The 70,461-nt window shown below is 37.1% G+C and overlaps 8 protein-coding genes and 1 pseudogene across 9 annotated transcripts; 5 read left to right on the top strand and 4 right to left on the bottom strand.

Annotated features, from left to right (window-relative positions):
* Positions 1-3,702: 3,702 nt before the first annotated feature.
* On the top strand, positions 3,703-4,391 carry LOC116127361 (pathogenesis-related protein PR-4-like). Its single transcript, XM_031413005.1, has 2 exons — positions 3,703-4,131; positions 4,209-4,391. The coding sequence occupies exons 1-2, from the start codon at positions 3,703-3,705 to the stop codon at positions 4,389-4,391; spliced, it is 612 nt and encodes a 203-aa protein (XP_031268865.1).
* A 61-nt stretch (positions 4,392-4,452) lies between these two features.
* Positions 4,453-5,179, bottom strand: LOC116127218 (photosystem II reaction center W protein, chloroplastic-like). Its single transcript, XM_031412872.1, has 2 exons — positions 5,016-5,179; positions 4,453-4,915 (listed from the first exon to the last, which is right to left on the bottom strand). The coding sequence occupies exons 1-2, from the start codon at positions 5,104-5,106 to the stop codon at positions 4,584-4,586; spliced, it is 423 nt and encodes a 140-aa protein (XP_031268732.1). The 5' UTR covers positions 5,107-5,179; the 3' UTR covers positions 4,453-4,583.
* Positions 5,180-14,897: 9,718 nt separating this feature from the next.
* LOC116127250 (E3 ubiquitin protein ligase DRIP2-like) lies at positions 14,898-26,896 on the top strand. The gene is made up of 8 exons (XM_031412891.1): positions 14,898-15,298; positions 15,711-15,810; positions 17,956-18,280; positions 18,377-18,882; positions 19,096-19,146; positions 19,774-19,846; positions 20,037-20,140; positions 26,680-26,896. Exons 1-8 carry the CDS (start codon positions 15,184-15,186, stop codon positions 26,744-26,746), a joined length of 1,341 nt encoding a protein of 446 aa, XP_031268751.1. The 5' UTR covers positions 14,898-15,183; the 3' UTR covers positions 26,747-26,896.
* Positions 22,723-25,169, top strand: LOC116127249 (probable prefoldin subunit 4). The gene is made up of 3 exons (XM_031412890.1): positions 22,723-22,839; positions 22,947-23,057; positions 24,777-25,169. The coding sequence occupies exons 1-3, from the start codon at positions 22,825-22,827 to the stop codon at positions 25,035-25,037; spliced, it is 387 nt and encodes a 128-aa protein (XP_031268750.1). The 5' UTR covers positions 22,723-22,824; the 3' UTR covers positions 25,038-25,169.
* Positions 26,897-30,644: 3,748 nt separating the features above from the next.
* On the top strand, positions 30,645-33,115 carry LOC116127248 (E3 ubiquitin protein ligase DRIP1-like). Its single transcript, XM_031412889.1, has 5 exons — positions 30,645-31,023; positions 31,120-31,625; positions 31,839-31,889; positions 32,516-32,588; positions 32,788-33,115. The coding sequence occupies exons 1-5, from the start codon at positions 30,685-30,687 to the stop codon at positions 32,959-32,961; spliced, it is 1,143 nt and encodes a 380-aa protein (XP_031268749.1). The 5' UTR covers positions 30,645-30,684; the 3' UTR covers positions 32,962-33,115.
* Positions 33,116-35,230: 2,115 nt separating this feature from the next.
* Positions 35,231-37,381, top strand: LOC116127360 (annotated as a pseudogene).
* A 1,199-nt stretch (positions 37,382-38,580) lies between these two features.
* LOC116127378 (PRA1 family protein E) lies at positions 38,581-40,124 on the bottom strand. The gene has a single exon (XM_031413025.1). The coding sequence runs from the start codon at positions 39,993-39,995 to the stop codon at positions 39,378-39,380; it is 618 nt and encodes a 205-aa protein (XP_031268885.1). The 5' UTR covers positions 39,996-40,124; the 3' UTR covers positions 38,581-39,377.
* Positions 40,125-41,218: 1,094 nt separating this feature from the next.
* LOC116127294 (serine/threonine-protein phosphatase 6 regulatory ankyrin repeat subunit C) lies at positions 41,219-50,767 on the bottom strand. 2 transcript variants are annotated; one of them, XM_031412955.1, is made up of 13 exons: positions 50,577-50,767; positions 50,230-50,292; positions 49,942-50,115; positions 49,590-49,721; positions 48,667-48,806; positions 47,722-47,808; positions 46,940-47,065; positions 45,287-45,436; positions 44,625-44,693; positions 44,001-44,102; positions 42,273-42,443; positions 42,103-42,182; positions 41,219-41,684 (listed from the first exon to the last, which is right to left on the bottom strand). In XM_031412955.1, exons 1-13 carry the CDS (start codon positions 50,605-50,607, stop codon positions 41,678-41,680), a joined length of 1,332 nt encoding a protein of 443 aa, XP_031268815.1. In that variant the 5' UTR covers positions 50,608-50,767; the 3' UTR covers positions 41,219-41,677. The 2 variants fall into 2 exon arrangements, with proteins under 2 accessions (XP_031268815.1, XP_031268814.1); XM_031412954.1 differs by having other exon boundaries at positions 41,219-41,689; positions 50,577-50,766.
* A 1,175-nt stretch (positions 50,768-51,942) lies between these two features.
* Positions 51,943-52,635, bottom strand: LOC116127359. Its single transcript, XM_031413004.1, has 2 exons — positions 52,224-52,635; positions 51,943-52,037 (listed from the first exon to the last, which is right to left on the bottom strand). Exons 1-2 carry the CDS (start codon positions 52,633-52,635, stop codon positions 51,943-51,945), a joined length of 507 nt encoding a protein of 168 aa, XP_031268864.1.
* Between the last annotated feature and the right edge of the window lie 17,826 nt (positions 52,636-70,461).

Raw genomic sequence — 70,461 nt, 5'->3', positions numbered from 1 at the left:
ATAAAGTACTTATAAGTGACGATAAGTAGTTAATGTGTTTAGTAAAATATGGCTTATAAGTACAGTTTATTAAAATGACTCAAAAGTGTACTACATTAAACAAATGATACTATGAAATTTTAAAATTAAATAAGGATAACGTAGTAAATATTTGCAAACAGTATAAGCAAAAAAAAAAAAAAAAAACATTTATAAACTCAAAAAAGCTATAAGCAAACAAGTCAGCTTAATTTTAGAGCTTATAAGCTAGTTTGACTAGTTTATAAGATTAGACAAATATCCCCTAAAAAGATTAATATAGTATGCCATTTGAAACTAACTGGATACAAGATTGAAATGATAACTATCACTAGGTGGTCGAGTAGCAACTAGAACTCTTGGATGTATTATTAAGAGGTCATGAGTTTAATTCATTTCGATTGTTAATTAATAGGGGTAGTCACTAGAACTTTTATCCAACCGGGAATTTTATGGTCTCAGGAGATTAGTTGAAGTGCATACAATCCAACCTGAACACCCCCGGTCATTAAAAAAAAAAAAAAGAAGAGAGAGATTGAAAGGTTTGCTTTCATTGGGTTTTATGTTCTGGGAATTATAGCTAGTATGCAAAACACTCAAAATAAATAGAAGAACAAATTGAGTGGCCATGTTATTTCAAATTTTATAGATTAACATTTTTTACGTTCGTTTGTTCTAATTTTTTGTTTATAATTGTGCCCAATTTTATTTGAAACTCCATAGATTTTATTCGAAGATTAATTGATTCATATTCCATAGATTTTATTTGAAGGTTAATTAATTCATATTGAGAGAAGAAGAAGATAAGGCTAGTTTTGTAATATGATTATAAGTATAATTTTAATTAATGTATTTTGTTTAACATGCGGCTTCCAAAGAATTTTAATGGGGTTTAAATAATATCTTCAGTTGAAGATATTACATATAGGTTCGGCCCAATGGCCTGCTATTACTAATTATGTTTTCCCACATAATTTGTAGTTACATGAGTCTATACATAAAAATTATCAACCAATTAATTAATTAGGCCCGAAATGCCACTAATGTCAACTTCAATTTGAAATTTAGGGTGTGTCTTGTACTTTTTTATGAAAAGATTATCGAAAGTTTCATTGGGTGCGTTTGGCTCCCTATTTCTACCTATATTTTTAATTCTATTCTCCAAATATTGTTTAGTACATTATTCCAGAAATATTACTATATTTTTTTAATTATTTTTAGTCCTCTTAAGTTTATTAATTTCATTAAATACCCCAGAAAAAAGTTTAAAAATTAACAAAAACACCCCCATCAACGCAGACTTGCCAGATTCTAGCAACCACCATCGGTGGTAGCCGGAATCTGTACGACGACCTACACCACAACCAGAACTGGCCGGTAGTTCACCGATCTGACCTTTTTCGGGTAGATCCACCATGGATTCGACCAGAAAAGGTCAGATCTGGCCGTCAGTTTGGCCATTGTTGACCGAAAACGACGGTCATATCTTTGGCCAAAGATAGACTTCTTTGGCATTTTTCGGCCATCGACAACCACATCTAGCCGTAAATCTGGCATTTTCTGACTAGATCCGTGGTGGATATGGCCGGAAAAAGCCATAGCGACACGTTACAACACAGATCCAACCAGTCTGTGTCGTAACGTAATTTTCTGGCCAGATTTCGACGGTGGTGGCCGAAATCTGGCACTGATGGTGGTGGGGGTGTTTTTGTCATTTTATATGTTAGGGTGTTTAATTAAATTAGCAAACCTAGGGGTTTTTTTTTTATAAAATTTTAAATTTTACCTCGTAATACTCCCTTATTCAACTACCAAATATTATTCCCAAAATCTTATCCAAAATAATAAACCAAACGCACCCATTAATGTTACTGTCTAATGCCCACATTAATATTTCTTTGTGGTTGGATGACAAACCCTTTAGACACTGGGGTCAGTTATACTCAAGAGATTTTGTGTTCAAGTCACATGAGAGGTACCTATCACATTTATGCAATTACCTTAGTCTATTGGGCTTGTAAGGTGTTTTAGAGCCTTGAGAATTAGACAGACTCTAATTTAGGTTTAAATATCTCAGATACCTTAAAAAAAAAAAAAAAAGTTTTGTTAATGTTGAGAAACAACTATTATAATCAGTCTCTTACCTTTGGCCTGAATATGAATTAGAACAAATCATTCAACTTCCAAATAGTTAGATATTGATGGCTCATGTATGAACTAATATTTGAAATTAATTCAACCCACCTTAATTATATAACCATATGCAATAAATGTTAATATATTTTTACAAAAATAAATATGTAATTCTAACCACTACTATGTGTCCTTTGAGAGAAAAAAAAAAAAAAAAAGGCTCATACAATATTAATTTTTGAGTAAATGACTGTTCCCACCCAAGGTTTAGCGAAATGGCAAGTTTACATCCTTGGTTTCAAAAATTCCAGATTCCCACCTTTAAATTAATAGAAAATCATTTAATATAATGGTTAAAGGGTAAAGTAATCATTTTCACTACATTAAGACTGGTAGGGGGCTGGCTGGGGCAATTTCACAAGTTTCTGGTGTGCACAGATGGGAAGGAAAATGGTGAGTCGTCGATGATAAGAAAATCAATGGACCAGAAAAGACACCCAAACATCACAAAAACACTCCTAAACAATCAATCACTCCAAAGAGACTACTAATTCACCCAATCAACTAAAAAAAAAAAAAGAACTCTAATTTCAACCCAAACTCACAAAATCGTGAAAGAAACCCCAAGAGAGGTTGGTGGTGATTAGAGAGCTAATTCGGTCAAGAATGTTGAGGCTTTTAAAGAGAAGAGGCCGATGAGTCTATGGGTGGTAAGAGATTGGATTTTGGTGATCGGGTTTAGTCAAAATGGAGTGATGGTTTCACGAGCCACAAATCGGCCGAAATCCGCCAATTGGCGTGGTAGACAAGGGTGGGACAAGAGAGGTTTTGGTGTGTGAGGCACGGGGAAGAGGATGGTGGTAGTGGGAAAAGCCATCGTCGCTGGAAAACAGTGGAAAAAACAGGTGGCAACATTTGCTAACATGCGCCATCTCTTGCTTAAGTGCACCCTCTATTAATATGGGGATTAAAAAAAGTAATTTACTAATTTGGGGGCTAAAAATCACTAACGGTATTGGTTTGAGGGTAAGAATCTAGAATTTAAGAAACCAATGGTAGAAACTTACAATTTCGTCAAACCTTGGGTGGGAACATGCCATTTACTCTTAATTTTTATGACCAGAAAATGCACATGCACATAACACATCATATTTTCCTCTGGGAAAAGTCTTCACTGCAATAATCACATTGACATATTGTATATATTTAGTTTTTTCTATCATATATATTAATTATAATGTGTTTAGTCTTTAGATACTTTATTATATTAAAATCTCTCAGCATACAACATGCACGCAAGACCTTTTTTCTCTAAACCCAAACCTCAACCTTTCTTCAGAATTGATTAATCCAAGAAATCTATAATGAAAAATTAGTCATGGCCGGCCAGAACTCTGAAGTCAAAATTAAGTGAAGAACATGTTAAGCCCTCTTCTCCATTTATGAAATTCGGTAACCCCAACTCGCTCCCTATAAATTCAAGCCCTTCATCAGCTTGATCAATCATCGCAAACCAAATTAAACATAAAATTACATACCCATATATAAAATATGAGCAAGTTCAGCTTCTGCATTGTGTTGTTTCTTTGTTTGCTGGCTAGTACTACAGCCGCTGTCTTTCAGCGTTGTGGCAGGCAAGCCGATGGCCGGACTTGTCCCCGCTCCCAATGCTGCAGCAGAAACGGGTTCTGTGGCATAACTCCTTTCGATTGTTCTCCTTTCAACAAGTGTCAAAGCAATTGTAGGAGCTACGTTGGACGCTTTTTGCCCATTCCTCGCAATGAAAGTGCCTCTAATGTTACAGCAACACTCCGCGCTTTCAATGCCGAGCAAAATGGATGGAACTTGACCGCTGCAAACGCTTATTGCTCACCATGGAACGGAAATAATAGTGTGGAATGGCGCCGCAAGTATGGCTGGGCGGCCTTCTGTGGACCTGTTGGACCTCGTGGACAGGCCGCTTGTGGCAAGTGCTTAAGGGTAAGATAAAAAATCATGTAAAAATAGAAGGGAATTAATATAGAAGGGAATTATTAAAGCTTCGTTAATATTTGCAGATTACGAGGACGGGGACAACTGGTGAGGCAACTGTGCGAATTGTTGATGAATGCAGCAACGGAGGCCTACAGTTGGACGATGCCGCATTCAAGCAGCTGGACACTGATGGAAATGGCCAAGGCAAAGGTCAACTTTCGGTCAACTACCAGTTTGTCAACTGTGAAGACCTTATTAACAGTTGAATAATCTCATATGAGGGATGAATTATGTATGAATAAAACCAACAGAAATGAAATAATAACAAGAATAATAATAAAAGTGATTTCTTGAATAACAAAAAGTGTTCATTGTTTACTGATATTAACATCCCAATGCTCATAACTTGCATTATGGAACAACTGATAAATAAATAAATAAGGGAATTTAGCATTATTTTAAAGGGACAATCCAGAATCCTCGTCCTCATCAAGGCCAGTGGTGTATAAAAAATAGAGAGACCAAATCAACCCTAAAACACCAAGAAGGATCCACCCTAGACTGTTGTTACTTAGTCCAAAAGGAAGGCCAGTTCCTTCGGTGCTCATTCTTTCATCCACCAACGCAATGGCTGGGCCTGTGACGGTGCTCACGGCTGCTGCCGCCGTTGCCATCAATGATGCAGCCATGCTTGTTTTTGAGCTCATGGCGGCATTGCAGGCAGCACTTGTCTTCTCCTCTAAAGCGCACCTCACACGTCCCTTTTTTGCCCTTGCTTGCAGTGGCAGCCCTGCAAACCAAATCACATTCATGCAAAAACAATGCACATGAAATAGATTAATTTGATATAAAATGATTCTGAAGAATTATATATAAAAGATCGATCTCACCATAGACGGATGATGAATGAACAGCCGTTTTTAAGGCCTTAGTTGCAGGAGGAAGCAATGCCGCCAAGTTTGTAGTTGTAATTGTGGCCATTTTTGTGAATGGATCAAAGAATATTTAAGCAGCAGAAATTAATCAAAATACAAGATTGTGAAGATTTGGAGAGTTAATGTAGACAATGGTATAAAATGCAACCACTGAAATTGGATGGACTTGATTATAGCCAAAGATTTCATATCCTTGATTGTGTCTATACAACCGCTCATTGCTTTCCACGTGTCTCTTCTGTCCAGATTGTGGAATGACATGTCACATATCATGAGTACTAAAATATATTGTGCTTACCTGATCTATAGTTGGATAAGATTTTGCATTTAGAAGTTTAATGTACTGTATAAAATTTCAAATATATTAATAGGAATTTATATTGGGTTTCCGAGGCTCATACATTAAAATCCAACTAGACCAAAGTCTGTATCCAAAATTTAACCCAACCCAGGACCATTTGCTCATTTCTTCAAATTGCAATTTTGACTCATCCTGTGGAGACTATATTCTACCCTTTGTCTAACCAATTCATTCATCTCACAACAATTTTGTCAATCCAATTATAATTACCATCATGTTATAATTTTGCTGGTGTAATTGCAAGAATATAAACTAAAAATGACTGAAAAAAAGTAGAGTAGAATAAAGAGGGCTGAAATGAGAGAGTTTTTATTAACTGTTTTCTTCTCAATTGTTGTTGTGTACATAGAATACAAGAAATGGGCTGAATTTATACACATTGCCAACCAACAAACCGCCCTCAAGAAATGGGCTAAATTTATAGCCATTGCTAGCCGACAAACTGGCCTCAAGAACTAATTACACATTAGCAAATCAATGTGTATGTGTCTTTAACAAGGTTCTCAAACCCGGTCAAGGGGCCGATTCACAGGTTAACCAGTTCAATTGGTCAGATTGGTGTTTATAGTAGTTTGAAATCTATCAAACACACCTCTGAAAAATACTTATCAATCTTGCAAGTTTGAAATCCAGCAAACACACTCTTTGTGATCTGGTCAAATGCAAATTGGCGGTTGATTGGTTGGCGATGGTGACACCAAATGCAATCCCACTCATCCTTTGAGCTATTCCCCAGAAAATCTCCTGAACATGTAGCCAAAATCGAACGATTTTCCCAAAGAACACCTCCATTGCGCGATTGTCGACCTCAGCCAAATAGGCCTGTTTTCGATGTCGACAACCACCCCTACCACCACCAAAACACTCCCCTTAACCTCCTGACCAAAACCCATCTCACCCCTTTCATAGTCGCTCTGTTAATCGTCGGTAACAGCCCAATGTTGTGGCCACGCAACTTTTGCATTTTTTGGTCATTTTACTCACCGAAAATCACCTTCGCCATCGTCTGCTCGTCCATCGTCATCCATCTAGGTTTGCTTGAACATGAGAAATTAGTCATTTGACCCGAACAAGGCTCCGACTCTCGGCTCGGCCAATTAAACCAACCGGGCTAGGCTAGTTTTTAGAACAGAGGTCTTTAAATGAGAGTGCATGAGTCATGTGCCATTTTGCTTGAAATGTGGCAAATTGATGAAAATCCACCACTTATAACACATCACGACTTTTCCAACTATATAATAATAATTTTTATATTTCTTTAATATACTATAAAATTATTATCTTTTTTTATGTGATAATTGTCTAAAGTTATTACAATTTACAAGGGTAAGACTAACCTTCCACCAAATCCTTTCATGCTAAATATATTTACAAAATTTGTAATTTATTGATATAGTAACTATTTTTTTATATACATATAACTTTAATGATTAGGGCACACGTTAATAATTCTAATCTTAAAAATCACTTAAAAATATTATACGCTTATATCATTTTCATTTCCATCTTGAAAATAAAGAAAAAAAAATCAAATCATTGTTTTCATTTTATAAATACACTTAAAAAATCTTATAAATAAAGACCAACCCATATATAGATGAGTGAGGGCTGATAACCATTGTTTTAAAAACCGGACCGGAGGGCAAACCGTTTTGATAGTTAGGTCACGGTTTAACCGGTCCAACTGGACTGGTTGAACCGCTGATTGGACCGGTGACGTCATCACACATCATGATGACGTCAACACATTTTAAAAAAAACAATTTTTTTTTTTTAGATTTCTATTTTTCAATAAGACAATAATAACTTAATTATCGTCCAACATGATTCAAAGTTCAAATTCAACAACAATCCTAACATAATTTAAGTATTTAATAACAATTCAAAGTCCAAATCCAAACATGATGTTGTATTTACATATCAAATGACAAAATACATACACTGTTTTAAAAACCGTACCGGACCGGGACTCGGGGCCTTCTCCGGGTCGGGTCATTCTTTTTAACTATTTGAAGTTTAAAATATAACAAACACACCCCTGATTATTACCATCAGTCCCTGAAGGTTTCAAATCTAGCAAACACACCCTCTGGCCAAATGCAAATCGGCAATGACCGCCCCTTTTCCAGCGACCTTCCACCTTCCCTTACTGTCGGAAACCACCTTCTGAGTTCTGACTTTCTCCAGCGTTGTCACGCTTCATCTCTAGCCGCCGCATGACGTTTCGTCGTCCACCTTCGCCGCGAGATTTTTCTTCCATTTCCCAGCGTCGATCGGCCTTCTTCGACATCGACAGGCTTCCTTAGCCACCAATCTTCCTTCTCCCAAGCTCCCTTGTCGTCGTTCACGAAGATCTAATCATCTCACCAAAAAAAGCAACCGCGACCAGTGACTTCCACCATCGATTTGCCATTTTCCGGCGATGCCTCTACTTGCTAGCTGCCGATTCGCCCTCTCGATCATCCGATCTACCCTCCCTGGTGTGTCGCTGCTGCTCTCCCAATCAATCGCCGATTTGCATTTAGCCAGGGTTGTGTTTGCTAGATTTCAAACTTATAGGGTCTGATGGTAATTATGAGGGGTGTTTTTGTTAGATTTTAAACCTGTCAAACCATTGGTTCAACCGACGGTCCAACCGGTTGGACTGATTGAATCGTGACCCGACCATCAGAGTGGTTTGCCCTCCGGTTCGGTTCTTAAAACAATGAATACATAATAATTAATAACAAAACATTTGATGCAAGTGTTTTTTCTTTGATCTGTCTCTATGTTGATTGAGCTTCACACACTAGCATCAAAATTCATCACCATCATCACCATCATCATCATCATAACCATCACCACCATCTACGCAAATTTCAGTAAAAAATAGAAATCATAAGTTAAAACTTGTAATTTAATTTAAATAGAAACTGAGTTGCTTAAATAATTGAAACCAACCTTCTGAACCATCGGTTGAATTATAAAAAGAAGGGTGATCAGCAACTCCAATAGGAATAGATCCTTCTCCATATAACATTTGTTCCAACTCCTCATAATTAAGTTCACTGACCTCCTCCTCGTCTTCATCGTCAACTATCCAACCTTCAGTTTTGTCGATACTTTCATAATCAATAGGATCCAAACTTATTCTCTTGTAACACTTCCTAAAATACCATAAAGAAATATTAAAAGCATGACAACTAAAATATCAAGGAAAATAATAGTTAATAACAATAAGAGTGATGCATAATTGAGTAATTGACAATGTTTTATACCTGTTTTGCAAACGCAAGTTATAGTGAATGAAAACAAGATCATTCAACCTTTGATGCTCCAATCTATTCCTCTTTTTAGTATGTATGCGCTCAAAAATACTCCAATTTCGTTCACATCCCGAAGAGCTTGAAGTTTGACTAAGAATTTTTATTGCAAACTTTTGCAAATTTGGAGTACTATACCCAAATGATCTCCACCATTCATCTAATTGAAAATTAAACATAATAAATAAATTAGACTTAAAAAACAAAAGAATTTATAAATTTTATAACTATTACGTACCAGGATGTGTGGTTTTGGCGGTTTCAAGAGCAAGCCCCGAGAAAAGCTTTCCTCCCGATTTGAATATAATCTACTCTCTTCCATTAACCTTGTCTTGTTGAAATTGAAAGCACTTGCTTTACTGTCAATAGTATCAAGGAAACCACTCATGACTTCTGGCTTGAGGCAAAAAGATTGTTCGTCATATTTAAAGGCAGGATTCAAATAATAAGCCGCAGCATGGATATCACGACGCAATGTCCTATCCCAACGTAGCTTAATGATTCGTGTATAAGGCTTGTACAATCTCTTTTTATTCTTAAATAACTTCTTAATTGCATTTTTCGCTCTGTACATGTCATCATATACATATCATATTGGTTGCTTCTCATCTAAGTCAACAGTCCTTAACAAGCGCATCAATGGACTCACAACTTTGGATATCTTACCCATATCATCCCAAAAATCGTTATCCAGAATTATGTCAATAAGATGTTTGTCTTTATTACTTTTTGCATATCGAGAATCGACAAATGACTTATCTGTCACCATGGCTTGTAAGTCATGTTTGTGCTCATGAATGCTTCTCATTGCAATGAAAGTTGTAGCAAAACGGGTTGCACCCGGATGAACAATTTCTTTCCAACCCTGTTTAATTGATAAATAATAGATGTTAGTTAATTATAAAAAATGCATATTATGTTATGACTTGACAAGAACATGAGCTAAAAGTATATTACCTGTCTTTTCCTCAACCAAGCTATCAAAAATGTATGATTATATATAAACTTCGTCACTCAGAAGCACGTCTCGCAAGATAAACTATGTGATCCATCTCAGCTATGTCTTTTAACACCAAATTTATGCTATGTGCTGCACAGGGTGACCAAGTAATACTCGGATATTTCTCAGACAATATTCTTCCAGCAGCTTTATAATTGGATCCATTGTCTGAGACAAAATGGACAATACTATTTGGTCCAATCCATAAAGCTACCTCCTCAAACATCTTCAACAATGTCCCAGCATCCTTTACAACATCTGAAGCATCAACTGATTTCACAAAACAAACTCCCGTAGGACAATACACCATAAAATTGATCAATGACCTATGTGAATTATCAGTCCAACCATCAGCCATTAAGGTACATCCAACATTTTCCCAAATCTTTCTGTAACTATCAACAAGAAGCTGTACTTCCTTCTTAGTGTCTCTTAACAAATTGACACGCAAAGCATGATAATTTGGGTGTTTATACCCAGGCCCAATTGCGGCTATAGCATCCACCAAAGGCTGAAGATAAATTGAATTTACAGCATTAATTGGGATGCAAGCATCATAAAAGAATCTTCCAAAAGCCATGTCTGCTCTCCACGTCGCATCTTTTCCAGCTAAACAACTCCTAATTGATGGTTGAGATCCACCAATTGTCACTGGAGCAAAATAGTCACCAACCCCAATAGATTTGTTTCTCTTTGATTTGTCTAGCATTGTACTTTGTTTTTTACTACCAAACATACCTTCATTTATGTGAATTCCTGATGGACGAAACTCTTCACTATCTTCATTTAACATATCTCCTTCAAATCCATGCACGGGAGCACCGTAGGGAGTATTATACTTACTAAAATCAGTCTTCTCTTTATTCTTTATCCCAATGTCTTTTAGTGATTCTCTCATGGAGTATTGAACATCAAAATGAACTTTTTTACAAGCACCAACATCCCCCTTTGTTCCAGCTAGATGTAGTTTCATTCTAAAAATACCTCCTCCTCTAGTTACTTTCCCACAGTGAAGACATCTTAATGTCTTTCTTCCATTTGGATCTACACCTCAATAACATGTGCCCATGTTATATCAGTCCTACCTCTACTAGATTGTGAAGAAGACCTAGAGCCAGATGTTGCCATTGTCTATTTTTAATCTTTATCTACCTATCACACAATGAAATTGCAAACAAAAGAATCACATAATCATGTATTTGTGTTTGCATTTGAATTTTGTAAAATAGTAAAAACAAACAGATTTATGAGCTAAAGCCAAAGAGCAAAGATGCAATCATTAATGAGCTAGTTCTAAGAACATCACATTTATGCTCTAGTACTAGAGCTTAATTATTAGGGAAGCAAAGAGCTGATCATAGAAAGTTATTTGAATCAATCAGTTTTCCTAAGAACTTCATATCAACGATGCAACTCAAAGTCTCCCATAAAGAAAATATGAAACCTAAGAAGAAGAAATATAGTAAAAAACCATGAATTGTCCCAAAAATAACAGAAAAAAAATCAAGAATAGAACATGGCAATGAAATCACAGAGATTTCAATTCCAAGATGAATAATTAAAGTTTCAGTAGCACATAAAAAGGAAGACTCACCAAAAGAGAAGAAAGACTCACCAAAAGAGAAGAAAGACAAACAAATACCATAAAATCTATTGTCACAAAGAGATATACCTACAAGAAGCTTTCAAGGTTTTGGAAAGAACAACATACTCCACATTAAATTTGTCAACACAAGCACATTTCAAAAACACAATGGAACACATTGGGCAGTGACCATAAGAAAGAGGGACCTTCAGCTGTTTAATCCAGACTGTGTGCTCAATCCAATGAAGATGGTCCAATGGATACCAGATCCCACCCCAATTTGAGTAATACTAAAAACAAAAATGACAAATTTGAATGCTGCCTATAATGTTTCTCACATTTATAATAATAAATCCAATCATTAGTTGGAGTTGGTAGCATCCCCACATGCCATAGATTGAACATCCAAATTTATGAGGATTAATTTAAGATTGAGGTGAGTCAGGAAAGGCATTAAGCTTATCCACAACCAGCTTTGTTTTTAATTTCCTTTCCCATCATACTATGGAATTCCATTCCTCTTCATCTGTGTGAAAGCCACTCATATATATATCCATCATTTATAGTATTATATTTTATTATTATTATAATAATTGAATTTATTAGTTCATGTATGAGTAACTACTCCCATTTGAAATGGGCCAAAAATGAAGCTTTAATTGGTTGCAAATATATATCCATTGAAAAATGATATGACATAATATTATATAATATATAGTTCTGCTCGTAGATACACTAATGTTGAGAACTATAATAAAATTTATAGATGCATGTAATCAAGTTTCATCCTTGTTTGTATCATGTGTTAATATTATTTTGCCTCCCACCTTTATAAATCTAAGATTAAGCTTATTTCTAGTTTATGTGGAAAGCCCCAACATTATTTCTCATCCAATCCAAAGATGTTCTGGTTACATTCGACACTATTTTTTACCGATTAGACTCATTCGTTGGTTGGTTTGAAAAACCCTACATTCTAATCATATGACATCCGATATTATCTCTGATCGGTTTGACTCACCACTAATTAGTTTAAAGAGTTTATGGAACGAAAAACTTTATTTGATACAAGGAAACCACAGGATAGACAAGAACTTAAATCAATATTGATGCCTCTTTTCACGAATACAACGTCTGTGCATGATCACAAATAAAACTAGAATCGCTTGGATTGAACCTGTGCCACTTTTTAAAATAATTTTCTTAAACTTTTATTTTTAATTAACCTGTCAATCCAACACATAAATCAATCCAACACAAACAAGATTCAAAGAAATCAAACACCAAGAATTACACACTCAATCTGCCGAATCAGAGCAATGCTTTAACCCAAGCCTAATCACTCAATAACTCTCTATAACCTGCAAGAAATCAGAGACCTATCCTAGCCTCAAGAAGGAAACGCAACCCTCTCACAAATCTGCCCAGATTACAACGAGAAAGACCCCAGCAAAAAGCCCCAAATCAATTGCTCATTCAACACACAAGAACCCTAACAATTTCAGACTAAAAAACCTGATAGTTTTACACCTTTTAGCTATGGTTTGCCTTTAGATTGAAAAATGTAAAAGGTGTTAACTTAAATGTAAAGGGAGCGAGGAATGGAGTACCTGGATAGAGGAATGGAGCTATCGTCAACGAATGAAGCTGTCGCCATCGATTTCCAGCAAGAAACGGAGCTGTCGTCGTCGATTTCCGAGGAGGGAGGAAGACGTCGTCGATTTCAGAGAGTTTAAATGAGATTTGGGTGGGATTTCAGAAAGAACAGAAGACAGAGCCGAAACCGTGACAATTTTCGCAGAGAACAGAGTGTTTGCTTAGAATTTTTTGTGAGAAAAACGGAGAAAGATTGAAAGAGAAGAACTGAAGATTGAAGAAGACTAGAAAGGGGCGTGAGCGTGACTGCGTCGCGTTTAGGATTTAGGGATTGTTAATATGTGGACCGGTTTTTCTGTCGGTCCGATTGGACTGGCGGTTTACTGATATTATCCGGTTTTTAACCGGTTTAAAAGGTTCAATGCATAGTAATGGTTTTGAGAGTGAACCGAACCGGACACGTGACCGGTTCACGGTCCAACCGATTGGACCAGCCGGTCCGATCCGATTTTTAAAACAGTGCTGATAACTCCATTGTCCACTTAGAAAATATATATTTATTTTTTAATTTGATTTGGTTGGACAGTATTTATATTAATGTTTCAAGATTTGACTCCATCCATTTATTTATTTATTTCATATTTTATATTATTTCAATTTGAACTTACCCCTAAATTTAATTTCTAGGTCTGTCCCTATTTATAAATATAATCAATTAGCATTTTTTTTTTTTTTGAGAATTGAATTTTATTAGGGTGTACATATTAAATATATGAAAATAAATAATTACATTAAAAAAAATCCTTTTTTAAGAGTCAAATTGAAACTTGTCCTCTTTTTAATTGGCTTAGTGATAATATCATTCATCCAATTTCTTTTCGCTTTTGCCCTCTTCACTCTAGCAACTAGGGATAATCACTCTACTGCTCGAGTCGCTATAGTCCAGTTGACTCTAGTGATAGAGTAACATAATTAAAATTTCCATTTCTTATTTTTAGAAAATTAAAATAACTCTTATATATATTTATGATTCCTTTTTAAAAACACTATATTTTATTTCTTAATTTTGTTAATAAAATATAATTTATTTATTTATTTGCTAGTTTAAAAGAAATTTTGATATTTAATTTCTAACCCTAATTTGGTGAATAATTAAAAAATAATAATTTAGTGACTCTAGTGCTAGAGTCACTTAAGTGCTAGAGTTGTTAGAGTGAAGGCATGAAAGTTGTAAAGAGGTAAACATCAAGGCTTTAAAACCCAACAAAGTGGTCGGGTTCAGGTTGACCAGTTAAATTGGTTTGACCAATGGATCAAACCGGTAACATTAGCATGTCCAAAGGTTTAAAATCTAGCAAAAACACTCTTGACAAATTATACATAAGTCTTTATAGGTTTAAAATCTTGCAAAAACACCTCAAATTACATTGTTGATGTCGACAACCTAGGCCAAACAAGGCCTATTTTCGACGTCAACAACACACCCCATCACCGCGAAAACTTTCCCCTCAGTCGCCTGACCAAAACCTATCTTACCCCACCCCCCTTCGCCTCGCCAATCACTGGCAACAACTCACTGTTGTCGCCATGCGACTTTTGCAATTTTCGGTCATTTCACTAATAAAAAATCACTCCGTCACCACCTTTTGACTTAGCGGCTCTTCCTCTTCAAAACCCCCCAACATCCTAGCCACCAAATGCTCGCCTATCGTTGTTCTCATCTTTAAGGTTTGCCATGAACAGTCGAAATTGGTAACCCAACCCGGTAAAGGCCCCGTATCCTAGTTCATAATAAAATAATATTTGTTATTAACCATTACAATACTTATGTGTCTAATGTCTTTGCAAAGAAGCCACTTATATATTCCAAAAATGGATACAAAAATTAAACGGAAATAAAATAGTATAAAAAATAAATAGGTTTAAAAGCATGCTTCAAAAAGCAAACTTTATCCATAACGAAAAAAATTGCTTAAAAACAAAACTCAAACTCAGCTCAAGTTGGTTGTGTTCAAACGGATGCGAAATCAGTGTGTGTTTCTGTCGACACTAAAACACGCTCCCTCATACAAAAAAACAATAAACAAGCTCCCTTTTCATGCCTTTTCTCCTCACCTTCTTTCTGTGTCCAAAAATCCAACAAACCCCACGTCGGTTTCTCTCTTATTCTCCTAACCCATCTCCAGATCCGTCTCCTTTTGTCGTAATTACTCGTGATTAGATGATTTATTCATAAAGATTCATTCTTTCGAGTTCACATAAATTTATAAGCGAGAGAGATGGCGGGGGCGGTGGTGAAAGTGAAGAGAGAGATACTAGAAGCATGCATGACATGCCCTCTTTGTAACAAGTTATTTAATGAAGCTACAACGATCTCTAAGTGTCTTCACACTTGTAAGATTTTTGTTTTTATGATTGGTTCTTTGTAGTTTATGCATGTTTCAGATTTTTTTCTTTTTATTTGGGGGGTTTTCTTATCTGCAAATTTGTTGATATCTTGATGTTCAAATTCTATGGTTTTTTTGGTTGATTTATGGAGATTGCTGAGATTATATAGCTTTCTACTCACTGGTTTTGTATAATTATGTAAGACCAATTATGGTGTTGGTTTAGGCTTCAAGTCTTCAGGTTGGCGAGTAATTTATTATGTTTATTAAGTTATGTAACTAAATCATGCTATGAGTACTGTATCTAGTTGCAATATTGAAGAAAATAGATGGCATTGCTTGTAGTGACTCACCCGTTCTTAAACAATTTTGGCTCCTGAAATTGTTGCTGATACATTGGATGTTGAAAATGAAACCAGTCTGCAAGAAGTGCGTATATGAGAAGCTCGCAGATGATGAAGTGGATTATTGTCCTGTATGCCATATTGATCTGGGCTGTCTTCCTGTGGAGAAGCTAAGGTTGGTTTCTAAGTTTGCTCTTTCTCTTTCTCATGAATTTTTGTGGCTAGAAAGTCAAATTAGGATATTTGTTTCATTTCCTGCGAGACAGAATTGTGGGTTGATTCATGGAGTTGTTGGTTCTAAGGTTCCATTGAGGAGGAAATCATTGAATTTTTAGGGTCATTTTATTGTGTTTAACCATTTATAAATGTTAATTTTGAGCTTACTGTTTCAGTTGAGAAAATTTTAAACTTATCCGAATCCTGCATTATTGATCATATTAGTTGACTATTTGCCAAGAAGAAACAATGCTGTATTAATAGTGTTGGAGAGTTTTTGGCTTCAGACTGCTTGGTCTGGTTGTTTGAAACACACCGCAATTCTAATTTTATTAAAATTGAACTTGGTTTTGGTAATGAGTTAAGTGACTATCACATCAAACACTCTAGGACTTATCCTCGCCTCTCTTCTGGATTTTTTTTTTTTTTGTGGTTCTCTTTTTCTCTAGTCATGCTTGGCTAGGACAGGTCTTATGGTCATATTTTTGTTTGTTCACACTTTATTGTCACATTTTCCTACCTTTTTCCCCCTACGTTCTTGCATTATCTTTTCTGTTTTTATATCCTTTTAATTGTTTACAGGATGATCTCTCTTCTTCTTTTACAGTTCTATGTTCTTCTCATCATCCCCATGCATAAGTTCCCTTATTGCATCAATCTAACCTCATTTTCATAGTTGTTTTGCGTTAATTTTGGCTACCTCCAGTTCTCTACCCTGATTGAAGCTTGTAGCCTTTGCTGTGTTTTCTATTCTATATACTCTGTGCATTATCAACCCATTTCTTTGGAAGCTCTGGAATTCTTCTTTTCATTCCATGGAGACCATTAGAAGACCTTCCTTTGCTTTTTTAATCTTCAGATGGGTGTAGCCATGCACTTCTATTTGATTAATTCTACTTTTCCTCAGCTTCAGTTTTAGGAACCAATTTTTTTTTGTGTGATACAGTAGAATTTGCATAAAAGAAGGCATGCTTTCTGAATCTTGCCCATAGTTCTTCAATAAACTCGCATTTGACCTTTCATTCAACTTGTATATCCGTAATATCCTCTGTTCTGCTACTCAGCAACCGTACTAACATGCTACTAACTTACAGTCCAATTGAACTTAACAAAGAGTCAACTCAAAATTATTAACTCATGTATCCATTTTTGTCATTCAGCTCTTTCTAGAGTTGCATCCTTTGCAAAGCCTTGTCAATCATGTATTTTGTTTTTCAACTTCTTGTTTGGGCATGGTTGGTTTGAACCGAACAAGCCTTATTGACAGTGTCTTGTTCTTCATTGAAGCCTGATTTACTTTATATTTATGTTGTTAGAGCACAACTTTCATTGTCAGAAGCTTTTTAACTGTGTTTTTATTGTTTCTCTCGTATCATTTCAGAGGTGTAGACCTTATCATCGTGTAGCTCAGATCTTATCCAGCTCCAAACTTGCATGACTAGAATTTTTTTAATCATATTATCTATAGCAGGGATATGTTAGAGGATTAATTAGAAAGCAAATGATGGTTGGTGTCTATGTTTGAAAAGCAATATTAAGCTACTCTGCAAATTTTGTTAGTATTATTTGTTTCTAAAGTGTAGTGCCTCTTCTCTGCCAAAAATGAAGCCATGCTTTAGCACAAAATGAGACTTCATTTAGCATTACGGGAAATTTTTTGATTGATCAATTTCAAATATGAAATCTGAATTTGTCCCTATCTCTTGAGTTTAAACCTAAGGGAATGTTTAAAATCTCATGAATTTTATGAAAAAGCTATCAAGCTTTTTTAGAAGTCAAGAGGGAGTACTTTGTCAAGTGAGAGCAAAAGTCTAACTTTAATATTTTGTTATGAATTTGAGTATTTGGGATTTTAAAATTAGAAACATAGGCTGGCTTCAGCCCCTTGGCAGACACCATATATGTGTTACTATGCAAGCAACCAAAGCAGTTTAAAGCAGCAAACTCCTTAATTGTGGTGACTTATGCCTCCTTAATTTGATAAAACTCTTGTTTTGTGGGTTCTTTTTTTGCTTACTTCTGGGAGAACATTTAGCTTGGTAGTGTAACTACTTTAGTTTTGCTTTTACATATGCATATCTTGAGTGTCTATGGAATTCAGCAGGGCAGACCACAATCTCCAAGATATAAGGGCTAAAATATTCCCGTATAGAAGAAGAAAGGTTCAAGCTCCTGAAGTTATGCCTTCTATTTCTCTACCAGCTAAAAGGAAGGAAAGATCACTATCATCATTGGTGGTCAGCACTCCCAAAGTGCCGCTGCAGACTGGCCTGACTGGAAAGAGGACAAAAGGCAGTGCAAGAAAGGCTGCTGCTTTACGAGGATGTGGTTTTGTTACTGAGGACAAGAAGGAAGATTCTGCTGAAGATCGTCCAACGAGATCAAGCTCACCGGATTCTTTTGTTAAAATTACACAAAATAAAAGGCAGGTAAAGGAGGTGGAACTCTGTTTTCTAAAATTTAACTTTAATTCTGATTATTCACATTTATTATATTAGCAGTTATTCATCCTTAAACTAATGCAGGATTCTTGCAAGGCTGAGCCTTATAATGAGCAAAGGGCTTATGAGGATACTGAGAATGATGTTGAAATGATGGAAGGGAAAGCTGATCTCTGGACACCCTTAAACTGTCTTGTTGAAGCTGCGAACAGAACCAAGTCCTCCAAGTCAAGTTCACAAGGGCTTTCTCTTGTCAAATCAGATCTGCAAAATGCCGCTGATTCTGAACTATATATGCCTGAAACCAAATCCAAAGTAGATTTGCCAAATGCTCCTGGCAGTGAAGTATGCTTGCCTAGATCCAAACTGAAAGAGCACGGACAGAATACAAAATTCCATGATGACAAGAATGGAAAAAGTTTACTTTCAGGACCTGTGAAGCGTAGAAGGTTGCGTGCAGCAGCAAAGAAAAGGGATGCTGAATCTAGTGAGTTGTGTGCTGCAGCAAAAGTCATGCTAGATGCTTCAGGAGCTAAGCATAAAAGAAGGAACAGTCCAGTCTGGTTCTCATTAGTTGCCTCAGAAGATCAGTAAGATGCTACTTAGAACCTTGATATAATCACTTGTTATCATATTTGGTTTATATGCTTCTTAGGGTCTGAACTTAATATTTAACGCAACCCCTATCCTACATCTTTAACACTTGAGGTAAAGCTCCAGTGCATATGGTATCTATTATTTGCAGAGCTTGATTTTTCAATTGCTTGAGTGCTAGTCTCTAATTTTATGGAAAATGGCTTCAGGAAAGATGATGCTTGCTTGCCACAGATCTCAGCATGCTACTTGAGGATAAAGTGAGTTTATTCAGATCTGTTACCTGCCTAGAGGGTTTGCTATTTGCTTTACACCTGTTGAACTTGTGGTTTAAGTCAACATTTTGATCATGTTTTAACACTTTTGGATGAGCTAATATTAAACTGTGAGATTGTTCTTGCTAGTACTGTTATGATGTTTATTGTAAGGTACGTTAAACTTCGGCAAGGGCCAAGTTGAAACTAAAGAGGGGTTAAGACACATTGCTGCCCTTATATGAAACTTATTATATCAAAAACTAGGTGATAGATTCAGGGTAGCATGTCCAAAAATTTTCATACGATTTGGAGGTTCTTTTTTTTTTTTTTCCTTTATGTCATCTTTGATAACTTGTATTTACAGAGTTTTTGCATACATTGTTTATTTCATTCCCTGTGCTTGTCAGTGAGTTCCCTTGAACCAATTTGTTTAAAAAAAAAAAAAAAAAAAAAAATTCAACTGGGTCATAATGGTGGGGCTTAATTTCTGACAAAGTTCAGATGATTTTTGTGATTATTGTTAGTTCTTTGTTTGCTCAAACATTTGGAGGCTTGATGAAGTTAGTCATTGACTGTTTTTCTATGCTTACAGAATATCTCATGCTCATGGCTTTTTGTGTGTTGGTCTAGGGATGGTAAAATGCCTGTCTCATTTATTCAGAAGTACCTTGTGAAGAAACTCGATCTCGACAGTGAAGCTGAGGCGAGTCCATGTCCTACCCTTTCCTCAAAACTGAGAAGATAGATTGAGTTACTCTGCGAAAGCATTCCACCATTTCTATGATACATGCTATAAGTTCCCAAAAACTTATGATATTTGATTACACTTTATGTTAATAAAACAGGCGTTTCCGGTACTTTATTCTTTCTAAGGTCGATGTAATCATCTTCAGGTGGAGTATTGTGCGGGGCCAGCCGTGCTTCCAACATTGCAGCTTCATAACTTAGTAGACCTGTGGTTTCGGACAGCATCAACAGCAAAGAAGGTACCTGCATCGTGGGCTCTTCGGCTAAGGACTTTGTAATGGTCTTGTCATACTGCGAAAAGTCCTCGTCCCATGAAACTCTCCTGCAAATATCTTTTACTGTATCAGTTATATATTTAAGTTATATATATTATTATTATAATATTGTAGAATCATCACAGCTATATGGACTAACAATATGGGGTTTGCTACTCATTTGTGTTTGTATCATACCCAATATTACACGTTAACTTGGATCTGTTGAGTTCTTTTCATTACATTTGTTTTACAGAGTGAATTTTCTGTTGTGTTTCTGGTTCGGGCAACTATTGTAATTCAAGTTGCAGGTGAATTCCTGAGATCAGTGTTTTAATAACCAACCCAGGGTGAACCTGCAAAGTTGTCAGGTCCCGGTTGACCAGTTTAACCAGCTTGACCGGGTGGTCAAAAGTTTAAATTCAGAAATCACCATTAAGTCCTATAGGTTTGAAATTTAGTAAACACACCCCAAATAAAATCGAGTGACTGTTGCAGCGACACCACCAAATGCAATCTAGTCATCTCCTAAGCCATTCTCCAGAAAATCTACTCGAATTTGGTCGGTCAGATCTCCACCGTCGTTGACAACCAGGTACATCTCACCACGTAGGTGTCGACAACTTTCCATCATCATGAAATACTCTCTTAGTCTCTGACCAACTCATTCACCCCATTTCTTGTCTCGCCAATCGTCAACAAAAGCTGGTTGTGTTGTTGTGGTTTTTTTTTTCGATCAATTCACTCACGAAAATCATATATGTCGCACCCATTACTCATCGACTTTCCTTCAAAAGCTAACATCCGGCTTCAATTGTTTGATCACCTCCCATTTCTAGATTTTTGGTAATAGGAAAGTTGCTAAACCCAATGAAGGCAAGTCTGGTTGAACGGTTCAACCAGACGACGGGTTGGGTTTTAAAACATTGTTTGAGATTATAAGGAGAATCAATCTTAGTCTTTGGTTGGATAGCATGTCCAAATTTCAGTTGTGAATTGTATTTGTTAAATTCGTGTCTTCATGTTATAGCAAAATGAAAGTGGGCAATGGCTTACAAGAAATTGAGACTGTAAAACGAATCATTAATTAAATTTGGAATATATATAAAAAAAAGTATCTAGAATATTGAGAGATTGCTGATCAAATATAAATTAATATTGTTTACTTATATTTAGTCAAACTCGTAAAAGAGTCTATAAAAATATGAGTTATCTTTTGATCAAATAAATAATTTCACTAGTCTTGTTCTAAAGTTTTAAAACTTTGACATAACAATAATTAAGTAAACGACTTTTTCCCACCCTTCAAAATATTACTTTCCCATGCACAGTCGGTTTTGAGAGTGAAAATTAACTTCGTCGCGACTATTTGAACCTATGGTCTTCTCTCTACAAAACTTCTCTCACTCAAACATTTGATTTCTTGTCGAATGCCGATCACTATAATTAGCTAATTTTTAGTTGATTTTGGTGACAAATAGTCAATCGGTTATCACCATTTGATTTATTGGCCTCTACTCCAAAAAGTCTCTCTTATCTTGACTTTTGGTAACTTGTCGAATGTTGACTGAGAAAGGAAAATATATTTTGGATATTAATGAATATAAACTTTTGGTGGGAAAATAGTATTTTAAAACTTTTTTGGTGGGAAATCATTGAGACAAACCCTAGGTGGGAAAAAGTCATTTACTTTAATAATAATGGCTCCGTTTGGTTCACATTTTTGCGTTTTTGGGAAATTTTTTTTGAAAAAAGTTAAAAAAAAGTTGAATTGGGCGGGTATTACGATGTAGATTTACAAATTAATAAAATACCCCCTATGTTTGTTTATTTACAAAACACCCCTATAATAAAACATTAAAAGTTAACAAAAACATCTGCAACCCACCCTCAAATACGGACAGTCGGCCACCACCGTCGGAAGGTGGCCGGAGTGTCTTTACAATTTCTAAAAAAAATATTTAGGGGTGTTTAGTTAAATTAATAAATTTAGGAGGTTTAAAAGAAATTAAAAAATATAGAATAATATTTTGGGGATAATGACATTTTACTGTTTAACTTTTTTGGGAATACTAAAAGTAGTATTCTGAAAATTGAAACAAACGAAGCCAATATAGCAAGAGCAGTTACGCAAAATCTATGCACTTGAACTGTTATAATTTTATTTTTTAAAATTGAATTTTAAAATTACATAATAAATTCTGCCTATTATATGACATGTAATGTAATATATTCTATAGGAAAATTTTCAGGTGGAAATATCTTTAAATTTTTGCATTAAAGTTAGAAATTAGTTTTTTCGACCATATTAGATTCACATGTAAAAAATTTCATGATATTTACTCTAATTTTTTTTTATATAATATTGTAAACACCCTGATTTAATTGAATATATATTTCAAAGTAGCTATGCATATTCAAGAATTACTGCCAACCTTTTTTGTGGAAAAAAAAGAAAAAAAAAAAAGTTGAAGAAAAAAGGTTATATCAGTAAATAAAAATACCAAGAGATCCTCAATAATCTGTCGAATTTATATAAAACCCAAAAGTGATGATTTTCCCCTAAATCCCCCAACAGCTCTATGTAGTAAGTGAACATAAACTCTTCGCTGTGTTTCTCTGCAGACAACTCAACAAAACAACACTCGAGCTTCACTTTTGCGTCTTTCTTGAATCAAGCATGCAACAAGAACAGGTAATAAAAAGCCCTTGTGAAACTTTTATATGGTGCATTATGTTGGTTTTTCATCATTTTTTTCTCAGGTAATTTAGTGGTTTTAAATATACTTTTTTTATGTAAAGGGTGGAAAATCTGACACGCAAGTGACATGGGAAGATCAACAGAACATCAACAAATTTGGAAGATTAAATAACAGATTCCATGAGCTTGAAGACGAAATCAAGATCGCCAAGGTTTCGTCTCTTTTGATTACTCTTGGGTTTATTTTACTTTTATTTAATTTATGGCTTTTGGATTGTAAAGATTTAGTTTTTGCTGTGTCATATTAGTGAGTGTTGAAAGTAATAGCAACCCAGATTTAGTTTAAGTTTTAATTGTAAGGTATTATATGTGTGTTGGTAAAGAGAAAAGCCCACTTCTTGTTTTGATTTCTTTGTAGGTATTCTTCGTATATTTATGTCTGTGTTTGGAAAATTGTATTTTGGGTATGCGAAGAAAGTTTTTGAGTCTCTGTTATCTTTAGATTGTGGCTGATTTTCGATTAGTTCGTTTTGGATAACTTTATGTTCAGAAGAAGCCAACTTTTAAGCTGAGTGAATGAGTGAGAGTTGCTTAGGCCTTGTTTAATGTGAAAATTAATGAGTTGGTAATAATATAAATTTGAGTTTGATTATTTGCCTTAAAACTCTTAAATGAGATGTTTGGTGGATAGAAACAATACTGGAAGCATCTCCAGTATCGATTGCAAATATCTTGGTTCACTGAGTTTGATTGAAATTTTTGGATAATATATCAGAAGCTCAGTCATTCAGCTGATCCATGATTTGAGTTGTTCTTTTTAGGTTTAGCCGGGATTTTGAAAGAAAAGGAAGAAAGAAATCACAGTTTTTTCTTCTCTCATTCCATGATGATGTGTAAACTAGAAAATTACGACGAGCTAAAGATAATGCTGTGGTGAATAGTATGAGAATGCCATGTTATATATTGCTTCTCTTGTGAACAAAATCAAGTAATTTTCGTTCTTATTGCTTTCTCTATGTGGTTGTAGAAATTTAAGAGGCTTAAGTGGTTTGGATGTTTATATAGACATCAAAAAGTTCTAGTGGTATTGTTGAAACCTGGACTTGATATCTTTACCTTTCACCGTATGTTACATGGCATGGTATTAATTTTTTTTTTCTGGGATATTTAGCAAATTGAGCATATATGAAGGACAGCAAATCAGGTTGAAGGTCTTAGTGATGTAATATGGAAGGCAGAGATTATATGTGGTAAAACAGTTGTATTAGAGAAATTTTTACAGATAGTCAAACAATTTTTCTTGAAAAGAATCATGCAAATTTACATTTGTGGAAGTCATGTTTAGCCTAAGATTATATCTATATCAAGTTGATGTAATTGAAGTTATAAAAGATGCTGTTTCATTTTTATAATGCCAGTAGCTAGACCTGTTAATGCTGGCGGTTATATGCCAAAAGTATATGGTCAGGAGCTATAGAGTTTATTGTTGGTTACTTTTAGTTGTATGGTTTGTGTTGTCTAAACGAGTTTATTCTGATATTTAGAACTATTGGATAGAAAGGGAAGAAAGCCCGCTAGCAGAAACCTCTTGCAAATTTTTCTGAGGGAGAAATCGTAGTTTGAGTTTTCTTTCTTCCAATATGCACCTTAGCCATTCTCTAGACTCCCAATATGGCTTGTACGTATCAACTTCTGATATGGCATATGCAGAAGTATGTATATTGCCTCCGTTTTTTCATTTTAGAACTTTTGCAATTTCTCATAGTAGCTTTACAGGTCTTTTTTCTCTCAACAAGACTTGGAAGTAACCTATGTTGCATTCCTTCTGACTGTTTTTATCATATTCAGTCCCTCATTTAGCAACATTTGTTTGATGCTTCTTGGTTTCTTATTTGATTCCCTTTCTGACTTGCGTGTGTTATTTTCTAAAGGAAACAAATGAGAACCTGGAGGACGCAGGCAATGAATTGATTCTGACGGATGAAGATATTGTCCGGTTCCAAATAGGAGAAGTCTTTGCCCATGTGCCGAAGGAAGAAGTAGAGACCAGGATAGAAGAGATGAAAGAGGTGACTAGTAAGAAGTTGGAAAAACTTGAGGAAGAGAAGGAATCTATAGTTGCCCAAATGGCGGAGTTGAAGAAGATTCTATATGGGAAATTCAAGGACTCTATCAATCTAGAGGAGGATTAGTCGGCTATGAATTGTTATTTCCCTGTAATTCGGCTGCCTTTTGCTTTGGTCTTTATATGATTCTCCTTTTCCAAGAATTACCGACTTACTTCAGTAGTTTGTATGGACATCATATTTGTAGACATTTCGACAGTTCAAAAGTAATTTGCCGAAATAAATACTCCTGGCAGTGAAGTATGCTTGCCTAGATCCAAACTGAAAAGCACGGACAGAATACAAAATTCCATGATGACAAGAATGGAAAAAGTTTACTTTCAGGACCTGTGAACGTAGAAGGTTGCGTGCAGCAGCAAAGAAAAGGGATCTGATCTAGTGAGTTGTGTGCTGCAGCAAAAGTCATGCTAGATGCTTCAGGAGCTAACCTAAAGAAGAACAGTCCAGTCTGGTTCTCATTAGTTCCTCAAAGATCAGTAAGACTACTTAGACCCTTGATATAATCACTTGTATCATATTTGGTTTATATGCTTCTTAGGGTCTGACTTAATATTTAACGCAACCCCATCCTACATCTTTAACACTTGAGGTAAAGCTCCAGTGCATATGGTATCTATTATTGCAGAGCTTGATTTTTCAATTGCTTGAGTGCTAGTCTCTAATTTTATGGAAAATGGCTTCAGGAAAGATGATGCTTGCTTGCCACATCTCCAGCATGCTACTTGAGGATAAGTGAGTTTATTCGATCTGTTACCTGCCTAGAGGTGGCTATTTGCTTTACACCTGTTGAACTTGTGGTTTAAGTCAACATTTTGATCATGTTTTAACACTTTGGATGAGCTAATATTAAACTGTGAGATTGTTCTTGCTAGTACTGTTATGATGTTTATTGTAGGTACGTTAACTTCGGCAAGGGCCAAGTTGAAACTAAAGAGGGGTTAGACACATTGCTGCCCTTAATGAAACTTATTATATCAAAACTAGGTGATAGATTCAGGGTGCATGTCCAAAAATTTTCATACGATTTGGAGATTCTTTTTTTTTTTTTCCTTTATGTCATCTTTGATAACTTGATTTTACAGAGTTTTTGCATACATTGTTTATTTCATTCCCGTGTCTTGTCAGTGAGTTCCCTTGAACCAATTTGTTTGAAAAAAAAAAAAAAATTCAACTGGGTCACTAATTGGTGGCTTAATTTCTGACAAAGTTCAGATGATTTTTGTGATTATTGTTAGTTCTTTTTGCTCAAACATTTGGAGGCTTGATGAAGTTAGTCATTGACTGTAATTTTCTATGCTTAGCAGAATATCTCATGCTCACTGGCTTTTTTGTGTGTTGGTCATAGGGATGGTAAAATGCCTGTCTCATTTATTCAGAAGTACCTTGTGAAGAAACTCATCTCGACAGTGAAGCTGAGCGAGTCCATGTCCTACCCTTTCCTCAAAACTGAGAAGATTAGATTGAGTTACTCTGCGAAAGCATTCCACCATTTCTATATCTGCTATAAGTTCCCAAAAACTTATGATATTTTGATTACACTTTATGTTAATAAAACAGCGTTTCCTGGTACTTTATTCTTTCTAAGGTCGACTGTAATCATCTTCAGGTGGAGATATTGTCCGGGGCCAGCCATTGCTTCCAACTTGCAGCTTCATAACTTAGTAGACCTGTGGTTTCGGACAGCATCAACAGCAAAGAATACCTGCATCATGGGCTCTTCGGCTAAGGACTTTGTAATGGTCTTGTCATACTGCAGAAAAGTCCTCGTCCCATGAAACTCTCCTGCAAATTATCTTTTACTGTATCAGTTATATATTTAAGTTATATATATATTATTATAATATTGTAGAATCATCACAGCTATATGGACTAACAATATGGGGTTTGCTACTCATTTGTGTTTGTATCATACCCAATATTACACGTTAGGATCTTTTGAGTTCTTTTCATTACATTTTTTTTTACAGAGTGAATTTTCTGTTGTGTTCTGGTTCGGGCAACTATTGTAATTCAAGTTGCAGGTGAATTCCTGAATCATGTTTTAATAACCAACCCAGGGTGAAACCTGCAAAGTTGTCAGGTCCTGGGTTGACCAGTTTAACCAGCTTGCCGGGTGGCTAAAGTTTAAAATTCAGTAAATGCACCATTAAGTCCCTATAGGTTTGAATTTAGTAAACACCCCAAAACAATAATCGACAGTCGACTTTTAGCAACAGACACCACCAAATGCAATCTTGTCATCCCCTAAGCCATTCTCCAGAAAATCTACTCAAGATTTGGTCGGTCAGATCTCACCATTGTCGTCATTGACAACCCAGGTACATCTCACCACGTAGGTGTCGACAACCCTTTCTATCATCATGAATCTCTCTTAGTCTCCTGACCTAGACTCATTTCACCCCACTTCTGTTTGTCTCGCCAATCGTCAACAAAAGCTGGTTGATGTTGTTGTGGGTTTTTTTTTAATTTCCATCAATTCACTCACCGAAAATCATATCCGTCGCCACCATTATACTCATCGATCTTTCTCTTCAAAAGCCCTAACATCCCGGTATTCAATTATTGTCAATCACCCTCCATTTCTAGGATTTTTGGTAAAGTAGAAAGTTGCTAACCCAACCCATGAAGGCTACAAGTCTTGGTTGAATCGGTTCAACCGAACGGATCCGATTGGGTTTTAAAACATTGTTTGAGATTACAGAGAGAATCCAATCTGAGTCTTTGGCTTGGATAGCATGTCCAATTTCAGTTGTGATTGTATTTGTTAATTCGTGTCTTCATGTTTAGCAAAATGACAGTGGTTTGCAATGGCTTACAAAATTGAGAACTGTAAAACGAATCATTAATTAAATTTGGAATATATATAAAAAAAATTATCTAGAATATTGGAGATTGCTGATCAATATAAATTAATATTGTTTACTTATATTTATGTCAAACTCGTAAAAGAGTCTATAAATATGAGTTATCTTTTGATCAAATAATAATTTCACTAGTCTTGTTCTAAAGTTTTAAAACTTTGACATAACAATAATTAAGTAAACGACTTTTTGCCACCCTTCAAAATATTACTTTCCCATGCACAGTCGGTTTTAGAGTGAAAATAACTTCGTCGCGACTATTTGAACCTATGGTCTTCTCTCTACAAACTCCTCTCAGTCAAACACTTGATTTCTCGTCGAATATCGATCATCATAATAAACTAATTTTTAGTTGATTTTGGTGACAAATAGTCAATCGGTTATCACCATTCGATCTATCGGCCTCTACTCCAAAAGTCTCTCTTATCTTGACTTTTGGTAACTTGTCGAATGCTGGCTGAGAAAGGAAAATGTATTTTGGTATTTATGAATATAAACTTTTGGATGGGAAAGTAGTATTTTAAACATTTTTGGTGGGAAATTATTAGTAAACCTTAGGTGGGAAAAGTCATTTACTTTAATATAATATAGCAAGAAGTTATGCGAAATCTATGCACTTCAACTGTTTCTAATTTTATTTTTTAAAATTGAATTTTAAAATTACATAATAAATTATGCCTTTATATGACTGTAATGTAATATATTCTATAGGAAATTTGCAGGTGGAAATACTTTAAATTTTTGCATTAAAGTTAGAAATTAGTTTTTTCGACCATATTAGATTCACATGTAAAAATTTCATGATATTTACTCTAATTTTTTTTTATATAAATTGTAAACACCCTGATTTAATTGAATATATTTCAAAGTAGCTATGCATATTCAGAATTACTGCCAACCTTTTTTGTGAAAAAAAGAAAAAAAAAAGTTGAAGAAAAAGGTTATATCAGTAAATAAAAATACCAAGATCCTCATAATTTGTTGAGTTTATATAAACCCAAAAGTGATGATTTTCCCAGTTAATAGTGTTGGAGAGTTTTTGGCTTCAGACTGCTTGGTCTGGTTGTTTGAAACACACCGCAATTCTAATTTTATTAAAATTGAACTTGGTTTTGGTAATGAGTTAAGTGACTATCACATCAAACACTCTAGGACTTATCCTCGCCTCTCTTCTGGATTTTTTTTTTTTTTGTGGTTCTCTTTTTCTCTAGTCATGCTTGGCTAGGACAGGTCTTATGGTCATATTTTTGTTTGTTCACACTTTATTGTCACATTTTCCTACCTTTTTCCCCCTACGTTCTTGCATTATCTTTTCTGTTTTTATATCCTTTTAATTGTTTACAGGATGATCTCTCTTCTTCTTTTACAGTTCTATGTTCTTCTCATCATCCCCATGCATAAGTTCCCTTATTGCATCAATCTAACCTCATTTTCATAGTTGTTTTGCGTTAATTTTGGCTACCTCCAGTTCTCTACCCTGATTGAAGCTTGTAGCCTTTGCTGTGTTTTCTATTCTATATACTCTGTGCATTATCAACCCATTTCTTTGGAAGCTCTGGAATTCTTCTTTTCATTCCATGGAGACCATTAGAAGACCTTCCTTTGCTTTTTTAATCTTCAGATGGGTGTAGCCATGCACTTCTATTTGATTAATTCTACTTTTCCTCAGCTTCAGTTTTAGGAACCAATTTTTTTTTGTGTGATACAGTAGAATTTGCATAAAAGAAGGCATGCTTTCTGAATCTTGCCCATAGTTCTTCAATAAACTCGCATTTGACCTTTCATTCAACTTGTATATCCGTAATATCCTCTGTTCTGCTACTCAGCAACCGTACTAACATGCTACTAACTTACAGTCCAATTGAACTTAACAAAGAGTCAACTCAAAATTATTAACTCATGTATCCATTTTTGTCATTCAGCTCTTTCTAGAGTTGCATCCTTTGCAAAGCCTTGTCAATCATGTATTTTGTTTTTCAACTTCTTGTTTGGGCATGGTTGGTTTGAACCGAACAAGCCTTATTGACAGTGTCTTGTTCTTCATTGAAGCCTGATTTACTTTATATTTATGTTGTTAGAGCACAACTTTCATTGTCAGAAGCTTTTTAACTGTGTTTTTATTGTTTCTCTCGTATCATTTCAGAGGTGTAGACCTTATCATCGTGTAGCTCAGATCTTATCCAGCTCCAAACTTGCATGACTAGAATTTTTTTAATCATATTATCTATAGCAGGGATATGTTAGAGGATTAATTAGAAAGCAAATGATGGTTGGTGTCTATGTTTGAAAAGCAATATTAAGCTACTCTGCAAATTTTGTTAGTATTATTTGTTTCTAAAGTGTAGTGCCTCTTCTCTGCCAAAAATGAAGCCATGCTTTAGCACAAAATGAGACTTCATTTAGCATTACGGGAAATTTTTTGATTGATCAATTTCAAATATGAAATCTGAATTTGTCCCTATCTCTTGAGTTTAAACCTAAGGGAATGTTTAAAATCTCATGAATTTTATGAAAAAGCTATCAAGCTTTTTTAGAAGTCAAGAGGGAGTACTTTGTCAAGTGAGAGCAAAAGTCTAACTTTAATATTTTGTTATGAATTTGAGTATTTGGGATTTTAAAATTAGAAACATAGGCTGGCTTCAGCCCCTTGGCAGACACCATATATGTGTTACTATGCAAGCAACCAAAGCAGTTTAAAGCAGCAAACTCCTTAATTGTGGTGACTTATGCCTCCTTAATTTGATAAAACTCTTGTTTTGTGGGTTCTTTTTTTGCTTACTTCTGGGAGAACATTTAGCTTGGTAGTGTAACTACTTTAGTTTTGCTTTTACATATGCATATCTTGAGTGTCTATGGAATTCAGCAGGGCAGACCACAATCTCCAAGATATAAGGGCTAAAATATTCCCGTATAGAAGAAGAAAGGTTCAAGCTCCTGAAGTTATGCCTTCTATTTCTCTACCAGCTAAAAGGAAGGAAAGATCACTATCATCATTGGTGGTCAGCACTCCCAAAGTGCCGCTGCAGACTGGCCTGACTGGAAAGAGGACAAAAGGCAGTGCAAGAAAGGCTGCTGCTTTACGAGGATGTGGTTTTGTTACTGAGGACAAGAAGGAAGATTCTGCTGAAGATCGTCCAACGAGATCAAGCTCACCGGATTCTTTTGTTAAAATTACACAAAATAAAAGGCAGGTAAAGGAGGTGGAACTCTGTTTTCTAAAATTTAACTTTAATTCTGATTATTCACATTTATTATATTAGCAGTTATTCATCCTTAAACTAATGCAGGATTCTTGCAAGGCTGAGCCTTATAATGAGCAAAGGGCTTATGAGGATACTGAGAATGATGTTGAAATGATGGAAGGGAAAGCTGATCTCTGGACACCCTTAAACTGTCTTGTTGAAGCTGCGAACAGAACCAAGTCCTCCAAGTCAAGTTCACAAGGGCTTTCTCTTGTCAAATCAGATCTGCAAAATGCCGCTGATTCTGAACTATATATGCCTGAAACCAAATCCAAAGTAGATTTGCCAAATGCTCCTGGCAGTGAAGTATGCTTGCCTAGATCCAAACTGAAAGAGCACGGACAGAATACAAAATTCCATGATGACAAGAATGGAAAAAGTTTACTTTCAGGACCTGTGAAGCGTAGAAGGTTGCGTGCAGCAGCAAAGAAAAGGGATGCTGAATCTAGTGAGTTGTGTGCTGCAGCAAAAGTCATGCTAGATGCTTCAGGAGCTAAGCATAAAAGAAGGAACAGTCCAGTCTGGTTCTCATTAGTTGCCTCAGAAGATCAGTAAGATGCTACTTAGAACCTTGATATAATCACTTGTTATCATATTTGGTTTATATGCTTCTTAGGGTCTGAACTTAATATTTAACGCAACCCCTATCCTACATCTTTAACACTTGAGGTAAAGCTCCAGTGCATATGGTATCTATTATTTGCAGAGCTTGATTTTTCAATTGCTTGAGTGCTAGTCTCTAATTTTATGGAAAATGGCTTCAGGAAAGATGATGCTTGCTTGCCACAGATCTCAGCATGCTACTTGAGGATAAAGTGAGTTTATTCAGATCTGTTACCTGCCTAGAGGGTTTGCTATTTGCTTTACACCTGTTGAACTTGTGGTTTAAGTCAACATTTTGATCATGTTTTAACACTTTTGGATGAGCTAATATTAAACTGTGAGATTGTTCTTGCTAGTACTGTTATGATGTTTATTGTAAGGTACGTTAAACTTCGGCAAGGGCCAAGTTGAAACTAAAGAGGGGTTAAGACACATTGCTGCCCTTATATGAAACTTATTATATCAAAAACTAGGTGATAGATTCAGGGTAGCATGTCCAAAAATTTTCATACGATTTGGAGGTTCTTTTTTTTTTTTTTCCTTTATGTCATCTTTGATAACTTGTATTTACAGAGTTTTTGCATACATTGTTTATTTCATTCCCTGTGCTTGTCAGTGAGTTCCCTTGAACCAATTTGTTTGAAAAAAAAAAAAAATTCAACTGGGTCACTAATTGGTGGCTTAATTTCTGACAAAGTTTCAGATGATTTTTGTGATTATTGTTAGTTCTTTGTTTGCTCAAACATTTGGAGGCTTGATGAAGTTAGTCATTGACTGTAATTTTCTATGCTTATCAGAATATCTCATGCTCACTGGCTTTTTTGTGTGTTGGTCATAGGGATGGTAAAATGCCTGTCTCATTTATTCAGAAGTACCTTGTGAAGAAACTCGATCTCGACAGTGAAGCTGAGGCGAGTCCATGTCCTACCCTTTCCTCAAAACTGAGAATGATTAGATTGAGTTACTCTGCGAAAGCATTCCACCATTTCTATATGATACATGCTATAAGTTCCCAAAAACTTATGATATTTTGATTACACTTTATGTTAATAAAACAAGCGTTTCCTGGTACTTCATTCTTTCTAAGGGTCGAATGTAATCATCTTACAGGTGGAGATATTGTGCCGGGGCCAGCCGGTGCTTCCAACATTGCAGCTTCATAACTTAGTAGACCTGTGGTTTCGGACAGCATCAACAGCAAAGAAGGTACCTGCATCAGTGGGCTCTTCGGCTAAGGACTTTGTAATGGTCTTGTCATACTGCAGAAAAGTCCTCGTCCCATGAAACTCTCCTGCAAATTATCTTTTACTGTATCAGTTATATATTTAAGTTATATATATATTATTATAATATTGTAGAATCATCACAGCTATATGGACTAACAATATGGGGTTTGCTACTCATTTGTGTTTGTATCATACCCAATATTACACGTTACACTTGCGGGATCTGTTGAGTTCTTTTCATTACATTTGTTTTTACAGAGTGAATTTTCTGTTTGTGTTCTGGTTCGGGCAACTATTGTAATTCAAGTTGCATGGTGAATTCCTGAGATCAGTGTTTTAATAACCAACCCAGGGTGAAACCTGACAAAGTTGTCAGGTCCCGGATTGACCAGTTTAACCAGCTTAACCGGGTGGTCAAAAGTTTAATATTCAGCAAATACACCATTAAGTACCTATAGGTTTGAAATTTAGTAAACACACCCCAAATACAAATCGACGGTTGACTGGTTGGTGGCAGCGACACACCAAATGCAATCTCAGTCATCTCCTAAGCCATTCTCCAGAAAATCTACTCAAGATTTGGTCGGCCAGATCTCACCACCGTCGTTGACAACCTAGGTTACATCTCACCACCGTAGGTGTCGACAACCATTTCCATCATCACGAAAATACTCTCTTTAGTCTCTTGACCAAAACTCATCTCACCCCATTTCTGTTCGTCTCGCCAATCGTCAACAAAAGCTGGTTGTTGTTGTTGTGAGTTTTTTTTTATTTCCGATCAATTCACTCACTGAAAATCATATATGTCGTCACCATTGCACTCATCGACCCTTTCTCTTCAAAAGCCTTAACATCTCGGCCTTCAATTGTTCACTGATCACCGTCCCATTTCTAAGATTTTTGGTAAATAGGAAAGTTGCTAACACGGCCAATGAAGGCCGCAAGTCTTGGTTGAACCGGTTCAACCAGACGAGTCGGGTTGGGTTTTAAAACATTGTTTGAGATTATAAAGGGAATTCAATCTTAGTCTTTGGTTTGGATAGCATGTCCAAATTTCAGTTGTGAATTGTATTTGTTAAATTCGTGTCTTCATGTTATAGCAAAATGACAAGTGGTTTGCAATGGCTTACAAGAAATTGAGAACTGTAAAACGAATCATTAATTAAATTTGGAATATATATAAAAAAAATTATCTAGAATATTGAGAGATTGCTGATCAAATATAAATTAATATTGTTTACTTATATTTAGTCAAACTCGTAAAAAGAGTCTATAAAAATATGAGTTATCTTTTGATCAAATAAATAATTTCACTAGTCTTGTTCTAAAGTTTTAAAACTTTGACATAACAATAATTAAGTAAACGACTTTTTGCCACCCTTCAAAATATTACTTTCCCATGCACAGTCGGTTTTGAGAGTGAAAATTAACTTCGTCGCGACTATTTGAACCTATGGTCTTCTCTCTACAAAACTCCTCTCAGTCAAACACTTGATTTCTCGTCGAATATCGATCATCATAAATAACTAATTTTTAGTTGATTTTGGTGACAAATAGTCAATCGGTTATCACCATTCGATCTATCGGCCTCTACTCCAAAAAGTCTCTCTTATCTTGACTTTTGGTAACTTGTCGAATGCTGGCTGAGAAAGGAAAATGTATTTTGGATATTTATGAATATAAACTTTTGGATGGGAAAGTAGTATTTTAAAACATTTTTGGTGGGAAATTATTAAGGTAAACCTTAGGTGGGAAAAAGTCATTTACTTTAATAATAATATAGCAAGAGAAGTTATGCGAAATCTATGCACTTCAACTGTTCTAATTTTATTTTTTAAAATTGAATTTTAAAATTACATAATAAATTATGCCTATTATATGACATGTAAGGAAAATATATTCTATGGAAATTTGCAGGTGGAAATATCTTTAAATTTTTGCATTAAGTTAGAATTAGTTTTTTCGACCATATTAGATTCACATGTAAAATTTCATGATATTTACTCTAATTTTTTTATATAATATTGTAAACACCCTGATTTAATTGAATAATATTTCAAAGTAGCTATGCTATTAAGAATTACTGCCAACCTTTTTTGTGAAAAAAAGAAAAAAAAAAGTTGAAGAAAAAAGGTTATATCAGTAAATAAAATACCAAGAGATCCTCAATATTTGTTGAGTTATATAAAACCCAAAAGTGATGATTTTCCCATAAATCCCCCAACAGCTCTATGTAGTAAGTGACAAACATCTTCGCTGTGTTTCTCTGCAGAAAACTCAACAAAACAACACCTCGAGCTTCACTTTGCGTCTTTCTTGAATCAAGCATGCAACAAGAACAGGTAATAAAAAGCCCTTGTGAAACTTTTCTATTCTCCATTATGTTGTTTTTCATCTTTTTTTCTCAGTAATTTAGTGTTTTTAAATATACTTTTTATATGTAAAGGGTGGAAAATCTGACACGCAAGTGACATGGGAAGATCAACAGAACATCAACAAATTTGGAAGATAAATAACAGATTCCGAGCTTGAAGACGAAATCAGATCGCCAAGGTTTCGTCTCATTTGATTACTCTTGGTTTATTTTACTTTTATTTAATTTATGGCTTTGGATTGTAAAGATTTAGTTTTTGCTGTGTCATATTGTGAGTGTTGAAAGTAAGAAAACCCAGATTTAGTTTAAGTTTTAATTGTAAGGTATTATATGTGTGTTGGTAAAGAGAAGCCCACTTCTTGTTTTGATTTCTTTGTAGGTATTCTTCGTATATTTATGTCTGTGTTTGGAAAATTGTATTTTGGGTATGCGAACAAAGTTTTTGAGTCTCCTGTTATCTTTAGATTGTGGCTGATTTTCGATTAGTTCGTTTGGATAACTTATGTTCAGAAGAAGCCAACTTTTAAGCTGAGTGATGATGAGATAGTTGCTTAGGCCTGTTTAATGTGAAAATTAATGAGTTGGTAATAATTAAATTTGAGTTTGATTATTGCCTTAAACTCTTAAATGAGATTTTTGGTGCATAGAAACATACTGGAAGCCCCTCAGTATCGATTGAAAATATCTTGGTTCACTGGTTTGATTGAAATTTTTGGATATTATCAGAAGCTCAGTCATTCAGCTGATCCATGATTTGAGTTGTCCTTTTAGGTTTGCCGGGATTTTGAAAGAAAGGAAGAAAGAAACACAGTTTTTTCTTCTCTCATTCCATGATGATGTGTAACTAGAAAATTACGATGAGCTAAAGATAATCCTGTGGTGAATAGTATGAGACTGCCATGTTATATATGGCTTCACTTGTGAACAAAATCAAGTAATTTTCGTTCTTATTGCTTTCTCATGGGGTTGTAGAAATTTAAGAGGTTAAGTGGTTTGGATGTTTATATAGACATCAAAAGTTCTAGTGGTATGTTTGAAACCTGGACTTGATATCTTTACATTTCACCGTATGTTACATGGCATGGTATTAATTTTTTTTTCTGGGATATTTGCAAATTGAGCATATATGAAGGACAGCAAATCAGGTTGAAGGTCTTAGTGATATATGGAAGGCAGAGATTATATGTGGTAAAACAGTTGTTAGAGAAATTTTTACAGATAGTCAACACATTTTTCTTGAAAAGAATCATGCAAATTTACATTTGTGGAGTCATGTTTAGCCTAAGATTATATCTATATCAAGTTGATGTAATTGAAGTTATAAAAGATGCTGTTTCATTTTTAATGCCAGTAGCTAGACCTGTTAATGCTGGCGGTTTATGCCTAAAGTATATGGTCGGGTGCTATAGAGTTTTTGTTGGTTACTTTTAGTTGTATGTTTTGTTTGTCTAACGAGTTTATTCTGATATTTAGAACTATTGGATAGAAAGGGAAGAAAGCCCGCTAGCAGAAACCTCTTGCAAATTTTTCTGAGGGAGAAATCGTAGTTTGAGTTTTCTTTCTTCCAATATCACCTTAGCCATTCTCTAGACTCCCAATACGGCTTGTACGTATCACTTCTGATATGGCATAGCAGAAGTATGTATATTGCCTCCGTTTTTCATTTTAGAACTTTTGCATTTCCCATAGTAGCTTTACAGGTCTTTTCTCTGTCAACAAGACTTGGAAATAGCCTATGTTGCATTCCTTCTGACTGTTTTATATCATTCAGTCCCTCATTTAGCAACATTTTGTTGATGCTTCTTGGTTTCTTATTTGATTCCCTTCTGACTTGCGTGTGTTATTTCTAAAGGAACAAATGAGAACCTGGAGGACGCAGGCAATGAATTGATCTGACAGATGAAGATATTGTCCGGTTCCAAATAGGAGAAGTCTTGCCCATGTGCCGAAGGAAGAAGTAGACCAGGATAGAAGAGATGAAAGAAGTGACTAGTAAGAAGTTGGAAAAACTTGAGGAAGAGAAGGAATCTATAGTTGCCCAAATGGCGGTTGAAAAGATTCTATATGGAAATTCAAGGACTCTATCAATCTAGAGGAGGATTAGTCGGCTATGAATGTTATTTCCCTGTAATTCGGCTGCCTTTTGCTTTGGTCTTTATATGATTCTCCTTTTCCAAGAAATCCCGACTTACTTCAGTATTTTGTATGGACATCATATTTGTAGACATTTCGACAGTTCAATTGATAATGAATCTCGTCCAGTTTTTTTTATCATGAAAATTGGTTTCTTTGAAATTGGTTTATTTCCCTCTAATTTGTTGCCTCTTCTAACTTGGTAAGTATGGTATTTGTGGGCATATATATTCAGGATTAATAATTACAAAAAAAAAAAAAAAAAAAAAATATGGTATTGATATCAAGCTAGTTACCAGAGAAGCTTTACACCTTTAACCAATTACACCATCACTTAATAACATAAGCATGTTCAGATCATCACTAGATGATTTCTAAGAAATAGCCATTAAACACAGCGAGCCACAATATCTTTTTAAATGGTAATAATTCACTAATAATAAGTTGCACTGAAGCTTAATATATCTTATATGAAAATCCACCAGAAAGAACTGTCAAATTTCAGAGGTTACAACGCTACCAATATCATAAGAAATGAGAAAAGAGGTAGTAACTGCAAAGCATCAGTGGTTGGAAAATAATCCGCGCTGAGAATATTTCTTAGGAACATCTCACTGAGGTACCTCGGATAGCAAAAGTATGCACCTATGCTTCTGGGTTAAGTAGGTAACATTAAAAGGAGGTGGTGATGATAACTAGCAACAAGTTGTCGCTTTTGAGTAAACTTGAGGCTGAGATTCAAGCCTTTCTCACGCCACATTTGAAAACAAATAAATCAATAAAAGAGCAAACAACAATCCAATAATCATCACAAGTCTCAATCACGCCCATCTATTTCTGCATCACCAAAATTTTATACCATGAGAAATTCATAAAAGTATTATACTCTGAGGAATCATACATATGCAGCAATTAAAATGGATTGAGTTTAGACATTGTTAGTAGCCATGGTCCTAGGCTAATCATCAAGTCATCACATTCGTTAGGAACCATGGTCTGGCTAATTATCATTTCAACAGAAGCTGTAACATTTTCAGTTGATGCTAAACTACTATTATGGTCAATGATAAACTAAAGCTCATCTGAGCTGACCCAGTAAGCAGATGACAATAGCATGAAAATCATTGTAACAGCTAATCACATTCAACTTCGTAACTGCCAAACACTGCATGTGCGAAGACTTTCGTAATTGGTTGGTCATTTAAAATGATTCTGACCATGCTAAACAAAAGAAAATAAACATCCAATGCTTTCATATTTAAATTACAACAGAAAGTCACAAATTAGTGAACAGACCTCCATTACTAAAGCAAATAAATTTTCCAAATTAGCGACCTCACAAAATAGCATACATGACCTTCCCTTGATGCCGAAATGCAACAAGCACTGAGACTATCTTCAAAATTGTATTTCTGTCACCTCACAGAACAAGATTGATTTCATCTCCCACTGGTTTAAAACAATGCTGAAGCAGCACAACCAAAATCAACCTCACCATGATCCACAATTTGATCCAAACAACATAAAACAAACAAGCTTCCCCAAAAATAAGACCAATAAGGCCAATGTCAATTACCACTTCAAAAATTGTACTCAATCCCAACCAGAAACAATGGTCAAAACCAAAAGCCAAGTTAACCCTCAAACTCCACCTTTTAAACCAATAATACAGTAATAAGAATTCATCATACCCGCTTCAAATCAAGCACCAACCAAATTTCCGTTATCATCAACTAAATTATTTAGCTACAAGTTCCAACTTCACAACAACCAAAGCCACCAATCCTTTAAGAACTAATCAATAATTCCACAGGAACCCAATTTTGAAATCAAATCACTAAACCCATTCAGGGATTTCTGGATTACCATATATATATATATATAGCAAATAAACAACCAACCAAAAGAAAACCAAAATCCTCCGCACCCCCTTCAAATCAAACACAAAAACACTAAAAAAAACCCCATCAAATTCGCGTATAACCAGTCAACCTCACAGGGTGACTTCCCACAACCGAAACCAATCCACCCTCAACCGCACTCTCTTCATCCAAAAACAAATCATCTGTACTCCTAAAACACGCATGAACACCCACCACCACAACTCCAACAAGCAAAGCCACCAACACGTTAAGCCCCACGTGAGTAAAAACCAAAGCAAGAATCGTAATCAAACCCAAACAGCACAAAACAAGCCTATCATCCAACACTTGATTAAAAACCACAACTGGGTCGTCACGCGCGAAGTAAAAGAATAACCACGCAATGAACACGATTATGAAAACGATCATCGACACCGGGTGCCAAAGCAAGCTAACGAAGAGAATGAAGAGCATTACCATTGCGTAATTGACGCGAAAGTTGTTGACGTTCCGCTTTACACGGGACATCGCGTCGTTGTAGCTTATGGGTCGCGAGAAGCTCGAGAGATTTAAGAGTTCCCTCCATGGGCGGCGCGTGGAGGTAATGGACTCCGTGCGGGAGAAGAAGGAAAGTGCGGTTGTGGGGTTGGTGGAGGTGGAGGTGGAGGTGGTGGCAGCGGCGGCGGTTGTGGTGCCGTAACCGTTGGGGGGTTTAAGAGACATGGTTGGATACTTGGATCTGAAGATTAAGGAGGTGGGGTTGAATCTCTTTGTCGAGAAAGTGTTTTAATCTGCGTTTTTGTTTTGAAAATAGTTGAGAACTGACAGCGGTTTGTTCATTTTACAACTGTGTAATGGGTTTCATGTTTGCTGTTGAACTTGAAAGCTAATAATAAAGATAAACATTTGTGTTTTAACTTACAGCTAATCACACTTATTACTTTTTTCATTTATAATTACATGATTATTACAAATATTCTTTGTATTTTGAAGGTTGGATTCTTGGCAGAAAATAAATGTAATAACTGCCCAATTTGACCTCGTATCTAGTATTTATGGACTCTTTGGTCAAGGGTTATATACGATTACTTCAGTAATACAATCTTATATTACTGATATTATCATATTTAGTTATCAAGTAATATAAGATTTTTATAATCTTTTATAATTAATGATAATCATGATTAGTTATATAAATGGTAATCTGAATATAATCATTTTCTTAAGTTTTCTAAGATTACTTAATAATATTATTTTTGTTATAATTTTACTCTTAATTATTAAAACTTTTAGACAATAATACCTTTTGGTTTGAAAACAATTTACATAAACCTGTCATAACCACCATAGCAACCCAAGAGGACTGCTGACCGTCGACAATCACCGAAACAATAAACGACTCGTCGATCATTCGTCGATTTGATATTTTCTGACCAAATCTACCATGAATTTAGTTAGAAAAAGTCAAATCAACACACGACCGGACAAATCTGATCGATCATGAACTGTCACGCTAACTGTCGATCACAATTGAAGGTGGTGGGCAACAACCGACAATGATGGGAAGGTGGCTGACGTGTTTTTATTGAATTTTAAACTTTTTTGGTGGCTAGAATGATAAAATACAATTTAGTAATAACATTACTATTATAGAAAGGGAATTTAGTAATAGGATCATCGAATAAATCTCTTATTTCTACTTACCAAACATATTTAATATACCATCAATTTAATTCTATCTAACCAAACATGTTTTTAATAAGATCCCCAATAATCTTTAAACATATTTTTTATTAATATAATATTTTCAATAATACAAAATTATACTCTTAGAGTTTGTCTTGATTATCCTAACGTGGATCCCAAAACCCAAATGACTTGAGCAAATAAAAGAGAAAAATCAGCAACAGTTGAAGATTAAGGTTCGGAGATCTCACCAGTCAGAATATTTCTTAACAAAATCAAAATACATCTTTTTAAGAAAGTTCCCAATAATCCAATGTCTGAGCCCTGAAGTAGCTGGACTAAGTATTAACAATCGCAAACCCAGCTTTCCCAACAAAGTATGCAACCTCAAATCCAAATTTCAAGATTTAGTAGTTGGAAAAAGAAAAAGCAAAAATAAAATATATCAAAATCACACGAGATGCTGACAAAACTTAAGACGATAAACTGTTCATATCCTCTTCAATATGTAATTGTAACTTGCTATGTACAGCGCAGCTAAGATTGATTCATTTCTAAGGGTATGGCATCTAAAACAACAGTGAGCTCATAGTTCCTCGTAACGAGAATGTCGTAGAAGAACAGCACAACGTTAACATACAAGGCATTTTGGTCCCTTTGTCTCTCTACTTTGGACAAGCTGTTACTTCTTATCCGTACCATGAAACTTCTTCCCGGCTTCAACAGCTTCCCTGCCAGGACGGGAGGTCAAATAATTACAGTGATAGTATGGAACAGGAAAAGATGGTTAACATTTTGTAAAAAGTCTTCCGTTAGTATGAAGCCAGTCATCCCAGAATAACTAATGATAACTATTGTCTATATGCAGCATAACTTTAGAGAGTTTGACTGCTAAGAAAACTCTCGGGCAACTAGAAAGAGATGCAACCTATGCAGCAAATCCACCAATATAGTTGCATTTCAAGGAACAATATTGGTGTGACATTAGTGATTACCCAGCCCCTTTCTAGGTATTCAAGATAATTTGATTCATAAACTCTACAAGCTGATAGCTTAAAATATAATCAGTTTATAGAATTGTACTGAGCATGTTTAAGAAAATTAGAAGAAAAAACACAAAGACAAGGAATGTGCGTTCACAAACCTAAAAGCCTCAACAAGCTCCCTATTCTCAGGGGCAAGCGTCACACCCTCATAAAAAGCATTGGCCGCTTCATCATATTTCTGGGAGAAGAGCAATAAAAATATTTTAAAAAAAAATTGTTGATTTAGTTAAAAAGATGGCTAAACATTGAAGAAGGGTTGAGAGCATGCCTCCAATAAACGCAATGCAGCTCCCTCCCGATAGCAAGCTTTTGGCCAGTCTGGTCTTAATCCTCTGCACGTCTTTGCATCAGCTAAGGCATGCTCAGCTTGTCCAAGTCGAAGCCAACAAAGACTCCTATTGGAGGGCAACGTAGCATCAGTAGGATCCAGATCCACTGCCTGTAAAATATCATCAAACAAGTACATTATCAAAATTCAGAAAGCTCTCTAATTATGTCTCCATGAAGCCTTGTGAAGCAGCAGAAACCCCATTTAAAATGTATTTTTGAATCCTCCAAGTCCACTACTTCGATTTCGGTGCAGCCCCGTCTTGTTTTCCCCATTAAGCCTCATTCACCTTCCCCCTAAGGAGTTACCAACTACTTCTTAGACAGCAAAAGCCAAGTTCATTACATATTTACAAGACCTCTAACCGCTTGAACTCCAAATTTTTCTAGACAAAGCCTCTAACTGGAACCTGTTAGTCACCTCCAACCTCATGCAGAACGTCTAGATACAATACCCTCATGAGTTTTGGTAAGAAATGGGGATTTGATCATTCCATTGCAAGACAAAAAGAATATGAAGCAAACCACCACAAACTAACATGTTCTAACCCCCTAAATTGAAATTTAATCTCTGTTCAGTTGAATTTACTCTAATCCTACTTAAACATAGCAAAGAATTGATGTTTATCTTATAACAGCTTGAGAGATTAAGGCTTCGTTTGGTTCACATATTGGGAAAACTAGAAAAGTTTTCCCAAAAAAGTTAAGTTTGTTTCACCTAATTTCCAAAATATAATTCTAAATTTTTCAATTTCCTTCAAACCCCTTAAATTTGTTAATTTAAATAAACAACCCCCAAAAAAAATTTTAAAAACTGACAAAAACACCCCAGTAACCCAAATTTACCAGATTCCGGCCACCACTGTCGGAATCTGGTGTAATGGCGCACTATCGGCTGAATCTGGCCGGTAGTGCACCGATTAAGCCTTTTCCGACCAGATCCAACGTACGGCCAAAGATCTGGCCGTCAGATCTTTGGCTGTTGATAGTCGTCAACGACGGCCAAGATAGGGTCGTCGTTGACCATCAACGACGGTCGTATCTTTGGCCGTCGTTGACGACCAAATGCGGCAGATCTAGCCAGGGATCTGGCCAGAAAAGGCCATATCGGCGCACGACCGGCAATATCAAGCCGGTCATACGTCAATACGGTAACTCCGGCCACCATCCGGCGGTGGTGGCCGGCTGTTCGTATTTATGAGTAGATTGGGGGTGTTTTTGTTAACTTTGAATATTTTATTATAGAGGTGTTTAATAAATAAATAAACATAGGGGGTATTTATGTTAATTTTAAAAATTCTACATCGTAATACCCACTCAATTTAACTTTTTTCAAAAGATTATTCTAAAAACTACCCAATAATGAACCAAACGGAGCCTAAGTTATTACCCTAAGAAAAATCCCAATTTTCATGGTTAAGATGTGCTTATTCCACACTAAGTGCACAGCAGATCACAGTCAGCACAGAGATTGATCAACTATCTTGTAGAGCAGTGCAACAGATAGGAATACAGATGGTTCTTTCATTTGTTCAAAACTACCAAATGTTGCAAGCTTAGAAACATTATACATAATTTATTGTCTACCATAATCTGTTGGACAAGAGAACATTTGCAACAGACTAAGAAAGGATATTCCAACCAGGCAAAGAAGAGATGAATAACGTACCTGTGTATAAGCATCTATAGCCATGTGATAATCCTTTCTCTTGAAAGCCTCGTCTCCTCTAGATTTTGCTTCGGCAGCTTTCTTCTTTAATTCAGGTCCCACCTGAAATTGTCATCCAGAATTTAGAAGGGTGACAAGGACAATGAAATTACCTATTCTAAAATATTGATTCTATTCACAGATTATTTTGGATAAATATTTAAACCTTAAAACTTGCTACCTCACAACTTAAACAAATCACAAAAGTATGCTTCCATGGGATTCATTGAAATTTTTGAATAAAAGAAGACAATCCAACTATGCAAAAACGAATTTCCAAGATAAACTCCTAAAGTGATATCAAGAACAAGAACATTAATAAGAACAAACAATCCTTAGGAAGCAAGGCTGTCTATTAGTCTAATTGCTCCCATGTTATTGAAGAAGGAAATAGTTCAAAATAATAAATCGAAGTTCTTAATAAAATACAAGTTTTTCCAGAGCCAATTGAGCACATAATGCAACCAATTACACAAAATTCACAATTCTTGTATAATGGCGATTAGAAAAATACCAAAATCAACCAATCCACAAAACCAATGCATAACCAGCAACAGAAGTCAAACTAAAGGGTAAAAGAGGCACCTCAGGGAGATCTTTCTTAGGTTTTACGTTCTCTGGTAAACTATCTTCCTTCACGTTTCTTGCTGCTTCCTGCAAAAGATAATGTAAAATGGCAGTAATGTGTCTTGTTTTAAAGCCAAAGTAAAATTACATCAGTCAAAGATTAGAATGCAATTTGCCAAACCTATACATGAGTGCAGTTATCTTAGTCCAGACTATAAACCAAGGGAGTTTTATGGTCACACCTTTATGCCTGTCCAGCTCTAAGTGATCACATTATCTTTGTTCCATATTCTTTCTCTCTTTCTCTCTTTATCACATTATCTCATTCTAATATCATTAAATGCTTTCATTCCTTAAAAGAGTGCAACAAAAGCTATTATCCTAAGGGAACAAGAGGCCCTTATTCAGTGGGACCATGCTTTAGATGTATATAAAGGTTCATGTGGCATTATGACCTGTCTAAAGAGATGCAATGAATATGTATCACACTATACTTCGTGTGAGTGACTTGGAAGATATATAAGATAAGCACTACCAAATAAAGGCATGCTGAATGAATTTTCAAGACCACTATATCTAAAATATTTAAACCGATGCTAAATTTCAGCATGTATAGTTTAAATGAGCGATCAAGACATTAGAGAAATTTACCAAAAACAGAAAAAGGAACTAAGGATTACCTGTTTGCTAGTTTCAGACTGCATATATTCAAGAATACCATCAACCGTCCATTCTGGGATGGAGTTAACAGCTGATGTCAAGGGAAAAAGGATCTCAACAGCCCCACGATTGCCTCTTGCAGCTGCAACTTGTATGGGCTTCTGGCCATCCTGTGATGCAGAGAAAAGTCATTAAGACATAATGGATGACTACTGTGAAACTGAGGCCATTCATTGCATATTGTAAATAGGCTTATACTGCTATTAAGTTGAAAGGACTTGAGATTCTGAATTCATATAGGGACTTGAAGAGAGAAACAAAAAACAGAAACAGAAACAGAAACAAAAACAAAACAAAACAAAACAAAAAAAGTATCTGATTCTATTTTCCCCCTGGCCTAAACTCAATATTGCAAATTCCTGACAAACAGACTTTTGATTTTATAGCCAACTAGTAGGAAAATGATAGGAAGGTCAACTTGGAAAGAACACCCATCCTTTGTGGAAGATGACTAAGGTTAGAGGTTGACTGCATCCCCTTTTTCAGTTATTCATTAGGTTGGAAATCAGCAGGTCTTTGTATACCTTACAAGTAATGCAGCTTTACCCTTTTTCAGTAATGAGACAAATAATACCACAAAAATAAAAATATAGGCATGCAGCGTAATAAGAGATTATATAATTTTTGGTAGTAAACCAGGAATCATAATTCTTGCAATTTTTGGAATAGCTAACAGAACTTAACCTTCAACAAGAGAGACGAAAATATATACATCAATAGAAGCATATCAACAGAGATTTGAAGGACTTGAGCAAGTAAATACATACAAACATGCGAGAAAAAGGGTTAAGAAAGCGATGATATCATGACTAAAATGAATGCAGTTATGGCTTTAACCTCATCAGTGACATTAGGATCAGCTCCAGCTTTCAATAAGCATNAACAAAAAAAAAAAAGTATCCGCTTCTATTTTCCTCCTGGCCTAAACTCAATATTGCAAATTCCTGACAAACAGACTTTTGATTTTAGAGAAATGCTATATGTACAAAGACTCCTACAAAGAGTCTTTGTACAAAGTGATGTGGCAGGTTCCACACCATTAGTTTGTGAAAAGAAAAAGAAGATTCATGTGAAACTAGTGGTGTGATAGCTGCCACATCATTTTTTACAAAGACTTTTTATAAGAGTCTTTGTACATGTAGCATTTCCCTTGATTTTATAGCCAACTAGTAGGAAAATGATACGAAGGTCAACTTGGAAAGAACACCCATCCTTTGTGGAAGATGACTAAGGTTAGAGGTTGACTGCATCCCCTTTTTCAGTTATTCATTAGGTTGGAAATCAGCAGGTCTTTGTATACCTTACAAGAAATGCAGCTTTACCCTTTTTCAGTAATGAGACAAATAATACCACAAAAATAAAAATATAGGCATGCAGCGTAATAAGAGATTATATAATTTTTGGTAGTAAACCAGGAATCATAATTCTTGCAATTTTTGGTATAGCTAACAGAACTTAACCTTCAACAAGAGAGACGAAAATATATACATCAATAGAAGCATATCAACAGAGATTTGAAGGACTTGAGCAAGTAAATACATACAAACATGCGAGAAAAAGGGTTAAGAAAGCGATGATATCATGACTAAAATGAATGCAGTTATGGCTTTAACCTCATCAGTGACATTAGGATCAGCTCCAGCTTTCAATAAGCATTCTATAATTTCTGTGCTCCCAATATCAGCAGCAATGTGCAATGGGGTTGCTCCACCAGCAATAATATTCACATTAGCACCTGCCTGCAAATAAGTGAATGTAAAATTGATGCAGGGGAAGAAGCTGTGAATAGCAAAAGAAAAATAAAATCTTGCATATGAACATAAGCATAATAAATACATATGAAAGCTGGTAGCTACACTCAGATATAACACATTCACTAAATCCAGTTTTCTTCTTCTTCTTCTTTTTTTAAATAGAATGATATCATAGACAACTTCTTTGCTTTGCACAAGCATGCAATTGAATAATTTTGAAGTTGTAAATAGGGCAAGCACAAAACATTGATTTCCTATTATACATGAAAGACCATCCAAAATAAGCACACCATGTAGAAGTTAACAATTACATTAAAAGTTTGATACTTAACAAAACTATTTTTTAGAAAATGAACAAAGAAAACTGAGTAAAATGTTAATAGCCAGAAGAACAAGGTTGCACAATGATATCAAGCGAGATGCGTCCATGCAAAATAAATTAACTAATCAATACACCCAGTAGTATCAATAATTTGAATGAAGTTACCTCTCTAGACCTTCAAGAGAAACCCAAAAATAATAATAAAGAAATATGTCCTTTTTGCTTTTCTATTTAAGCTTCTAGCTATGCCTATATTGCAACCCTAAACACACATATTGAACAAACATGTAACCAAATTGGATTAATGAAGATATCAAACCTTAATTAACAATTCTAAGCATGCTAGTGAACCAGCTGCTACAGCCGACAACAGTGGAGTGATGTTATCTTCAGTTTCAGCATTAGGCTGCAAAATAATATCAACAAAGAATAATATTGATGAAACAACATAATACAACACTCAACACACATTTTAATCAAATAAATAGAAGCTTTTGTTTTGATACTGTCACAGAAAGCTATAATAAATTATATAAATGACCTAATAAAAGTTGAAAGTCATCATTGAAAAGGAATAAATCCCTGAAGAAAATTGTACAACTGATATAACACATAATGTATAGGACAAGAATGCTACACAGAACAACGTCCAACACCATAAGAGAAAATTATGACACCTAGACAAGACAGCACCCTTCCCTAGCTGAAACATGCTCAAGCAAGTCACCTAGAACCCACAATCTACAAGTGGCATAAGAGACACATTAAGATTGAAAGTGGTCACAGTTTTGCAGCCAAATTGTTATGCTGGTCAATCCAAGGTTTTGCAGATATAAAAGGAACCCCCGGGCAGGGCCAAAGCCTTGTATGCCCAAGGAGGCCCCTGACAAGCATGAATACCACAAAGTCATTATGGAAATAAATTAAAAAGAGATTCAAAAGCACCAGAACTCCTGCAAGAAAATATATCTCTTTGGACATCTAGAAGATAAAAGATTTAAAAATTTTGCCCAACATTAAGGAAATTCCCTTTATTGGTGTAGGCATATTTAATGATATATAGAAGAACATTTCCTCTGGGTAAGGAAATTCCCAGCAAGTAAAAGAAGCTTTGAAGAGAAGAGGTACAAGAAAAAGTCTCATATGGGAGCTTCTCTCTCTTTCTCAAGCAGTCTGGAAAACTGAAAGACACAGCACTACATAAAATTCTGCATTATGGAGATGATATAAAAATCATTAAAAGAAAAAATGAATAAAAAATTACATTGGCATGGTGCTCTAACAAAACTTTCACAGCCTCTTGCTGGGCATGACCAGCTGCCCAAACTAAAGGAGTACCAGAATCACTTTGTGAATCAACCTCAACACCTTTGGAGAGTAAATACGTCAGCAATTCAATATTTCCTGCAAGCACCATGAAGGAAACTGATTGTAAGAACTGAAGTCAAATAACTAAGGGAGGATCAGAAGAACATAGGCATGAGATTTGACATAACTGAGCTGAAATATATCTAGACACAATATCAGATACAAAGGCTGAAATGAATCTAACAAGATTTTAATATAAGGCAAAAACAATAACTTTTAGTTCAGCAAGTCAGAAAACCTTCTAGGATAACCCTGTGAAGTTAACAACATTGAATTCTTTTTTCTTGCCAGATAATGCATACATATAAATTTTTGCCTTTACAGAGCTTAGCTCTGATCCACACATTCTACATAAGACAGAACACAACCAATAAATGGTGGCCTGCATGACCATCATTAAGATTTGACCTAATAAGCGACTTTTGTTGTTTTAAAATCCAACAATGAAAATAAGTACTTTTTTTTCCTCTTCTTCTTCCATTATATAAAAAATCCACTAAGAAGAATAAATTTCAAATATTTATTATAAAAGGAAATTAGAAGACCACTTAGATCTACAACCAGCCTTGTATGCACTTTTTCCTAAATGAAAAATTGTATTTGAAAAAAGAAAAGGTGTGACATATTGATTTAACCAATTTTTGCTTCCATGATTTGGATAAGATTTGTCCCGTCCTAAGAAATCAGAGACCTGTATTGTATCCTTCCCATGTAAAACTGTTACCAGTATAAAAAAAAAGCCACGAAAATTTTTTATTGTTTACTTTTATGATTTCACTAGCACCCACCAACGCAATCTCAGCAAAAAGAAAAGCTCACCTATTCCAGCAGAATGATGCAAAGCAGTAGCCCCTAAGTTACTAGGTATGGCAGGATTGGCACCATGCTCAAACAGATATTTGACAGTTTCAGTATGTCCTTGACGGGCAGCATGAAGAATAGGAGTCTCACCTGCATATGAAAGTGTTTTGAATCATAATTGAAAGACTTTGATCAGAGGGACTCTATGCCTTACTTATTCTCAACATTCATAATTGACATTCAATCCTGCAAACCTAAATGCACTAAATTTTCCAATTGTAAAAGAAAATTTGAAAGGGAACTTCATGCACAAAGAAGAAACAACATGAAGATAATCACAACTATAGACAACAAAAACATTAATACGTACCATCTTCATCTTGTGTATTAACATCAAGCTTCAATTCCTCCAACAAATACTTGCACACATCAGTCTTACCCTCTCTAGCTGCAAAATGTAGCGCCCCTCGTTGGTTGGCATCTTTTATATCAGCCACGGTTGTTGCCATCCCTTTCCCCTGATCATCGAGTTGCTCTGCTATCCCTATTAAGACAAAATACAAACCCACGACCTTTTCAGTAAAAAATCTGACTGCAGCCATAGAACAAATTTATATACACCAGTGCCCAATTCACCAAGTGAATATATCTAACTTACTCTTCAGAAGAGCAAGATTCCCAGTTTGAGCAGCATTTAAAAACAGTTGAACGCTTTGCCTCACTACATTCAAAAGATAAACACCAGTGTCAACTAATGATAAAAATTCCTCGTATTTACAAGCTGCTGCACACGCAGTACACAAATATACACATACAAACGTATAGAAGCTTTGATAAAGAACTACTTTATGCAACTTTACAAAATCACCATAAAATAATGCTTCACAGGCATCTAAACATGACCCAGATCGTTAAAGCACTCAAACAACAAGAAACCAAAAAAAAAAAAAAAAAATCGAAATATAAAGACATAAAATTCTAAACATTAGAAGAAAGAAGTGGGACCTTTAAGAGCATGAGAAGCATCAGGAGCCATTGTGTTGTAGTGGGTTTTGTGAGAGAAGAGAAAAACTGAAGCTGGTAAGTTATGCGGAACCCAAGTGTAGAAGATTCTGGGGTTTATTTGAGAAAGCTGGGGTTTAATCGAGTTGACTCATTGAATACAGTCACAAGAAAACTGATGACTCGGATTCGTAGTTCGATGAGTGCCTCCATAATTTGTTTTCTCATTCACAGAATTCGCACTTTAGTTTAAAATTTATCATTTACCTCCCTATAAGTTGCCTACCTTGTGATCTGAGGTGGGGGCCTAATGACCAAATTTTAAGGGGTGGACTGAAGAATTACACTGAAAAGAGATTAACTAAACTGGCGCTTTTTTATTCTTTTTCCTTTTTTAAATGTCAAATGCCTTTTAATTTTTTTTTTTTTTATAAATTCAACATACAAAGGAAAAAAAAAGTATACTAATGTTGTATACTTGTATTTAATAATCATAATTCAAATAATAAATAAACTTAATTTATTAAAAAAATAATGTACTCAACTAATCTTTTCTCAATTCTTTGAGCAATTATCCCCCTCTTTCTTTTACAATATTTTATCAAAATTCACCTTCAATTCATTCAACTTTACATACGTTTTTTTTTAACTAATCAGGGTGTCCGTATCAATTTGTGCATACCTTAATTAATCTTCGGAACTCATTAAACACCCTACAAATCTAATGTTTTAAGGTAAGCCACAAATATGGTAGATGACCTTAAAGTGGTTCAGACCCAAAAAGTCAATAAAGGGAGCAAACATTTTTGACCGTCAGGCCAACCCCTTGGGATTTTTACGTAAGATTTTTTCCCATTTTACTAACCAATAAGACTTCAATAGAATGAAATATATATATGGTATCATGGAAGTATTGTTAACGTAATATCACAAATATTTACGAACACTTATTGAGTGAAAGTGGTATTGAATTGAGGGTCAGAAAAAAATCAACTTCATTGTATAATTAAATTTTTTATGAACACTAAACTTAAGAGTAATGTTTGAAGATTAATCAACATTACATTTACCTCAATCCTGATTAATACGGAAAGAGGTCAAAATGGCTACAACCAAATTGCATATTGCTTCCCACCTCAAAAGAGTATAAGTTATCAACACTAGCTCCGATCTTAAAATATTACATGTTTTGAGGTGTCAAAAAAAAGAGACTTTAAACCAAAAGGTAAATTAATTTAATTTAGTTTAAACCCAGCCAGGACCTTTATCATTGGCCTCCATCATAATCGATCAAAGAGACCCTGCAGGCTCCTCCTTCAGTGTTTTCTTCTTTCCTAGTTCTTATTCTTTATCCTTTGTACAATTTAATTCATGGAATGTCACTTTGGGAAGATTGCATCAGAGAACATGCCACAGCTTGTGCCCAATGTCTCAACTTCGTCTTCACCTGCTGAGGATTGTCCCCTGCAACAATCCAAAACTTAACCATTAACATATACCAATTTCAAAGTTGCGACATTTTTAATGTCATTAACAGTAACATTATTGGCTTCAACATACACACATATTGATGTTCAGAAGTTAATTGTTGGCTTGAGATTCACAATTTAATTTCAAACCAGATGAGTTAATAGAGATATTAAGTTTTACCTGGGCTACAAATTTTCCAAGAATCTGAATCGCTCCTTGGGCTACCGAATGAGGAAGAACGACCACCGAGTGAGGAGGTGGAATGTCGGCCGCTTTGCGGGGTTGAGACGGGGCTGATAGAAAGCTGACGGTTGACTGCGAAATAAAGGTCCAAAGCCGGCAATGTGTTGGTTAATTGCTGACCCTCTTCTTCGTTGAATCCAAAACCAAGCTCAATGCATCCTTTCAACTCATGCAAGTCTTCATCAGTCAAGGACTGGTCCGAATCATTACTGTCATTCGTTTTTCTCCGCTCTTGCCTCAGAATCTGGCGCCGCCGCTTCTCCCATGCAATGTCACGCGGGGTTTCACACATGGACAGCTGCTTCGACAACCTCTTCTTGTTCTTGCACAACGTCGGAGCCAATGGCATCCGCTGCAACTCATCCACCTCCGTCTACTCCTGCCCTAACTTCGGCGATTCTAACGGAGATGAAGACGAAGACCACGACGAAAAAGACGACGACGACGTCAAACTTGCACGATGATGATCCTTCTGATTAACGTTATCCATCTCTATTAACAACACAAAAAAGCAATGTAATAATAATATACACAATGAAATTGAAACTTTTACGAATGGTTTTTTTTTTGTTTCCAAAGCCGGCTGCCGCAACAACAACACTTGCCGGTAGTTGGTGCGGCTTGCCGAACAATTGAGCTTTTTGGAGCTTGAGCGCGCGGGTGGAGGTGTGAATAATAGTTAAATGGGGTAAAATTATATATAGGGTATATATAATCCAAACCCTAAAAGGGTTGTTTACTTAGTTTTATTGGGTGAAACCACACCAGTTTTATTGGGTGAAACCACACCACCCCAACCGAATCAGGTAGATGGTTATTTACAGAAGTTTAACGAGAGATTCCAGGGCGGGAAGGTGGCGCGGCCGCTCTTTCTTTCACGTTTCACCCTTCGTTTCTAACCGATTTCTTTTATTGTCGTTTTTCTGGTGTATGCCTATTTTTTGGGGGAACTTTATAGTTAGTGTTTTTACAAAACTAGATGCAGGTGAATTTGGAACTAAATTTGCCAACATAACATAATTTATTTAAAATAAATTAAAATTCTACTTGGAATTTATATATTTAAAACATTCCATTAATGGAAGTTATTTAGCTATTTATTTATGAATTCTGACTTAATGAGGAGATTTTATTAATTAAATTAAGAAAGTACATATAAATATAAAAGAAATACAAAATGTTGATACATGCAATTACATGTAAATTAAAAATACATCCAAAAATAGAAAATCTATATAATTTTATTTGAACTACTACCCCTGTGTTAATATAATATGCTAATAAATAAAATAAGGTTATTATAAATTAATACTAAATGCCAGGGACTTAGACTATACTATATGAGAAGCTATACTATTTAACAAAAAATTGTTATTAAAAAAATCTTCATGTCAATTTAGGCAAAGTGAAGGATACAATTAATTGGTCTTATTTGTTCTAATCTCGTGCGCTTTTGTTAGGCGTTTGTTTTTGTTTCTCTTTTCTATTTGGTTTAAGCTTGCGAGCTCATTAGGACACTGTTAGGGCCAAAAATCATCCTCGGAACAAATACGAAAACAGGACTACCAGCGAAGAAAAGGCCAGGCCCAGTCCTAGAGGGGCCCAAGCCAGATTAATCCTATTTGATACGAGATAAGGCTGGCCCAAAGCATCCGGGCACGGGCCTCCCAGTTCTAGCTCACTTCATGGGCCTATAGGCAAGTTCAGAGCCTAGGGCCCCCACTGATCATTTTCCTGTTCCTGTGCAATCTCCTATTTGAAGTCACTCTCCTGTTCTTGGTCACTTTCCTACTGGAAGTGACTTCCCTGTTCAGATCACCTTCCTATTCGGACGCAGGTAAGACAGCTCACCACCACCCTAACTTCTCTAGGGTTTGCATCAGAGTTACACTCGGACTCCTACTCCTACCAGGATCGGGAGACCAGACAGTCACTATATAAACAGAGGCCAGCCCTCTCACAAAGGGCATGACATTACACCTTCACACCCGAAGTTCTTACTTGAGAGCTTCATATCACTACTGTAGTCACAGTCTCCGACTAGACTTCTGATAACCCCTCTACTCCCTAGCCCTCACCATATTAGCCTCTTTCAGCCTTGCTGACTTGAGCGTTGGAGTGCCTACGGCAAACACCCCCTGGTGTTTTCCGTCGCTTCACGCGTGTTTCTTTACGTGTGTAGGTACAACAGATTGCTAGTGGCCTCAATCTCACAGGATCAATCCCTCCTTATGTACCAGTAGATTTTTACGTCTACAGTTTGGCACCCACCATGGGGTCTCTGGCAATCATCCGGCTCAACGAACCTTGCTGCGTAGGGGAACTTTCCATGGTTGACAATTCTGACAATGCAAACCCCGGCCTCGAGGCCAAACTGGAGGCTTTGACCGCCCTCATGCAACAAAACTCAGAGAAGGTAGCCGCACTGGAAGCTGAGAACACTGCCATCCGAACCGAAAACGCCTCCATTAGGGTTAAGAACCAGTCTCTAAAAGAAAAGGTAAGCCAGTTTTATGACCTCGACCTTCTACCTTCTCAGGTACCACCAAATCGGTTCTGCGTCTCGGTTCCATCTATGCAACCTCTCTAAACCCTAGAGCACGTGCCCTGAGCTTCAGATAAAAGGTCACGTCAACTGAATTCATCAGTGGGAGACAACTCGGTCCTGACTCAGGGAGGAAGAGATCTGCCGACAGAACCCCGCTCAACCAATCCATCACAACCTTGAGACCAAGATGCCCAAGCGGCAGAAAACTCGTTCCAGCAAGACCCGCCCATCCTTGCCATTCCACTTAACCTTCAGTCCATCCCTATACAAACACCATTCAGCTCGGCTCACCCTCGCAGGTTGAACGGCCGTCCAAACCCAAGTATACCACTAGAATCCATCCATCCTAGCAGGCCGAACGAATACCAAACAACCCACCTGACCATCCACGTAGGACAAAACACCCGATCAGTTACAATGGGAGTTATCCCACCGGAGGGAATGAATGGTGATCTGGGTTACCAGGATTTACATGAAGGGGTGATCCACCAAGCTTCACCAGGGGGAATGACTCAACAAAATATACCGAGCGCGAATGCAATGGCAGAACCGATCAAACGGGATGACCTAGTGGTATCCCCCTCTCTTATGGAACAGATACTGGCTAAGAGATTGGCTGATGTGGAGGCAGTAATGAGTCGAATACCAGGAATGTCGATCCCCACCAAGAAGAGTAGGCCTCACTGTTATGCTGACTTGCCCTTTACGGATGCAATCGCCCTAGCCAACATGCCCCACAAATTTACTATTCCCAGCATAAAGCCCTACTACGGCACAACTGACCCGGACGATCACATAGCCTTGTATAAACAATGGATGTTCACTATCCCCATACCCCGCACGCTAAGGGAAGCCTACATGTGTAAGAGTTTTGGTTCAAGCTTAGCCGACCCAACACTTCAGTGGTACACAAATCTCCCAAACCGTTCCATTGACTCATTTGCACAACTCACTGACACCTTCGTGGAACAGTTCGCTAGCAGTAAAAAGCTGGAGAAATTGTCGGCCGATCTATACAGAATATACCAGAAAAGGGGAGAACCAATGAGAGAGTATGTCAGCAGATTCAGCAAGGAGAAAATTTCCATTCCTGCTTGCAACCCCGAGACAGCTATAGACGCATTCAGGAAAGGCCTCCTTTTGGATGGGGAATTGTACAAAGAATTGACGAAGCTTGGTTGCACAATGATGGAAGACGCCGTGGCCAGAGCGGTGATACAAATAAGGTGGGAAGAAGATGAGATCAATCGAGTAATCCACGCTAGGTACGACCCGAGGCGGACTAATAGGAGGCCAGATGCCAGACCGACCGAAACCCGCTACCAACCTTCAATGCGTCATTTGAACAAAGTCAGGAAACCCTATGACCGCTAGCCACAATATGACCGTCAGCCACCCAAAACAGATAACAGACAGATTGGACCAAGCCGATACAAGATACCAGACTACAACCTGAATGTCGAAACAGCCCAAGTGGTGGCGATCATGAAAGAAATGGGATCCAGTGTTAGGTGGCCAGGCAAGCTCAACGCCGAAGCAAGGAGAGACACAACCAAGTGGTGTGAGTTTCACGGCGACCATGGACATAACACCCCGGATTGCGTTGCCCTACGTTTGGAGGTTGTCGCGCTATTGAAGAGGGAACATCTCCGAGATCTGCTGACCGATAAAGGAAAGCACACCATTAGCCAAAAAAGCAGTAAAGAAACTTCTCCACCCCCGCGAGAGCCCATACCAAATGGCTTCTGCTCACTCATCTCGGGGGGTTAGAAATCAGCGGGGTCAATTATTCATCAGCCAAATGATACGCCAAGGCTAGCAGCCACCATGAGATACAGTCAATCCGCCCAGTTTCTCGGTCACACTCCCATAAGGTAATTCAGTTCGAAGACGACGAGCCGATCACCCAGGCCACCCCTCATCATGATGCTCTAGTCGTCTCTCTCCAGATCGCCAATATTCTTGTGAAAAGGGTGTTCATAGACGGAGGGTCATCAGCGAACATTTTGTTCCTTGCAACAGTAAAAGCTATGGGTTTGGAAGAAGAAAACATCAACAGAAGGCCGACCCTACTAGTTGGTTTTAGCTTTGAGCAGAAGTACACCATCAGAGAGATCGTCCTTCCTACCTATGCTAGTGGAGTAAACAGATAGATAGTCTTCCTGGTGATAGACGCCCCTTCACCCTACAATGTCATCTTGGGTCGACCCTGGATCCACGACATGCGAGCAGTCCCATCCACTTTCCACCAAACAATCAGGTTTCCTATCAAATGGGGAGTACGAGAAATCAAGGGCGACCCAAAAGCTTCTAGAGATTATTACAAGAGCGCCTTCAAGGGCAAGGGTAACGCTTCATAGCAACTACAGTCTTATCCAACCCTTCCTACTGAACTAGATCAACCATCAATGGAAGAGTTGGATGAAATACAGATACACCCGGATGATCCTAAGAGAAAGACATAGATAGGTTCCCGCCTAAGGCCCGAAACAAGAGAAAAGCTGATAAAATTCCTCAGACAGAATGAAGACTGTTTCGCCTAGTCCCACGTCGACTTGACGGGAATAAGTCTAGAGGCCATGCTCCACCATCTCAAAGTAGATCCAGATCACCAGCCAGTGAAGCAGAGGAGAAGGAAATTCGCACCAGAGCGCAACCGGATCGTTAATGAGGAGGTTGAAAAGCTGTTGAGTAACGGTATGATCAGAGAAGTCCACTACCCCAAATGGCTAGCAAATGTCATGGTGGTAAAGAAAAAGAACGGAAAGTGGAGAGTTTGCATCGATTTCATGGACTTAAACAAAGCATGCCCTAAAGATTCCTACCCGCTCCCGCATATCGACAGGATGGTTGATGCAACTGCAGGCTACGAGCTTCTTAGTTTCATGGATGCCTTCTCAGGTTACAACCAAATCTTGATGCACCCAAATGATCAAGAAAAGACGACCTTCATCACAGAGAGGGGAACTCACTGCTACAAAGTGATGCCATTCGGTCTGAAGAATGCCGGGGCTAACTATCAACAGCTAGTTAATAGGATGTTTGCCGAACACCTCGGGGATAATATGGAGGTTTACATCGACGACATGCTGGTTAAGTCCCTGATAGCCGACCAATATCTCGACCACCTTAGCCAGGCGTTCGCTGTCCTAAGGAAATATAACATGAAGTTGAATCCAGCCAAGTGTTCATTTGGCGTCTCATCAGGTAAATTCTTGGGCTACATGGTAACTCAGCGTGGGATAAAAGCCAACCCCGACCAGATTAGAGCGGTCCTTAGTATACCATCTCCAGCTTGCATAAAAGACGTCCAGCGCCTAGCAGGACGGGTAGCCGCCTTGAGCCGATTCATTTCCAGATCTGCCGACAAGTGCCACCTTTCTTCCATGCACTCAAGAAGTTCGACAAGTTCGAGTGGACCCCCTCCCGCGAAAAAGCCTTGTAACAATTGAAAAAGGTACCTGACCTCCCCTCTGCTCCTTTCCAAACTGGTGGACGGGGAGAAACTTTACACCTATTTGGCAGTCTTAGAGACAGCAATCTCAGCCATGTTAGTTTGGGAAGAAGACGCGAAGCAGCTACCGATCTACTATGTCAACAAGTCACTTATCGACGCAAAAAAACAGTACAGTCAATTGGAGAAATTGGCCCTCGTGCTCATTCATGCCTCCAGAAAACTTAGGCCGTACTTCCAGTGCCACCCCATAGTCATCCTCCCCTCCTTCCCACTCAAGAAGATACTACACAAACCGGAGCTATCAGGCCGACTCACATGGTGGATAGTGGAGCTTAGTGAGTTCGACATATCATACCAGCCTCGCACCGCCGTCAAGTCCCAAGCATTGGTAGATTTCATTGCTGATTTCACCCTGAGCACCACCATGCAAGCAGAGGAAAAGATATTATGCATGGGCGGCGGGTCACCGTCCAAGTGGACTCTTTTAGTGGATGGATCAAGTAATGTGAATGGAAGTGGACTCGGTTTAGTACTGACTACACCAGAGGGAGACATCATCCAGTGGGCAATACAGTACGGGTTCAAATACACAAACAACTAAGCCGAATATGAGGCTCTTATTGCTGGACTCTCCCTAGCCAAAGAGATCGGGGCGAAGAGACTGGAAGTGAAGTCCGACTCCCAGCTTATCGTCAACCAGCTGCAAGGTACTTACCAGGCGTGCTACTCGAAGATGACGGCATACTTGAACCTGGTCAAAGAACTACAGTCCCAATTCGAAGAGTTCTCCATCGCCCAGATCCCAAGAGCGGAGAACTCTCATGCTGACACCCTTGCCAACCTCGGCTCAGCACTCCAATGTTCTTCCCAATCATCCATCCCTCTCTTGTTCCTGCAGTGGCCAGCCAACTGGAAGGAGCAACCACCAAACAAGTCGATGGAAGAAACAATGGATATTGAGTTAGCCTTCTGCTGGATGACCCCGATAGTGAAGTACTTAGAGCACAACGAACTCCTGGCTGACAAGAGCGAGGCACGCCAACTAAGAGCAAGAGTTGCAAGATTCACCATCTATGAGGGCCAACTCCTCCGGAAATCATTCTCTGGTCCCTATCTCAAGTGCACAAGTCCAGAGGAAGCCAAACGTGTTCTCACCGAACTCCATGAAGGCGAATGTGGAAACCATGTTGGGGGACACAGCCTTGCACACCGGGTGATCACCATTGGGTACTACTAGCCAACCATACGCATCGATTCAGCTGCTTATGTTAGGAAATACGACAGTTGTCAGAGATTTGCTCATGTCTCGCGCCTCCCACCCGAACGACTCCACTCTATCATCACACCTTGGTCCTTCATAAAGTGGGGAATGGATATAGTCGGGAAATTACCGACCGCACCCAGACAACGAGTCTTCATGTTGGTTGTGACAGATTACTTCACCAAGTGGATCGAAGCCGAAGCTTTCGCACAAGTCAAAGATATAAAGGTAAAAGCTTTTATATGGAAACATGTCATCTGCAGGTTCGGGATACCAAAGGAAATCATCACCGACAATGGATCCCAGTTTATTAGCTCAGGCTTCAGGGATTTCTACGACATGTGGGGGATCAAGCTTAGCTTCTCCACCCCCCGCAACCCCAATCCAACGGCCAGGCCGAGTCATCGAATAAAACCATCATGCAGACCCTGAAAAAGCGATTGTAGAAAGCGAATGGTGCATGGGCAGAAGAACTACAAGGAGTCCTTTGGTCCTACTGAACAACAGCTTGCTCATCAACATGCGAAACTCTTTTCTCCCTCACGTACGATTCTGAAGCGGTCATCTCGGCCGAAGTATCAGTGCCGTCCACCAGGCTCCAATGGGCGGACGAAGAAATCAATAGCCAGAACCTCTGCCAGAAATTGGACACCGTCGATGAACTCCATGAGCGGGCCATCATCCACAATGCTATCTACCAGTAGCAGGCTGCCCGACACTACAACCGCAGCGTCAGGATCAGAGCTTTCAAGACTGGCGACTGGGTCATCCGCAAGGTCTTTCAAAACACTAGAGAGATCAATTTTGGCAAACTCGGGCCCACTTGGGAGGGTCCCTACAAGATAATCAAAGAAGCGGGGAAGGGTGCTTACCGACTCCAGACCTCAGAAGGCAAAGACATCAACAACAGTTGGAATGCAGTCCACCTCAAATGTTATTACTTTTAGGTGAACTCACTCGTTTAAAAGTTTGTTTCTTTTCGTTTTTATTTTTAAAGGGATGAGTGGGCCTATCCACCTCATCCCAAACAGTTGGCCTTATAGCTCGAACTTAATAAAGTATTATTCAGATATTCACACCTTCGGATCGACCCTGCTCAATCCACGGAATTACAACTTCAGATTGACCCTGCTCAATCCATGAAATTACACCTTCGGATCGACCCTGCTCGATTCATGGAATTACACCTTCGGATTGACCTTGCTCAATCCACGAAATTACACCTTCGGATCGACCCTGCTCGATCTACGGAATTACACCTTTGGATCGACCTTACTCGATCCATGAATTCACACCTTCGGATCGACACTACTCGATCCATGGAATTACACCTTCGAATTGACCCTGCTCGATCCACGAAATTACACCACGGAATTACACCTTCGGATGGACCCTGCTCAATCTACGGAATTACACTTTCGGATCGACCCTGCTCGATCCACAAAATTACACCTTCTGATCGACCCTGCTCGATCCACAAAATTACACCTTCTGATCAACCCTGCTCGATCCACAGAATTACACCTTCGGATCGACCCTGCTCGATCCACGGAATTGCACCTTCGGATTGACCCTGCTCGATCCAAGTTATCACACCTTCGGATTGACCCTGCTCCATCCACGGAATCACCCCCTCGGATCGACCCTGCTCAATCCACGTTATCACACCTTCGGATCGGCCCCGCCCGATCCACAGATTTACACCTTTGAATCGCTCCTGCTCGACCCATGAAGTCACAACTTCGGATCGGCCTGCCTGATTCACGTATGTACATCATTGACCGGCTCTGACCGGTTCATAAAGCTACCCAACCAGACAACCAGACCGAATGAAGAAATCTTAGTAGGACACTAAAAATCGATAAATCATTGACCCAGCGTAGTAGAGAGTACGCAATACAGCCACTAGGCCCCACCAAAGTCACAGCACAACATAAGAGTACTACCCCCAGTACATCTATGAGCAAAGAAGCAATCAACAACGCATTCACCCATCAAGAAGTCATCAAAAACAGAACAGCGGTTTGGAATTTAACATATAAACAGCCTCAATAGGCTTAGTTTAGAAATACAAATAAAAGGCACACACGCCAAGAGAGGGCATCGCAGGCCCTAAAATACATAAGTGAACAGAAATAAAGCTAAGTGTAGTCGATGCGAGTCATCTCTCCCATCTTCGACTCGGTCACCTCGTCACCAGCACCAATGCCCGTCCCTGTAGCCTGGTCGTCCACACCCCCAATGACCGATGGTCCCAGTTGACTAGCAAAATCGAGCATCTGCTCATCAATCTACTCCTCCGTGTGCTCAGCCCCCTCCTCCAACATCTCCTGCATAAGTTGGATGTCCTCGTCTGGATTCGAATGGGAAGTGTTCTTGGCTTTATACTCGAGCATGAGCTCCCCCCCGCGCCTTGATAATGGCATCGTCAGCAATGGAGAGGCACTGCTCCTTTAGGGACACAATCTCAACAGTCTTCTCGGCTATCTCTCTCTTCAGCCTCTCTAACTCACCCTTGGCCGCCTTTAGACGCTGCTAGCTCTCCTGCTCGACCTTTTGGGCTGCTGCCTCCCTCTAGCGCAGACTGGAGTTCACCTTAGACACATCATGAATCATCTTTTCCTGCGCCACTACGAACCTCCTCAGGTGTAGGCTACTCGTGAATGCCTGTACAAAACAGTCATTAGTACAAACCGTGATAAGCGAGATTAAATAAAACCATTGCCCTACCTAGAAAGCGCGGGACATCCCCCAGTCTACAGCCGCGACCGCCCCCATCTGGTTCAAACGGCTCTCATCTGTCGGAAACAGGAAAGAATCAGCCAATTTGCCCATGGAGATGGCGTTAGAGTAAGTTGACGCAGAAGCTGGAATACGGAGGGTCATAGTCTCGGTCTCCTCATCCAAGATTATAGTCTGGGACAACCTTGCTCCGGTAGTGGGCTGACGGCTTGGTGGGGCCGGTGTCACCAGTACATCTTCCACTCTCATATCCTCTCTAGTCGAGGATTCCCTCCTCCTCTTCTCGCGGTGCTAGGCAATGGATTCGCTCGCACTCGGGATGGTCAACTTCTTCATCAGTGACTCTGCAAGTGCAAACTCTCCAACGGTTAGTAGGTTCAGGCCGGACTCACCAAAAATGATATGGTTGCAGTATCGACTCAAAAGCACATCCCAAGTCTGCTTCAGCGAGGGAAAGGGAGTACCTCTCTGTATTGCCTCTACTCCGGCCCAAAGAATGCTGGTCCTCAGGTTTGACTCTGTTAGTACTACTCGCCAGTCCCTCTACTCCAATGGGATGGCTAACACTTTCTGGGTCACTACGTCTAAGCCGTCTCCGCTCTGCTTAGCTCGATTGAACTCAAGCTCTGCAAACAAAAAACACAATCAAGATTTAGTAAACAAAAGTACAAAAGAAACAACTAAGTTCTCACCGGTAGCTCGCCAGCCGATGGGAATCTCGCCCTAACCCCTATCTCTAAAAACAGTCTGACCCCTCAGATAGAAGTATTGGTCCTTCTAGTTCTTATCACTGGACTGTAGGTCGGTCACCAAGTGAGACCGATCATACCTCAAGTTCAATAGATACCGACCCTTCTCCTTATCGTTCTCCTTTAAGAAGTACGAATACAGTAGCTTGTGCAGCCCGAATCTCACTTGGTTCCGAACACAGAGGTCTTCCAAGGTCATCAGCAATCTCCAAGCATTCGGCATTAGCTGAGATGGGACAATCATGAAGTGGTTCAATACCTCCCACACGAGGCGAGGGACAGGTAGCCTCAACCCATCATGAAACCACTTCTCGTAAACATTGATCCAGCCCTTTGCCACCTAGTCGACCGGCTCGAATGACCGCGACGTCCGGATATCAACAGAATTCGAAATGTGATACAAGGTCCGGATATGCCACACATCACTATCCTTCAGCACGGGTGGATAATCCCGGGTCAGAATAACTCAAGGATCCTCTAAGTCTTCTCCTCAGTAAGCAACCCCGACAACACTTTAGTCCCAAGGACTGAAAACACACATGCTAATGCTTTGGCAAAACTCAGCTCGACTCTTCAAACGTCATCATCAACATTAATCCATTTGGTCTACCTCCAATGGCCAGCTAGTGTGAAGGGCTTTATCAAAGTATGACCTGTTAGTTCGGACGATTCATGGATGACACCCATCCTTCATTACTTAGAAAATGATAAGCTTCCAATCGATAAAAATAAAGCACGTCGATTGAAGGCTAACTCGACTCGGTTCACTATCCATGATGGTCGTTTGCTCAAGAGATCCTTCTCAAATCCATACCTCAAGTGCATCACCCCTGAGGAACATAAGTATGTACTTGTAGAGCTCCATAAAAGCAAGTGTGGCAACCATGCCAAGGGATGTAGCCTTGCCAATTGGGCACTCACGACCAGCTACTATTAGCCCACAATGCGATCCAACTTGGCCAACTACTCCAAACATTGTGATAGTTGCCAATGATTTGCCTAAGTGCCGCTAAAGGTGGAAAAAAAAAAAAAAACCAAAAATCGAGCCGAACCAAACCAAAAAAAGGAGACTGAAACCAGTCCGAAAATTCAATTTTTTTCGGTTTCAGTTCAGTTTTGGTTTGCCATATTTTGTAAATCAAATATTCGATTCGGTTTCAGTTTTTTGAAAAAACCAAAACGATTAACGGAAACCAAATTTGTAAACTAGTTTAATGAATAAAAAAATAATATTATGTTTTTCAATTTTTTAAAAATTTCACAGTACTCAATACTTCAATAGGTTAAAAGCTAAAAGCTAAAAGGTATTTTGCACATTTTCCACAAAACGTATTTTGTGCCACCGACCAATTCCACACTTCAGCTCACTGCCAGTTGCCACTGTCGTCGCCCGTCTTTCCAGTTAGTCAATCACCATCGCCATCTCAGTTCATTCATTAGAGGTGCGTGTTTTGTGTTTCTATTTGGTTCTCGGGAATCTTTTGAAATTTGTGTAGCAGTTAAGTTTGTGAAGCTCTGTGGCGTGGTAAAGGGGAGGAGGATTTATATATGATTATGTGGATTTGTTTGTTTAAAGAAACTATTGAAAAGTTGTGTTAGTTTCATCTGGATTTGTTATGTTATTGAGATGGTGAAGTCGCTTGGTTAAGCTGTTGTGATTGACATGTGAATCAGTGTTCACTTTGGTTGTTTATGCCTTCGTTTTCGAAAGATTTTGATGATATTGTTGAGTAAAATGAATTTTAGGCTCAATTGAAAATTTTCATCTCAGTTCACTGCGTCCTGCAACACTGCCAACTGCCACCGCCGTCTTTCCACTTTCCAGTCACTTGACAGCACATTTGAATAAACCATATGACTTTAATTCAAATTAAAAAATGGGCCAAGGTGGAGGGATGGATGTAATTGGGCTAAAATGGTCCAGGCCCATTTGAATAAACCTGTCTAAAAAAAAAAAAAAAAGGCCAAAGTGGAAGGTTTGATTGAATTGGGCCGATTTGATCTAGCTTATTTGAGTAAACTAGTTAACCGATTAACTGAACCGAATTTTCGGTTTGGTTAGCAACCAGTTTACAAAGAAAACCAAACTGGTTTTGGTTCAAATTTAAAAAAAAAAAAAAAAAAAAAAAAACCAAAAACTGGTTTGGTTCAATTTTAGGGTAAATCGGTTCGGTTAATCGGTTTTTTCCACCCCTAAGTGTCGTACCTTCCCCCCGAGTGACTCAACTCCATCCTCACCCCTTGGCCATTCATGAAATGGGGAATGGACATAATTGGAAAGCTTCCAACCGTACTAGGGTAACGAGTCTACATATTGGCGGTTACCGACTACTTCACTAAATAGATCGAGGCCGAAGCATTCACCTAAGTGAGAGACCATGAGGTAAAGAACTTCATCTAGAAGAACATCATCTATCAATTTGGCCTCCCAAAGGAGATAATCATCGACAATGACTCCCAATTCACAAGCTCTAGCTTCCAAAACTTCTACAAAATGTAGGGGATCAAGCTAAGTTTCTCCACACCACGCTATCCCCAAGCAAATGGGCAAGCCAAGTCGTCCAACAAGACTATTATCCAAACAATAAAGATGAGACTCCAACGGCTAAAGGAGCTTGGGCGAATGAACTCCCTGGGGTACTATGGTCTTATGGCACCACCGCTCAGTCATTAACATAGGAAACTCCTTTGTCTTTGGCATATGATTCAGAAGTAGTCATCGCGGCAGAAGTATTAGTCCCTTCGGCTTGACTCCGATGGTTAGATGAGGATACCAACAGGCAATAACTTTACCATAACCTAGACACCATAGATGAACTAAGGGATCAGGCCCTCATTTGCAATGTCATCTATTAGTAGAAGGTTGTTGGCACTACAACAAGAATGTCCGAACCAAGGTCTTCAAGGTTAGCAATTGGGTCTTATGCCAAGTATTTCAAAATACTGAGGAGATAGAAGCAGGCAAGCTCGACCCCACTTGGGAAGGACCATATAAGATCACCAAGATTGTTGGAAAGGAAGCCTACAAGTTGCAAACGCCAAAAGGTCGAGACGTCAACAATAATTGGAACGCGGCTCACCTCAAGCTCTATCATTTCTAATAGGCACTCGGCTCGGCTCCACCACCATAGGACTTAGGCATTTTTTCATCAAAAAATGTGTAATGGGGTACAGGGTGGGCCTGTCCACTCTCCCCAATTTGTTCTAAGTAAACCCTACTCCAGGGCAGATTTATGTTCTTTTTATTCTTTAATAAATCAAGGTATATAATAAGTTAAAGTATTCTAATAACACATACACATCACAAGTATATCTTTTTCTTTTTCTAATTTTTAAATATTTTAACAAAATTAAATTAAAATAATAGAAATTGAATTGAAACAGATCTTAATGTAATATTTTTTTAAATAGATCTTACATTGTATAAATTGGCTAAAATTAAATTGATATGTATAAAAAAATATGTTCAAATAATCAAACATTTGTACAACTAAATCTACTTTTACATAACACTTGTAAAACAATACAAGTTAACTTCCATTTGAATAAAACACTTTTTCTTATAACAAATATAAAAATGAGTAAAACAATGTGATCCCAAGAACCCATCTTATCCATAAAAAAAAAACAACACAAAATCAATTTTGTGTGGAAGGAAAAAAATTGAAGTCTAGGTTGTTAAGAGAAAGAACCGTTCTGGGAAGTAAAGAAAGAGGGGTTTCGTTTTGAGTTTGATAGCAAAAAAAAAAAAAAAAAAAAAAGAGTTTAATTTGTTTGGTGGATTGAACATTGAAGTATTTTTATTATTTACTTTTCATTTAGGGGCAAATTTGTAAAAACTAGTAAAAAAATTTAAAAACTTAAGGAGGGTCCTTGACCCCCTCTCCCTCCTTCCCTGTTGCTGGTCGTGGTGTTGGTACTGTTGATGGCCGTGGTTGATAGGGAGGTGGAGGTGGCAACGAGTGCATCGGCACCTGTACCATTAAAGAAAACATCTCGGCACCGTTCCAAACAATAGCAAGGTCCTACAATAATATTTTTCTATCATGACATATAAAAAAAAATTATATTTGAATATCTTGCTTAGGCTAATTCCAAAAACTTACATATCCAACCTGACTTTTTCTACTAAGATTAAAAGATTGTGATTTTTTGCACGAACCTAGACAAGTAACATAGTTGTTAGATTACCAGCTTTGAACTCACTTTGGATTAGAAATATATTTTAGAAGACTAAGAAAAACTATATAAAAATATTATCACTTTGAAACCCATCACATTTTTTCATCCTCTATAATACACCCGTGCTAGCAAGGCATTGCCATCCTGAGAAAGAGAATGGTGCTCTAGGTGCTGAACATTCACGTTGATACTACATAATTCATCATAATTATCAAATTTACAAATACACTCAACATAATGTAATGAGTATAGATTTACGAATGTATATCTTACCACTCTAAAAAGAAAATTCCTGGACTCACTGGTTCCTGCAAAATGCATTGATTAATAGTTAGATCAAGGGATTTCATTATTCATAAAATCATATTTGATTATTCAAAAATGTAGCATAGATGTTACTACATCATTCCCATCACCAAGTTATTACATTTTCATCGAATATTTGTTAATTCAACAACAATACTCAGATACTTTATTAGAAAAAAAAATCCACAATGAAATTATTCAAGATATCTAAATAAATATTTGATTATCAAATCAAGAAAGACACACTTTATGAACAAGAAATGTACTTCCATGTGATCAATTGAGTTTCTAGCTAAGTTTCGAAAATTATAAACAAACACAAGTGAATAAGAATAGAAAGACTGGAAAAGATGGAGATATTACTATTGAAGACCGTCTTTGATCCAAAGCAAAGTGGGCATTGCATTGTTTACATAAGAAAATTTTCCTGTTTGCAGAATAATCAAACAGCCAAAGTGGAAGTGATGGTCACGACTGCAGGTGCATTAGCATAGGTACGATTAAGGAAAACATCTCGTGACTATCCCAAAGTAGCAACAAGCTCCTATAATAAGATTTTTCTATTAGGACCAACCAAAAATTACTTGAATGTCTACCATAAGTTACTTCCAAAAACTTACATATCTAGCTGAACTACTTCTTCTCGATCTACATGATTGGGATTATATTAACAAATCTCGTCAAGTAACATAATAACCATTAGGTTATAGGGTTTGAACTCACTTTGGAGTTTGAATAATATTCCACAAGATTAAGGAAAACTGTATAAAAAAATATTACAACTTTTACACCTCTCATTCTGAGGCATCCTTTACAATTCATGAGTGACACCCAGGTAGTGCCGTCCGCAAAAGGTATAAGGTCCTTTGGGTGTTCAACCTTCAAGTTGATACTACATAATCATCATAAATTAACTCAATATCAAACTTAAGCCTAATCCTTGATATAATGAAACTAAGTTTGTCATATTCATCTATATATTACTTCTTAATTCTATCTAAAAAGAAATATGAACACATCTTGATTGTTAAATGAATATTTGAGTAAAGATGAACAGATATCTTACTATGGTTGTTGAAAGAAAAATTTCTCTTTCTCAAAATTCTGCAAAATGCATTGAAAACAATAATTAGATCTAGGGACTTCGTTGTTATAAAATCAAACTTGATTATCCATAAATGTGGTATAGATATTTCAACATTACTCCCATAACCGAGCCATTACATTTCATAGAAAAAATTTTAAGAACAAAAATAGTCAATTTTTTTTTAGAAAATAAAATCCACAATGAAATTATTTAAGATATATGAATAAATACTTGATTATTAAATCAAGAAAGAGACACTTTATTATCAACAAGAAATGTACATCCATGAGATCATCAATTAAGTTAGGAATCTAGCTCAGTTTTAAGAAATCATAAAATCCTAAATTATGGAATCGAATTTCACCATTTTCTTGATATTGACAAGTAAAGAAAGATCCACACACATACAGAGAAAGGAAGCCAATGGTTCAATCAATATGCAGATTGTAAAGAGAAGTTTTCTATAAACTAATAACAAAGGCTAGTGAAAACAATCGAAAAGACAGGAAGAGATAGAGATATTACTAGTTTAAACGGTTCTTTCTGCAAAGCAAAGTGGGTATGACACCGTTCACACAAGAAGATTGGCAAGCCTAAAGCATAATCATATCGCTCAAGATCATCAATGTTACATGCCATTGCAACTTTGGTTGATAAAAGATCTTTGGAACTCAAATAAGTGCTCTCAAGTGAAGAACAAGTGCTTCTCTAAGAAAATCTTATAGCAGTTACGTGAGAATAGTAGTTCTTGATTTTTAGATTTCAAGTGGGTTAGTAAATCTCAAAGTACAGCTCAATCTGAGAATACTAGTTTATGTACAGTTAGAGAAAGTGAAAGAAGTGGGAAATTAAGGTAGTTACTTATGTTTTCTATTATAACTGACATTTGACTTCGAGTAACTAAGCAATTTTTTTATTTTTGAATTGAGAAAAATGTAAAATATTATACTATAACATAAAAAATTGAAACAATTTGTCATGTGTCAATATACTGAGATTGTGATATTGTTTAACATAATATTTTAAGCCATATTTGAATAGTAAATTAATAAATTCTGAATTACTTAGAATAGTGCCAAACAATTTTGAATTATCTATTCTCCTTCTGCCAAATCTATTTGTAAGTATTGATAATGATATATGTTTAAGGCAGTTCAACACTACTAATCAATAAAAATTTGGACAAGTGAAAGAAACAAAAGTCTTGATAACTTAATTAGTCGTCTCACTAATCTCCCATATTTGCAGCCAACTACCATAAGGTATTGCCTGAATCAATTGCTTCATTGAATTGATGATCCTCAACATCAACCTAATCAACTTCAATACCTCTTGAATCAATAGATCCTCAAAAATGCATAACCAAATTCTATGTATCTCATAAGAGTCCTCGACTATGCAAAAAAATAAAAAATAAATAACAAATAACATACCGAATATAGTGAAGTCTCCATCTTTAATGGCTAGAACCTGGGCAAAAGGCAGATAATGGAACGAAATCAAAAGTGAAAGAAAATAATTTAGTCATATTTCTTCTTCTTCTTNCTTGATTATTAAATCAAGAAAGAGACACTTTATTATCAACAAGAAATGTACATCCATGAGATCATCAATTAAGTTAGGAATCTAGCTCAGTTTTAAGAAATCATAAAACCCTAAATTATGGAATCGAATTTCACCATTTTCTTGATATTGACAAGTAAAGAAAGATCCACACACATGCAGAGAAAGGAAGCCAATGGTTCAATCAATATGCAGATTGTAAAGAGAAGTTTTCTATAAACTAATAACAAAGGCTAGTGAATACAATCGAAAAGACAGGAAGAGATAGAGATATTACTAG

This window comes from Pistacia vera, unplaced genomic scaffold (genome assembly GCF_008641045.1).
Source record: "Pistacia vera cultivar Batoury unplaced genomic scaffold, PisVer_v2 Contig190, whole genome shotgun sequence".
Taxonomy (NCBI): domain Eukaryota; kingdom Viridiplantae; phylum Streptophyta; class Magnoliopsida; order Sapindales; family Anacardiaceae; genus Pistacia; species Pistacia vera.
The sequence above is the reverse complement of the archived record's forward strand: the minus strand, read 5'-3'. Positions and strand labels throughout refer to the sequence as shown.

Bases quoted from the DNA above. Each gene is read 5' to 3' on its own strand.
- LOC116127359 (XM_031413004.1), bottom strand. From the start codon at position 52,635: ATGCCATTGGCTCCGACGTTGTGCAAGAACAAGAAGAGGTTGTCGAAG. The intron at 52,038-52,223 runs GTAAAACTTAAT...GGATTGTTGCAG, and splicing joins TTGGAAAATTTGTAGCCCAG to GGGACAATCCTCAGCAGGTG.
- LOC116127218 (XM_031412872.1), bottom strand. From the start codon at position 5,106: ATGGCCACAATTACAACTACAAACTTGGCGGCATTGCTTCCTCCTGCA. The intron at 4,916-5,015 runs GTGAGATCGATC...TTTGGTTTGCAG, and splicing joins TCATTCATCATCCGTCTATG to GGCTGCCACTGCAAGCAAGG.
- LOC116127294 (XM_031412954.1), bottom strand. From the start codon at position 50,607: ATGGCTCCTGATGCTTCTCATGCTCTTAAAG. The intron at 48,807-49,589 runs GTGAGCTTTTCT...TGGTGCTTGCAG, and splicing joins GCATCATTCTGCTGGAATAG to GAAATATTGAATTGCTGACG. The intron at 42,444-44,000 runs GTACGTTATTCA...GATATTTTACAG, and splicing joins CTATAGATGCTTATACACAG to GCAGTGGATCTGGATCCTAC.
- LOC116127248 (XM_031412889.1), top strand. From the start codon at position 30,685: ATGGAATTCAGCAGGGCAGACCACAATCTCCAAGATATAAGGGCTAAA. The intron at 31,626-31,838 runs GTAAGATGCTAC...AAATGGCTTCAG, and splicing joins TTAGTTGCCTCAGAAGATCA to GAAAGATGATGCTTGCTTGC. The intron at 31,890-32,515 runs GTGAGTTTATTC...TGTTGGTCATAG, and splicing joins GCATGCTACTTGAGGATAAA to GGATGGTAAAATGCCTGTCT.
- LOC116127378 (XM_031413025.1), bottom strand. From the start codon at position 39,995: ATGTCTCTTAAACCCCCCAACGGTTACGGCACCACAACCGCCGCCGCT.
- LOC116127249 (XM_031412890.1), top strand. The intron at 23,058-24,776 runs GTTTCGTCTCTT...TATTTTCTAAAG, and splicing joins ACGAAATCAAGATCGCCAAG to GAAACAAATGAGAACCTGGA.
- LOC116127250 (XM_031412891.1), top strand. From the start codon at position 15,184: ATGGCGGGGGCGGTGGTGAAAGTGAAGAGAGAGATACTAGAAGCATGC. The intron at 18,281-18,376 runs GTAAAGGAGGTG...AAACTAATGCAG, and splicing joins TTACACAAAATAAAAGGCAG to GATTCTTGCAAGGCTGAGCC. The intron at 20,141-26,679 runs GTGGGCTCTTCG...GAATACCTGCAT, and splicing joins GCAAAGAAGGTACCTGCATC to CATGGGCTCTTCGGCTAAGG.
- LOC116127361 (XM_031413005.1), top strand. From the start codon at position 3,703: ATGAGCAAGTTCAGCTTCTGCATTGTGTTGTTTCTTTGTTTGCTGGCT. The intron at 4,132-4,208 runs GTAAGATAAAAA...TAATATTTGCAG, and splicing joins CTTGTGGCAAGTGCTTAAGG to ATTACGAGGACGGGGACAAC.